The sequence below is a fragment of the Bos indicus x Bos taurus genome, chromosome 8 (assembly GCF_003369695.1).
Source record: "Bos indicus x Bos taurus breed Angus x Brahman F1 hybrid chromosome 8, Bos_hybrid_MaternalHap_v2.0, whole genome shotgun sequence".
Classification (NCBI taxonomy): domain Eukaryota; kingdom Metazoa; phylum Chordata; class Mammalia; order Artiodactyla; family Bovidae; genus Bos; species Bos indicus x Bos taurus.
The window spans coordinates 8452677-8523722 of record NC_040083.1 but is presented as its reverse complement, the minus strand read 5'-3'; the positions used below and the strand labels follow the sequence as shown (position 1 = coordinate 8523722).

Sequence of the window (71046 nt, the reverse complement as noted above, 5' to 3'; positions counted from 1 at the left end):
GTCCACTCTGGGTAGATGCTTTGAAAGAAGTGGCCCAGCTGGGGATGGGGAGAGGTGTATGGGGTTGGGACACTGACGGGTTATGGATGCCCAGAAAGGCTGCTAATCCTGACCCAACGAGGTCACAAAAAGGTGAGGTAAGCAAAAGCCTTCCTAGGAATCCAAGATCCCTGATGGGGAGCCAGCATCTCCCCCAAAACTCCCTTGCCCGGGTGTGCATGTGTGTGTATGCAATGCGTGTTTGTGCCTCTGTGTGTGTATGCTTGCGTGCATCCATGCGTGCATGTTTGTGTGTGTCTTCATGCACTGCAAGTGACCGAGTATCCCAGAGGAGGTGAGGGAAGATTTGGGCCCAGCCGGAGTGTGGAGGCTGCAATTCAGGCCACAGGGATCTTTGCACCTGAGCACCCCAGCAAGCACCTAATAAGCACCTGGTTTTCCCTTGGAGCAGACAGGGGCACCCACTTCTCTCCACAGCCCACCTCTTCTGCAGAGGCTTCTTTCTGGCTCCTTGTGGGTCTGTTTGCTCTTCTTTAGAGTGACAGGGACCAAAAGGATTTGAGAGAGGGGGCATCTTCTGCCCAGAGTCAATGTGAGGGGTTCTGAGAAGCCCTTACACCCGTCATGTTACTCTGGAGCCCAAAGACACACTCCCGTGAGTTCCTCCGTGTGGTTTTCTGTGACGGGGGGGCAGGGGGCGGTGAGGGAGACTGTGGAGTACAAGGACACACTCCCGTGAGTTCCTCCATGTGGTTCTCCTGGAGGGTGGGGGCGAAGACTGTGGAGTACAAGCCATCCGCCTTCTGCAGCCTGACCACGAGCACTGGCCGTGGGCATGGGAGCCAGAGGGACCAGCGCTGGGCTCCTGGCTCAGCCACTAGGCAATGTGGAACTGAGGGCAAAGTCTCTGATTCCCAGTCTCCTGGAATGTAGAATGGGGCTCTCTGCGCCTGCGGGGGATCCTTGTAGGCGCAGAATGAGATAAAGGAGCTAAACCTGAAGCTCAGTTAGAGTAGGTGGGGCAGCCCCCCACCCCCACTCCTCCAGGGGTCACAAAGAGCAGGGTCGGGGGGCTTAGACTCCGGAGTGCCTGTCTCCACCCACCCTCTGTCTGTCTCTAGAAAACTCTTTGTTCAGCTGTCCTACCCCAAGGCTGCCTCTTAGCCAAACCTCCAAAGTCTGGGATTAAGATGAAGTTGAAAAACCAATGCATCGTTTCCACTTCCAGCAGCCCACAAACTAGCAAAATTCCGGATCAGACCTAAAAAGGTTGCCTAGACCCTTCTCAGAACCCAGGACAGCCAGGGGTCCAGAGCTTCACCTCCTCAGGGGTCTGCAGATAGCGGCTCGGAGGCCAGGAATGCACCCTGCCCGACCCCACTTCTCACCTCTCTGTCCCCCCATGTCCATCCCCCACACATTCATTCCTTTGACCTCACACATTCATTCCCTACTTCATGAGCCCCAGCCCATGGTAGAGAAGAAGCCCGCACCCACCTGGGTCCTCCCAGAGTTGACAACTCCTGCCCACTCCGCTCCTCCAGCTACAAGCAACTGAGAAAATGCTGAAGAACAAGAAAGGCCAAATGCCCACAGGCTGCTCCATGTCAAGCCTGTCATTCCCAAAGCACATCTCCATCCTAGACTCAGAATCAGAAGGCTGCTGAGTCAGGGTCTAGACCCTGTTCCCAGCTGAGCAGAGCCCCTCCTACTAGGATCCACGAGAGAACTTGCCGGTAGGCAGGGAGACGGGTCACCAAGACCCAGGAAAGAAAGCTAGGATGTCCCTGGCAAACCCACTTCCCATGCCTGAGACAGGCCTGTGACAAAGACTCAGACCCCTCCACGCCGTCTGTTCTACCTGGCCTCAACCCTGGGCTTCTGTCTGTTCTTTCAGGGTCTAGTTTTAGCGAGAGTCTGGCTAAGTCCATTTGCATACTTGACATCTAATCACTCTTGACATTGACATCGGATTAAATTCCTCATTCCCGGAGATCTCGCAGTTGATAACCAGCCACCCAGGGCTGCCTTCAGGGACAATCACGCTCTCGGATCCTTTTAGCAAGAATCCCTCTACCCTTGATATTGTTTCTTAGAGATCTCCATCCACTGACCTCTCCCTGCCAACTGCTCCTTAGAAACCCCCACGTATTCTTGTGGTATTGAGGGTTTAGCCCCATCTGTCTCCCCTATCGCAACAGCCTGAACACTATTACAGTAGTCCTGAGGTCTGAATGTTCGTTTCCTTAACAGTTAATATTAAAAGCAATGGAGGAAGGCATGGCAACCCATTCCAGTATTCCTGCCTGGGAAATCCCGTGGACAGAGAAACCTGGTGGGCTACAGTCCATGGGGTCGCAAAGAGTCAGACATGACTGAGCGACTGAGCATGCAGGCACTAAACGCAGCCAAGCAAACAGGTATCTGTTCTGTTGGGGTGGCTGTGTTGAAGACAGGTGCTTGCTTCTGAGTTTTACAAGCCATACAGCCAGCCAACTTTTGAGGATCAATCGTGAGGATTATTAACAATCCACAGAGTCGTGGCCAGGCGGAAGGTTCCAGGCTCTATCTAGGATTTCCCTTTCAGGGACAAGAATTTAGAGACAAGGACAGACGTCTCAGTAGGTCCAGGCATTAGCCCTGGCACTGACCCCCTCTGGCAGGGTGGAACCCCCACTGCGTTAGAGGCTAGCAAAGCTGACACCTCTTTATTATGGATATGACTCAGAAATGAAGCCTGAGCTCGTGGTCACCCGTTCTCTGAGGGTCTCTGATTATCAGGGGGCGCTGCCCAAGGGCGTCTGTGGAACGCCGGGGGCTGTGGTCGCCTCTCGCCTGGGGATGAGCTGGGCTGGTTTTACCCCCCTTGAAATAGAGACTCCCCTCCAGGGCTACGTTTGAGAAAGATTTGACCATGTGCTGTTTGATTCAGAACTTGGGAACCAAAAGAGACCCTAAATTCAGGCAGACCTCAGAGACACTGTGGGTCCGGTTCCAGGCCACAGAAGTAAAGTGGATATCACAATAAAGCCAGTCACACACATTTTTTTTTTTTGGTTTCCTACTGCATATAAAAATTATGTTTATACTATACTATATTGTAGTCTATTAGGTATGCAATAACATTAAATTTAAAAAACCAGTATTGTACCTTAATTTAAAAATAATTTCTTACTAACAAAAAAAAATACTACTAACCATCATCTGAGCCTTTAGAGTCATCATCTTCGTGCAATAGTAACTTCAAAGATCCCTGGTCAGAGAGCACGAGCACGGATATCTTCATAATGAAAAGGTGTGAAGAATTGTGAGAATTACTAACATGTGACACAGAGGAACCAAGGGAGCAAATGCTGCTGGAAAAATGGTGCTGATAGACTTGCTCGACGCAGGGTTCCCACAAACCCTCACTTTATAAATAATAATAATAATAAAAGTGATATCTGTGAGGCACTACCTCTATGTGGCCCACGCCCTCCTTTGACAGCTGGGAGCTGAAGCGTTGGGTAGAGAGCCCCCCCGCCATCCAAAACCAACCCGTTGAGGTGTGGGCAGAGCCAGGTTAGCATCCACACCTGAGTCCTTCCAGTGAGCAGGTTCTCACACAGTCTTCTCCAGAAAGACTCAGAGATGGAGCTCATAGTTATTTTTCACCTTGGCAGTTGGGAGAAAACTACCCTAAGTTTTCTTTGTGGGAGGAGGAAAAAATAAGAACCTGCAATTCAGCAGGGAGTACAATTTTAAAAATAAGTCTCCGGGCCAGTGCATTTAATGCCGGCCCCTTGGGGATGCAGGGCCCATAACTCAGGAGCACAATGGCTTTTCTTGTTGTGAATGAGTGTGAAGTGCCAGCAGAGGAAATAGGAAGCCCCCAATGCAGCCTGAATGGACCTGTGAACAGGCATAATAAAAGTTGTCCTGGATTTCCTCTACCACCAGGTGCTTCCGCCGGGACTTGTATTCATTCAGGCCTGGGGGTGGCCACCGTGCCAAACCTTCCCCGAGACCCCAGCCCCTGCTCACTCTCCTGACCTCACACATCCAACAGGGGCCCCTCGGGCCTGGACTCCTGGGACTGGGTGGCAGATGAGCTTTCACCCCACCCGAGCGCCCCAAAGGTGGGGTTGGTTCTAGAGTAATGGGGAGGGCTGGGGTGGGAGACAGGAGGGGGGTCACCAGATTACAGCGCCTCCGTGCTGCGAGTCTGATAAGAGAAGCTTGCGGGAGGAAACCCGAGGGCACGTGGAGACAGGTGGTCACCAGCTACGAGTGACAGACACAGTGAGGGGTTTGGCCCATGCGGCAGGAGGTGCCAGCTGCAGGAAGGGTGCGGGTGAGAGGCTGAGAAGGACACCCATCAGTGAGGGGGGTGGAGATGCGTCTGCACCAGGCACAGACACTTGGGAACAGCCAGAGGCGAGCACCCGCAGGCCACCCACTTGCCGTGTGACTTCGAGCCTGTAGCTCTCTCCCGAACCTGCCCCTGGGCTCCCAAACGAGAAGGTTGGATGGAACACACTGCCCATCTGGTGCTGCCTCCTGTGATCTGAAGTCCGAATGTAAGCTGGGAATGCTTCTAATGAAAGGGAAAAGGAGACTGCGGTCTCAGAGGCCCACACCACCCAGCGGGGCATAGATGAGTGAGGCCAGCGTGGTGTGAGGTGGGGACTGTGGGGACAGGAAAATTCCAACAAGACATGGGCCACAGAACACGCGCCTGCCCGCCGCCCAAGGGGGACTCCATCTAGGGCAGGCCTCCAGGCACCGGACGCTGAGGAAGCTGCTGAGACGGCGTGCATGCATGCTAAGTTGCTTCAGTCGTGTCCGACTCTGTGTGACCCCAGGCTCCTCTGTCCATGGGATTTCCCAGGCAAGATTACTGGAGTGGGTTGCTGTGCCGTCCTTCAGGTATCTTCCTGACCCAGGGATGGAACCTGCATCTCTTGTGTCTCCTGCATCGGCAGGCGGGTTCTTTACCACTAGCGCCACCTGGGAAGCTGGCCGAGATGGCAAGCCTGCCCTTTATTAACCATCTTAATAGAGCGGATTCAGAGAGATGCTGCCACATCCCTATGACAAAGCAAGGAGGGGCTTTGTCATTCTGAAATGGGGTAAGGTGAGGGGGGCGGTGGATTTACTCTCGAGGTATGAAAGAGAATGCACCAGAAATGCCTTGGCTCTTAACACAGTAGATGGTTTATAACAGGGGTCCCCAGTCTCCGGGATCTAATGTCTGATGATCTGAGGTGGAACTGATGTAATAGAAATGCAATGTGCTTGAATCGTCCCAAAAGCATTTCCTCCTCCCCTCCCCATGTCCCAGTCCATGGAAAGATCGTCTAACACAAAACTGATCCCTGGTGCCAAAAAGGCTGGGGACCACTGGTTTGCAACACACACCATCCAGGTGGATAAGAAGTCATGGACCAGCCACGGCCCTGATCCCGAGTAGGGAATCAGTCACCCACCCCCCCATCACAAGTAGGAAGCCTCACCTCTTCCTGGAAGCCTGCCCAGCTCTGGGGGATCCTGCCTGGAATCTGTGGATAGCTGACCCCTTGGGCACTAGAACATATTAACTGGGTTTGACAAAGACCCTGAGTCCTTGTCTTTTGAAGTAAAATGCTGACTCAAGAGTTAATGATGGGGAGATGTGAAGATACAGGTAAATCAGATAAATCAGAGCTGTTGAGTTGAGAAACTGGTAACGATTTAGACTATAAATCTGCCACATAGCAGAATTACCAAACTCAGTTCCCTGAAAGATATGGATAAAGGTCTGATACACATTCCTGAGCTGTTTTTACAGGAAGCAGACCTCCCTTCAGATGAAAACTGCTGACCGCAGGAGCATGGACTTTAGACTGGTTGAAACCAGAGAGTTGATGATGCCTGAAACTTCACCTTAATGTCAACCAATCCAAGAATTGTCCATGAGCTGATCACGCCCTACTCCTTGAACACTATAAAACTCCCCACGGCCCCTTCCAGTCTTGAAGGCATTAGCCCGCTGCGGCCCCCTTTGCCTGGCAAAGCAATAAAAGCCACTCTTTTCTACTTTGCCCAGAACTCCATCTCTCCATTTCTATACACCGATGAACCAAGTTCCGGCAACAGGGTCATTCCTCTTTGGCACCAGCACTGTGGCAGGGAGGGGACCCTCCAGCTGGTAGCCCTTCATCCTCCCACGTCTAGCCTCCCGGTTCCATCTGTAAGACAGGAGGCGAGCCAAGCAGTCAACACGGACTAGGAACCGCCTGGGCGCTGAGCAGCCCTCTGGCTGCCAGTGTTTGGAGAGCAAGTTGGGACTATGGACAGCCCAGGTGTCTGATATCTTTATTAGTCACCTAAGGGCTGCTATTATCAGTGCTTAGGTTATGCATGCATCGCAGAATGAAGATAAGATTCATCTTCAGTTCCCCCAGGTGACGATGAAAACGACAATGATACGGCAATGGTGATGTTGTTGATAACACGGATAAGCAGCATCAGAGGGAATACAGAGTTACAGGCTTCTTGTACCATATGCCTTATGTGGAGTCTAGCAATAATATGATTCCAGAGACAGAGGACCCTGGCTGGCTATGGTCCGTGGGGTGGCAAAGAGTTGGACACGACTGAAGCGGCTAACACTTTTACTTTCAATGATGATGTAAGAAGGGTGTATATTATTTTTCAAACATTTTTTTAACTTTTTATTTTATACTGGAGTATAAAATAAACTGGAGTATAGCCAGTTAACAGTGTATGGTTTCAGGTGGACAACAAAATGATTCAACCATACATATTGTTGTCATTGTTGTTTAGTCACTGAGTGATGTCCAACTCCGTGAGCCCATGGACTGTAACCCGCCAGCCTCCTCTGTCCATGGGATTCTCCAGGCAGGAATACTGGAGTGGGCTGCCATTCCCTTCTACAGGAGCTCTTCCTGACCCAGGGATTGAACCCGTGTCTCCTGCATTGCAGGCGGATTCTTAACCGCTGAGCCACACTCCCCTCCCATCTGTACTCCCCTCGCATCCAGGCTGCCACATGACATTGAGCAGAGTTTCCTGTGCTATACAGCAGGTCCTTGTTGGTTATCCATTTTAAATACAGCAGTATGTACATGTCCATCTCAAACTCCCCAACTATCCCTTCCCCCTGTGTTTCCCCCACTCCCTGCAACCATAATTTCGTTCTCTAAGGCTGTGAGTCTCTTTCTGTTTTGTAGATAAGTTCTTTTGTACCATTTCTTTTCAGATTCTGCATATAAGGGATGCCATATGATATTTCTCAGAAGGGTGAATTTATTCTGCAGGTAAGAGCATTGAGGCTTAGAGAAGCACAAGGGTCATATCTGCATCAAAGTTCTCATAACTAGTAAGTATCAGAGATGATTTTTCTTTCCCCACCCAAGGAATGAGGGTCTGCCAAGTGCTGTCCACCATGATGGCTTCATTCAGAGATGGTAAATGGGCTGAATATTGTCCACACTGGGGACATCTGCTGGGCTCTGAAACATCCCCGGGACTGGATGACTTTAGATTTTCTTAAAACAAATGTCGGACTCTTGGTCTTCCTCCAACTCTTTGGGAAGCTGAGTGGGTCTGGGGCCTCTGGCAGATCTCAGAGGATGGCCATACTGCCCTCTTCTCAATTGCCCACAGGACCTGAGCCTATCTGGGAGGACATCCTTGGTCAAGACCAGTTTGGGCCTAAGACCGTGGGATCAGCTACGTCGTGTGCTAGAAAGAGCCCGAGGCTTGGGCTCCAGCAATCCAGAGCTTGGCTTCTCTTCCGATTCCTTGACAGACTAGCTGTGGAATCAGGGGCCAAAATGACACGGCATGAGCATTGACTGGTGCTCCACATGGTCACAGCACCGCCTCACTTCTAGGGCTGTTAGGAAAAGCACCTGAGCACAGCCTGGCACCTCTATGGGGTGCACTAGATTCACACACCTGACACAAGCATCACAGAAGAAAATGCAAGCCAGGGACTGCCCTGGTGGTCCAGTGGTGTAGGCCCTACGCTTCCAACGCAGGGGGCCCAGGTTCCATCGCTGGTTAGGGAACTAGATCCGACTTGCCACAAATAAGACCCAGTGCTCAGTCAGTCGCTCAGTCGTGTCCCACTCTGTGACCCCATGGACTGTAGCCCACCAGGCTCCTCTGTCCATAGGATTTTTCAGGCAAGAATACTAGAGTGGGTTGCCATGCCCTCCTCCATTCGACCCAGGGATCGAATCTGCGTCTCCTGCATTGCAGGCAGATCCTTTACCACTGAGCCACAAAAGTAAACAAACACAAGCCAGACAGAAAACCGGGATCCACAGTGTGTGGTCAGCAGAGTCAGGAGGACCGCTCAGGCCTGGGGTTCAGGCGCTGCCCCAGCTCCGAGCCCTGTAAGGAAAGAAAGTCTAGGATGGTGACCCTCTGTTCTAGGCTAGAACCTCTATGTCACAGGGCAGGCTGTGGTCAGCAAGGAGCCAGAAGCTGAGGTCCAGAAAATAACCTCTTTTGAGGGGCGGGGGCGGACAGAGAAGCTTTCTTTCCCTCGGGCCTCTTGCTCAGGCCAGGTCGTTATCATTCCATATGATTAAAGGTAGCGGACCCCTCCTCTATGAAAACGTGTGGACCAAACTCACCTCCTCTGAGACTGGAGGCAGCACAGATTTGCTTTTACTCCCAAGGACTCTGATAAATGGGAACACGCTTTCAGCCTGAGCCCACAGTGACTGGATGGTGGTATCTAAGTTCGAAATGACCGGTTGTGTTGAATACAGGCAAACCACACACACCCAGCCCTGATGTCATAGGATACGATGCAGGTGTTTAAGGGGAGGCTTTGTGGACTCAGCTACTGTGAGATTTGGTGGAGCCAGGCTAGGCTTGGAGTCGCAGAATCTGATGGCACCCTGACCACAGGACTCACTGGGTCTGTGGTCCTGGGTGAGGTACCTAGTCCCAAGAGCATTTGTTTTTCTCACCTGTAAAATGGGACAGTGGAATGACATGAGTGTAGGAACATTGTCTACAGTTGAATGGGATCTGGAGCTTCAAATACTGCCATGTGCTGTAGAAAAGCTGAGTGTTGTGTTCTTTGAGCCCTAAGGTTGGTTTTCTTGGCCTGAAGTCTCTCTTGGGACTTCCCTGGTGGGGCAGTGGATAAGAATCCGCCTGCCAGCACAGGAGATGTGGGTTTGATCCCACGTGCCTTGGGGCAGCTAACTGCTGAGCCTGTGTGAGCCCGTGCTCCACAGGAAGAGAAGCCACTGCAACGAGAAGCCCACACGCCGCAACCAAGAGAAGCCCCAGCTCCCTGCAACTGGAGAAAGCCCGCACAGCAATGAAGACCCAGGGCAGCCAAAAACAAGTAAATAAATAAAATTATAAAAATAAATTTCAAAAAGCTCTTGCTCAAAGCCATCACGGTCTACCTGGGTGTTGTCCCTCTGCTCTCCTTGGGTGTAGGGAGGTGGGGCTGCCCCTGGTGAAATACGGTAATGGGTCACGGGCTTCTCCTGTCCCTGTTCCTGGGGGGAGCATCCGGGGAGCCTGCCGCCTCTCTCCCCACTTGCAGGCAGAAGGCAGTCTCTCTGGGAGTTGGGGAGATGCTATGGGAAGCAGGACACACTCACAAAGCCGAGGTTCTCCCTCCAGCCCTGCCATTCACCTGTCCTGTGGCCTGGGGCAAATCATACCCTCTCTCTGAGCCTGTTTTTGGCCTGGAATGATCTCTAAGATCCTTGCCAGCTCTGATCATTGTCCTTCAAAAACTCCACATGTAACGCCTTTGCTCTTAGAGCTCAGAATTCAATGCTACAGCAAGAAAAGCAGTTGATTCATTTTGGTCTGCTCCTCTGCCCCACTAGATAATCCCAAGAGTCATTGTCACCCCAGGCTTGTCCCTCCTGACACTGGCATGTCGAACCTGGGCCCTGGCACTGCCCCTGACCTCCAGGCCTGTCTGACTGGCTCTCTCCTCCCAAACAATGAGATTTAGTGCTGGGGTGATCCCAGATCCCCCTCCCAGGCTATATCCACACCAACAAGGCCTCATCTAATACAGTGCTCCCACTCACAAAGCACCCCAACTTTTTGTTTAACAAAGAGTCAAGCAGTAGACACTTCACTTTGGAAAGGTTAGCAGATTGATGAGAGATCTGGGATCAAGCAGCCTTGGTGACGGGGAAGGGAAGTGTGGGACAAATTGAGAGAGTAGCACTCTGCCATGCGTAAAACAGCTAGCTTGTGGGAAGCTGCTGTAGAGCAGAGGGAGCTCAGCTCAGTGCCCTGTGATGATCTAGAGGGGTGGGATGAGGGGGAGGGAGGGAGGCTCAGCTGGGAGGGGATATATGTATATATTTAGCTGATTCACGCTGTTGTACAGCAGAAACGAACACACTATAAAGCAACTATTCTCCATTTAAATACATGAAGAAATAAGATCTGGGGTCAGTAAGGCCTTCCAGGGCCCCCCAGGTCAAACAGCTGGGCAACCTTCAGATCATTCTCTGTGGGTCATCTCTGTGTTAGTTTGATGATGCTCAGGGCAGGTTCATTAGCTGGACCCTTGATGAATAAAGGCTGATGGGAAGGGGCCTCTTGGCGATAGAGCAATTCGGCAGGGTAGGGACAGAGGATGGGTGTCACAGCACCCAGCTGGGCAATTGCCAAGGGGCTGAGTCCAGTGATCAGATACTTCATAAAATAGCCAGTTTTGCGGTCCCATCTTCCTTAATCCTAAGGCAATGTCTGTTCTCAGATGAAACAGAGCAGAGCAGTCTGAGCACATGGTTAGGGTGGCCCCTTCCAGAAGGGCAGGCTGAGACCCGGATTCCAGCCCCAGCTTGGACCAGCTCACTCTAATGAGGGATGGGACAGGAGGAGGACACTGGTTTCCATGCCAGCAAAGACAGGGGACACTTGTCCTGGCGCAGTGCCCAGGCCGGCCATCAGGGGTCATCCTGGGAGCCAGACACACAGCTCCCAGACAGCCTCCTATAAATAGCTATAAATAGTCTTGGTTTTGTGTGTGCACACGCCTGGCCGCCGTGTACAGGGCGGCGTGCACAAGCTCGGGGCGCGGTGAATGGGGATTGTTGAGCGGGAGATGGCTTGTATTCACCGGCGCTGCTTGGGTTGGCGCCAGCCTCTTTTCTCCGGGCAATCCCATTTGGGCTATTGTGCCCATTATGGCTGATCCTTATCTTGGTTGTTTATCCAGTTGCTGTATAGATTGACTTTCTGAATGTCAGGGTTGGGCTGTTTCCATAACAGGAAGCTGCTTGCTGTCTTACTGTTTAAGAAACTCCAGTCTACACAATAGAGTCCCAACAAAACCCTAAACACTGCATGCGCCAGGGGGACCTCATTGAATCCAGCTCTTATTGTTTCTGTTGCAGGCTGAATCCTGTATTTACAGTCAGACGGGGGTGTGTGTGTGTGTGTGTGTGTGTGTGTGCGTGCACACGCGTGCATGCAGGCACAGGATATTAAGCCTGGCTTTTCACTTTCCAAGTTCTCAGCATAGATTAGGGTGCCCAGATTCCCCAGATGTAAACCTCCTGAAGGTGGGGGAGAGGGGACGAGTAGGGCCCATCCCCAGAGAGTTTCCTCCCGTTCTCCTGGGGCCTTGTGTTCAGAAGGAAGTTGGCGTTTGTGTTTTCATACTGGGGCACAAACAGTAGAACAAATGCTCAAGTCAGCATTGACCCAGGCGCCAAGACCCCTATGGAGGAAGTAGAAGATCAAAGGGAGTACTCGGCCCTGTTTCTGTCTGTCAGTATTATTTATTATCTTCTGAGCTGGTTCCCAGGCCCAGTTTTCAAAAACCCCTCTAGGCTGGTTAAGGATCATGGATTCATCTTCAATTTTTTTCAAGCCTCCTCTCCAACCCTCAGCAGCCAAGGAGCTTAGAGAAGAAATCAAATGGAGTCTGAGACCTCTAGGGAGAGCTGCCTCCTGGCATATCAGAGAATCACCTGTTTAGAGCTTGGCTGGGAGCTCCTGGAAGGCTCAGGATCCCTCAGCCAAGTTCCTGGAGGGGAGGGAGGGGGTGCCACCTTGAAGTTGGAAGGACCCTATGAGCTTGCAGCCCCTTGGGATGTAATTCTCAATGGAGAACAACGCTGGGTTCCTTGGCAGTAGAGCCTCCTGGTTATCTTTAAACCTTGAAAATATAAACACAGATGAGTTTAGGCATCATACCTGATGTCACCAATGAAGCCAGGGAAATGGCTTATCAAGGCATCTCCAGCGGTTAAGGGAGCGTGTGCACAGTGGTCCTTCTTCCACAGAGCATAAGGGCTTTGCTTGACATTGTCCATCCTCATCTTGGGAAGGAGCAGGTGGACCCTAGATTCAGATGGTCAAGCACAGGTTGCAGAGAGACCAGTCAGTAGATTCATCAGGGTATTGTTAGTAGATCCCTTAGACCATGCAGTAGATCCCTTAGACCAACACGGCTGGGACCCTTTCTCCGCTTGAAGGAGCAAGTGATCTCAGCAGAAGTTTAAGGAGACGGAAGTGGGGTTGGTGGATCCCAGAAGGAGCTGCAGATACTGTAGACCACACTGAGTTAATCCATTTCTTCCTTTTACAGGAGAGGAAGAGTGAAGATGAGACAAGCAAAGAGCCTGGGCTCAGATCGCTGGTTAAATGCAGAGCTTCAGGAGAGGCTGGCCTGCTCCCCCAGCCCCCCAGCCTCCCAGTGAGGGGCAGTGGGAAGAGTGACCATTCCTCTCAAAGCCCCGGTGAGAAGGAAGTGGCAGCCTCACCACCCAGAAAGCCCAGGCACCAGAAAATGTAGACAAAGGGCTTCATCTCAAATGACTGGGTCATCCCAAATCACCACGCACACGTGTTTGTCACCTCCAAACATCTTCAGAAGAAAGTTTAGGTTTCCTGGGGGAGATGAGCCAATGGTCTGGACTTCTCTTAAATTAAGTAAAATTGGAGGTCCTGGGAGAAGAGAAGTGCTTAACGCTTGATTGTTAGAACAAGTTCTGAATTGACAAAGCCTTCCTTTCTGCTTGCAAAGAACTGATCTGGTGAGCTACAGACACCAGCCAAACCACCAAATCCAAAGAGGTAAGAAACATTGAGCTTGTGTACTTGAACAAATGTGAACAGTCTTCTATTTCGATACTGAGAGTTTTCTAAGGGCCACATAGTCCACGCTATCAGAGGCTTGAATCCGAATCTAAGACCAAAACTTCCATTTTGGTTGAAGACTCTGGTCTTATGGAGCAAATGATCATTGTCACCTTTTCCCACTCCCAGGGAAGGTTCCCTGGAAACGGCCTGGGAGGGAACCATTGCCCTGTGAGCTGTCGTGAAAGCCATTTAGCAGTAGAGGGCACTGTTTACCTAATATCCAAGCATGAGCCTGCGATGAGAGAAAGAATTCTGATGCTCTTAAGAGTGGTCATCTAGCTGCCTCTCCCATCTCCTCCAGACCATGTTCGACCAGCCTGATGGATGGGAAAGTTGTAAGTTCACAAAGAGCTCCCTGTCCTACTTGGCAACTCAGTCCTGTCATAGCCGTCTTCCTTGTTAAGAAGCTCTTAAACCAACCTGCACCCATTGTGTTACATTTCCTCTTGTTCTATGTCACTGACTTTGAACCTCGTGTCCACGGTGCTGCAGAGTGAATTGCTTCCCTGAGATGCCTTCCCTCTATTATTCTTGTTTGCCCAGCATTCACTACCATGGCAACCTCCCGCGGGTGGGGCACAGGGTAGGGTTGGGACAGCACAATTTGGACCTAATATGAACACTGCAGATTAAATTTAACATTGTCTGAAAATATGGGATAGAGCTAGATCTTATAAATGGTAAATAAAGAGCATTTAATTATCAATTGGGCTTACAGGTTAGGAGCCTGGTTCCTGTAAAACACAGGCAGACATCAGAATCACTGTTAGAAAATACTTTCAAGACACTCTGAACACAGGAAATAACCAGATGTCCTTAGTGTTATTCTCAAAATATTAGCCACATTTGTGGATAATGTTGACTTTGTTTTGAGATTTGGCCTTGGTCTACATGTGATGGCTCAGACAGTAAAGAATCTGCCTGCAATGCAGGAGATCTGGGTTCTATCCCTGGGTAGGAAAAATCCCCTGGAGAAGGGAATGGCTACCCACTCCAGTATTCTTGCCTGGAGAATTCCATGGACAGAGGAGCCTGGCGGGCTATAGTCCATGAGGTCACAAAGAATCAGACACGACTGAGTGACTGACACTTATATATGGTGGGTGGTTTACCCTGGAGCCAACAACGGTTAAGACTCAAGGTTCTTCTTGGCTAGCCAAGGGCCTAGCAATCTCTCGTTCAAACAGCATGTGTATTTGTGAAATTTGCAAGCATAAACTATTTTAATCCCAAATTGGTCAAAAGTGCTGTTTGTTTCTACTCTGATTTCTGTCCATCATACTTATCAACACACACACACACACTTTAGTTGCTTCTGTGTAGTTAAACATGGCCAACTGTTCTGGTGTAGAAATAGCTTCCAGGCATACCCCAGTGCCAGCCCATGCCATTGATGAAGGCACAAGACCAGGCGTGGTGATCAGTGGGGACCTGTCTTAGGGCTCCAAGCACTAGAAGCCTGTCCCAAGCAGAGGATAAACACATATACAGAGCCAGAAGCTTGTCTGGATTATTTTTCTGGTTTCCTAATATTCCTGTTTTCCATCTTTTAAAAATCTGCTATTTGGGCAGAACTATGGAGAAAATAAAAAGATCAGTGGTCACCAGAAGTTGGGGGAGGGAGGGTTGGGCAGGGGAAGCCAAGGACATTTAGGGCAAGGAAATCACTTTATGGTCTTCTCATGGTGGAGACAAGTCACTGGACATTTGTCCAAACCCACAGGACTTGCCACACTGACTGTGCCTGCATGGTGAGCAATGCTCAGTCGTGTCCGAATCTTTGCGACCCCGTGGACTGCAGCCTGTCAGGCTCCACTGTCCACGGGATTTTCTGTCAAGAACACTGGAGTGAGTTGCCATTTCCTCCTCCAGGGGAACTTCCCAACCCAGGGACTGAAACTGCATTTCCTGTGTCTCCTGCATTGCAGGCAGATTCTTTATAACTGAGCCACCGGGAAGCCCCACGCTAAGCCTGACCCTAATGTAAACCATGGTGATGATGAGGTGTTAAATCAGGGTCATCAGCTGTAACAAAGGCTCCGCTGTGGTGAGGGATGTTGATGGTGGGGGAGGCTATGCATATGCAGAGTGGCAAGGGTACATGGGAAATCTCTCTACCTTCTTCTCTATTTTGCTGTGAATCTAGAATGGCTCTGAAACATGGTCTTACAAAGTATGCAAATAGTTATCATTCATTTACTCATTCCAAATAAATATTCACTTATGAAACTTGTTATGCATTTGCAATCATGCAGGCTATTTTTAAGAAGCCCCTGGTTTGTTGAGATGCCCACAAAACCTGGGTCTGCCCTGCTCATAAGTCATAAGTCCTTGCCACTCTTATTAGCTCATACTTACAACTATGTCACTTTTCCATTTGGATTATAAATATCTTAAAGATGAAAAAGTACCTTTTGTTTCCTGTGCTCAGTGCGTTAAGTAAAACTTTTCATTGGCTGGAGTTGATAGATGCCTCTCCCGATCCTCTTTGGCTGTTACCTGCAGGAGCTGTGTTACTGGTTTGTGGAACAGAGTGTAGAGAGTTGTGTCCTGAGATCTTTAGTTACTTGAAGGTGTCTTGAGCTGAAACAGGGGCTCCAGGGAAGCATATAATTACCCATGTCAATAGAAGGGGACAGCAGAGAGTGAACCACCCAGAGAATTGCGTTCCTGGTACAGAGAACAAGATGATGGTCAATCCTTCCTGTTGCTCCCACCACTATTAGTGACTCTGAGGCACAGTATCTCACAGACTGAGAAACAGTCACCGCTTTCCGTTTCTTGAAATTCTGGAGTCCACTCCTTCCAGAGGGCAAAATTAGTGAATGTTTTGTCTCCTTTTCTCCAAGATCCTGCTTGGCTAGCGTTAAAAAATGGAGTTTTTTCAACAACCAAGATTCACGACGGTGAATCTTTCTTCACAGAAAAGCCACAATTCCAACTGTCCCAGAGCGGGTGAAGAAGAGTGGAAAATAAACTGAATATGTCTGGTAATTCTGTCAGGGACTGTCCCTGAAAGAGACACCAGTCATACCAGCACTTGCCAGCAGAGGGCAAGATGTCCCCGCTGGTGGGACTGAAGTTGGCTGAGCTACCTGTCTGGGTTCTTTTCTTTGGTCCACCTGGATTATCTGGACGAATCTGCAGAATTCTCTATTTGTACCCACTCTCTTTGAGGAGGTGGATCCACCAGAGGAGGCTGCAAAGAGCCCAGGGTCTAAATATCCCACCTGGGCTGCTCTGGGGGCCTCAGACTTGGGGCCTCCCTGTGCCCTGGAGAGCCACCTCCAGGCTGCGGTTCTCCCAGAGGATTCTGGGATGAGAAAGATCTGAAGGTCCCTCTGCCCTCCCCTGTCCCCTCCCACTATCCCATTCCCAGTCCTGTCTGAACATCCCAACGACCTCCCTGCAGCATTCTGAACCCCACAAAAGGTCTTCTGTAGGGGTGCCTGATACAATCCAGGATGCTCAATTCAATTTGAATTTCAAATAAACAAAGAGTAATCTATTATTAATAATCTATCCCAAATATTGCAGGGGACATACTTACATGTTACAAATCCTTCTTGATCTAAAATTCAAGTTGAATTGGGTGTCTTTTCTCTTTATTTGCTAAATCTATACCATCTGGGGCTTCCCAGGTGGCTCAGACAGTAAAGAATCTGCCCGCAATGCAGGAGACTTGGGTTGGGAAGATACAGTGGAGAAATGAATGGCAACCCACTCCAATATTCTTGCCTGGAGAATTCCATGGGCAGAGGAGCCTGGCGGACTACAGTCCATGAGGTCACCAAGAGCCAGATACGACTGAGGTGAGACTTAGCACACGTGCATACCACCCCAGCTCTCCTGAGAAGCCTAAAATACTCTAACACAGTGCAGACCAAAAGCAAGATTCCTTCTCCCTCCCTCTAACCCCTTCTTCCCCCAAAACACTCTGGCTGGGATCTGCCTTATTAGGCCTGCTCTAATCTGAACCGCTCACTTCACACACTTTCATTTCCTCAGCCTTATTTGGTCCTGTCAATAAACCAGGCAGGCCTGCACCTAAACAGAAGGAAACAGACCCGGGATTCTGACTGTGCAGGGCATCGGCCTTGATGCAGTGACTTGGCGAGGCTGCCTGAGACTCCAGACATGACAGCTGGAAGTGGGGGGTGGGGCAGGCTCAGAGTCTCCTGTCCTTCCCCCTAAGCACCGAGAACCAAGATCTCCCCCAAGGAGCCCAGTCGTCTGCCATGTACCCCCATTGCAGGCTCTGGGGCAAGCCTGGGGGACCCAACTGGGCAGGCAGACCTGCCACCGGGACACCTGGGTCCTGTCCATGGGCTTCAGCCACGGCCTCAGCAGCAGCCATGCCTTCCTGTGCAGCCGCTGCGGCGTGTAGGATGCTGATAACAGGAACAATGAGGCAGAGGAAAAGTGGCAGGAGCAGGACAATGAGTGGGCCTCAGGGACTCTCCCAGGCCAAGAGGGATGGAGGAAGGAGCTGCAGGTCCCAAGGGCCAGCCTGGGGACTACTGTGTGGTGGGATGGAGAGCGGGGTAACCCAGGGCCCCGGGAAGGAGCTGGGGGGCAGCCTCAGCCTTGCTCCCACCCCTGAGAGAACCCCTTTCTCTGTGGTTGGGGCCAGGGAAGACAGGGAATTACTCCAAGCCCATTACCCCAAGAAGGGACCTTCTAGTCTCCCCTGGGGCAGAAGAGTAAGCATCTCACAGCTGGAGTGAGGACAGAGTGGCTCCTGGGATGATCTCAGCTCCGCCACCCGGAGGCCCACGACCTCTAAGTCCCTCGTCTACTCTCCAGCCTGTCCCAGGCCCCGCAGGAGGGCTCTTCAACAACCCTACCTGTGCAGAGTGAAGGGTGCACATGCAGGACTCCAGTTGTGCAGGGAAACCAGCCAGCGGGGCAGTAGATGAAGACCTTGGGGTTTGTCCAGAATGAGGCCGAATTGTCTTGTTGGGGGCTGAGTGCCTGCAGCTGCTGACCAAGTCATCCTGAGAGGAGCTGCCTCTGGGCCAGAAGTGGCCGCTGGGACATCCCAGGTGTCACTGTCACTTCATTTATGTGGAGCAAAGTGTATAGACTGTGTGGTCAAATCTCCCCGGGCCAGAACTGGAGATGGTACAAAGGTGGTCCAGGGGCTAAATGAGGTGCCTTGAGGGTATTTATCTCTTTTCTAAATCCAGACCGTGGCTACTGAGTCTGTGTCTATTTATTCGTTGCTTAGTTCAGCCTAGTATGAAAAAGATGTACAGCAACCAGTAAGATGCAGACAAAAGAAGAGGCTAAATCAAAGTAAAGAACGAAGTGGAGGGAAACAAAGGAAGAGAGGTTCCGCGGAGCCAGGAGAAAGGATGAGGATGCAACGGAGCCTGCCATGAGGCCCCTGCGGGCGAGTGGCGCAGTCGCCAGGAAGGAGAAGCATCCCCGTCACAGGCTGTTTGGGAGGAGCCAAAATAACAACAAACAAAAATGTCAACATGTTATTCCTGATACTAACACCAGAGACCAAGCCTCATCCAAAGTCCTCAGGGAGAGAACGCAGAGCAAGGTGCTGGAAACGTCCAGGCTCCGGGATCCTGCATCTCAGAGCATGTCGAGGGTTGGGCAGGGGCCGCTCATGAAAGGCTCTGTGAGGAGGGCTCTGAGACAGGCCCAAGCCCCCTACTGTGGGTGGCTTAAGCTGAATATTTTAAAATTCGTTTTTATTGAAGTTTATGTAGTTGCTTTACGATGTTGTGTTAGTTTCAGCTGTACCACAAAGCAAATCAGCTATACGTATACATATACCCCCTCTTTTTTGGATTTCCTTTCCATTCAGGTCACCACGGAGCACTGAGTGGAGTTCCCTATGCTATACAGCAGGTTCTCGGTAGCTATCTATCTTACACATAGTCTCAGTCGTGTATATTAGTCAACCCCAAATTCCCAACTCATTCCACCCTCAGTTCTTGCCTTAGTATCCATATGTTTGTTCTCTATGGCTGGGTCTTTATTTCTGCTTTGCAAATAAGTTCATCTGTATCATTTTTCTAGATTTCACTTATAAGCGATATTATACAACATGCGTTTTTCTCTTTCTGGCTTACTTTTCTCTCTATGACAGTCTCTAGGTCTATCCATAGCTTTGAAAACAGCAAGCTTTTTTCCTTTTTATGGCTGAGTATATTCCATTGTATGTACGTACCACATCTTCTTTATCCATTTCTCCACTGAAGGACATTTAGGTTACTTCCATGTCCTGGCTATTGTAAACAGTGCTACAATGAGCATTAGGCTGCATGTATCTTTTTGAATTATGCTTTTCTCAGGGTATGTCCCCAGGAGTGGGATTGCTGAGGCATATGGTAGTTCTATTTTAAATTCTTAAGGAACCACTATACTATTCTCAATAGTGGCTGTGTCAATTTACATTCCCACCAACAGTGCAGGAGAATTCTCTTTTCTCACAGCCTCTCCAGCATTTACTGTTTGTAGATTTTTTTGATAATGGCTATTCTGACGGGGTGGGAAGTGATACCTTATCTACTCAAAACAAGCTACTTGTCAATGCAATCCCAATCAAATTACCAATGACATTTTTCACAGAACTAGAACACAATTTTTTTACGATTTGTATGGAAACACAAAAGACCCCCAATAACCAAAGCAATCTTGAAAAAGAAAAACTGGAGGAATCAGGCTCCCTAATTTCAGGCTATCCTACAAAACTACAGTAGTCAAGACAGTATCAACTGGCACAAAAATAGAAATATAAGCCAATAGAACAGGATAATGGCAACCCACTCCAGTGTTCTTGCCTGGAGAATCCCAGGGACGGGGGATCCTGGTAGGCTGCAGTCCATGGGGTGGAACAGAGTTGGACACGACTGAAGCGACTTAGCAGCAGCAGCAGCAGCAGCAGAACAGGATAGAAAGCCAGAAGATAAACCCATACACCTATGATCAAAAAGGCAAGAATACACAATGGAGAAAACAAGCTCCTCAATAAGTGATACTGGGAAACTGGACAGCTACATGTAAAAGAATGAAATTAGAACACTCCCTAACACCACACACAAAAATAAACTCAAAATGGATTAAAGGCCTAAATGTAAGGCCAGACACTATAAAACTCTTAGAGGAAAACATAGGCAGAACACTCTTTGACATGAATCATAGCAAGATCTTCTTTGACCCACCTCCTAGAGTAATGAAAATAAAAACAAAAATAAACAAATTGGACCTAATTAAACTTAAAAGCTTTCGCACAGTTATGGAAACCATAAACAAGACTAAAAGACAACCCTTAGAATGGGAGAAAATATTTGCAAATGAAACTGACAAGGGATTAATCTCCAAAATATACAAACAACCCCTGCAGCTCAATATCAAAAAAATAAACAGCCCAATCAAAAAATAGACAGAAGACCTAAATAGACATTTCTCCGAAGAAGAAATACAGATGGCCAACAAACATTAAAAGATGCTCAACATCACTAAATATTGAGTGCGTGCATGCTGAATTGCTTCAGTTGTGTCCAACTCTTTGCAGCCCTTTGGACTGTAGCCCGCCAGGCTCCTCTGTCCATGGGATTTTCCAGGCAAGACTACTGGAGTGGGTTGCCATGCCCTCCTCCTCCAGGAGATGTTCCCAACCCAGGGAGAGAACCCATGTCTCCTGCACTGGCAGGCGGGTTCTTTACCACTAGCGCCACTTGGGAAGCCCTGGTTAATTATTAAAGAAATGCAAGTCAGCTGAATTTTAAGGAAGAATTCTAAAGCACAGGTGCCTAAGGAAGGAGAGAGGTGGACGTTTGGCCCCGCCCCCAGGCAGCCCTCCATCAGCCGGTTTATCTGTCTGTCTGGCCAGGGACCGGGTAGCGGGTGTAGGTGTTCCTCCCAGGCCACACCCCCAGGGCCTCTCTGTGAGTTCCTGGTTCACGGCCTGCCACCTCTCTGCTAAGGCTAAGCTGTGTGCCCGGGTGGGGCCTCCATCCTCTTGTGAAAGATGAGACATTTGGGAGGCCCCTCCCCTCCCTGCTCTCTGCCCGGGAGGCTAGAAAGGCCCCAGCTCGGTCCAATTGGGCCTGGCCTGACGTAAGGTCTGCTGGGTCACGAGCAGGTGACCTGACCTTTATCCTCCTGAGCGCACCCTCCTCAAAACCTCCCCTGCCAACACCTGTATTCTTGATAAAACTCATCTAACCTTAGACACGTCGCGTGCACTGGGGAACACAGCACCTTTGCAGCAGGAGGCAGGACCGCTCCTGGAGAGCCCCTGCACCCGCTGCCCTGGCCCGGAGCAGCGTGGACTGCAATGATCAGAGAGGTGTGTGTCCAGCCCCCAGAGCAGCCTTGGGGGTGAACCAGCGGCTCTCGAACACTGTCCTGCCCCAGTTTAGCAGGATTCCGGCACATCCTCCAGGTCAGGGGACAGGATACCTTGGCACTGACCCCCACAGGTCTGGCCGGGCCAACTGCCTCTCCCTGGGTCAACTGGCTCAGTCCCCTGTGGTTTCCTCGTCCACACAATCAAGCCCAGCGCCCCGGAGCTCCCTGTTAGGGACTGTTTTGTCAGCACTTGGCACGCAATCCACAGAGGTGACACCAATTACTCGTGTCACAGCTTCTAGAGAAGACGGAGATGTATGAAATCCAGCATGGGGACCATCCATCAAGGTCTGAGAAGAGTGGGCTGGGGGTCTGTCACGGTGACAGGGATCGGGGTAGGGGGCAGGGTCTCTCGGGACAGCTGCTTGGGAAAGTGCATTCCATCAGCAGAGCTGCCACCTTGGCAGCGGCGCTGAGCCAAGGCGACGACCAGGACTTTTGGAGCCGGGCATCCAAACCAAAAGCCCTCCCTCCCCCACGTGCTGGCTCTGGCCATGCTGGATCTTGCCTGCCTCCTACACCTCTGGGTTTTAGACCATTCTGTTTCCTCCCCCTGGAATCGCCCCAGCCCAGCTCCCAGTGCCTCCATCAAAAGCCCCTCTCTTTCGTCAAAGTGCAGATCAAATGCACTTTCTCTCTTTTTTTTAATCAGTAACTCCATTTGTGTTTTATTCAGTTACAATAATAGATAATTTATGTAATAACTTTCGTGCATTTAAAAGTGTAGACGATAGAAGTTCTAGGGTAAGTGTGACTTCCACGAACTTATTATACAGATCTAAAAATAATTCATACTTATTAGTGGAATAAAGCCCTAAAATTCCTTTCTTTCTTTTCCTCCTTTTTTTATTTTTTAAATTATAAAAGTATGATAAGATATGTATAGGAGACTTGGAAAATACAGAAGTGAAGTTGTGTATAGTTCCACTATAAATTACAATTATTTTTTAAGGTAGATAAATTAAGATTTTTGTTGGAATTTCAATATTAAAAAATCAGTGGAATGAATATACAGAAAAGTAAAAGGATATGGCAAACCTGAAAAGCACCATGAACCAAGTCAACATAACTGAGATTTATAAAATTTTCACACAACAGTAGGGTACAAATCCTATTCAAGTTCCCATAGACTATAAACTAGGAGACACTGGAATGTATCCAGGGACATAAAATAAGGAAATGCACTCTCTTTTGTAAAACCCTCCCCAATTTACTCCCTTCCAGTGGGAATATGCTTTCTCTCCCATGGCTGAACTCCAGGAGCCTCTGCACCACCCACCCCAGACAACTCATTTCCAACCTGTCCCAAGAATAATTGATGTATTAAATACTCAGTATGGCACATCCACCGTTATCATACCGATTAATTCTCATAGCCACTTAAATATGTGGGCATCGGACCCATTTTGATAGATGGGTAAACTGAGGCTCAGAGACATTGGTAATTTGGCCAGAACACATGATTGGTGAGTAGGGGGTGGCAGATGGGCAAACTGTGGGTATAAAGGAAGGCATGACATAGGAATCAACCAGTGGACTCTTCAGGATCTACTGATTGCTCCTGGGGACTCTGCACTAGATGGAGCACTCACTTGGGACACGAGGAGGATGAGGTCCGTCCTGGAAGTCCCACCAGTCACAGGAGGATGCTGGTCTTGCAGGAGAACCTGCCAGGGCCTGAGGAGGCCAGCACAGGTCTGCTGGTCAGGGGTCCCCAGCTCCTTTTAGGCTTTCGGGGCCTGATTTTGAGTCCCCCTTGTAGAGTCAACTTGGAATGTCACTCCAGGCCTAGGGAATTTGAGTCTTTCCTGTAAAATGTGATGCCCACTTACAGTCACACACAGTGTGCATGGCTTACACCAAACTCCAAGACATTCCAGGGAAGGACACTTCATCCATGGGGAGGGGCCAGCTTCACCTTACAGCCATCTGTCCCCTTGGCTCTCAGAACCTGGCTCCTGTCCATTACTTTCTGAGCATCTCTCCATCAGAGGCCTTTTACTGGAGGATTTCTCAACCCTGTTCATCCATCTGTCTGTATCAGTTTTTCCATCCATCAAATGGGTATAGCAGACCTTATATTGCTTCTTCACTGGGTCATTCTGAAGGCCTAAGGAAACCAGGCTGTGCTTCGTAAAATCGGCCCCTTGTGTGTGAAGGGTGGTGTGGTGGAGCCCCACAGTCTATTTTGTGGGACTGAGGGGGATGGGAACGGAACCCCCAAGCCTGAGAGGTGTATGTCTCGATCAAAGTCAAAAATGGCCGAGGCTGGCAGCTCACAGAATGGACCCAGGACTCAGGACCCAGGACCACTCAAGACGTTTTGCAGAATGACTCTTAAGTACGCGGCCCTGGCTGTCTGATGGGAAGTTCAAGGAGGGTACTCAGCCCAGCCTCAGAGCTGGAAGGGGCTCTAGGGGTGTTGCAGATGAGGAAATGGGCCTGGAGGAGGGGAGGGGCTGATCTAAGCCACCCCACTCAGCTCACCGCCAGAGACCCGGGATGGGAGGCCCCTCCCCCCAAGGTGGTCCCACAGGGGGATCTTCCCAGGAGACAGCTAGCAGTCGGCACAGAGCTTCTCCTCTGCTTTCGGTGTCCGCGTCTAAGAAACCGGTTCTCTGAGGCAGCTGGGGAGTCACTCAACCCACTCGCCCTTCAGAGGACTCGTGCAGGGTGGCCCTCTGCCCCAGCAAAGGGCTGTCTTTTCTAACTCAGTTGAAGAAGTTGAAGCCAAATGGGGGTGACACTCCAATGCTGGACGCATTCCTGGATCCTTCACCATGTGGTCACACAGCTCCATACCACCCCCACACCACAGCCTGGCAGGCCTCTGGCTTAGCTTTTCTCCTCCTAATTTTCCTCATTCCAGCTCCTGACAACACAGGTTACCTCCAAAGTAAAAAACACATCCAACTCACCCAAATATTCAAGCTGGACCCGAGTTCTCTGCAGAGAACACCAAGGGCTGGAACGTGCACCCATCAGCCCTTTTCTTATTCAAAGTGACTCTGGGGTGACATGGATACACGGCTATGTATAAAATAGGGAACCTACTGGGTAGCACAGGCAACTCTACTCAGTGCTCCGTGGTGACCTAAATGGGAAGGAAATCCAAAAACGAGGCGATATATGTATATGTTTCGGAGCAGAACATGACAACACACTCCAGTGTTCTTGCCTGGAGAATCCCATGGACAGAGGAGCCTGGCGTACAGTCCATGGGGTCGCAAAGAGCCAAACGTGACTGGAGTGACTTAGCACGCACGCATGTATACACATGGCTGATTCACTTTGCTGTACAACAGAAACTAACACAACATTGTAAAGCAACTATACCCCAATCAAAAAAGGAAAGAAAGTAAATGCTTAGGGAACAGACACAGGAAAAAATAAAATGAAACAAAGTAACTCTGTTATAGTAATTATTGGGTTGGCCCAAAAGCTCACTCACGTTCTTCAGTAAGATGATACAGAAAAACCCGTGCGAACTTTTGGGCCAACCCAATAATTAAGCCTCCTTGGCCTTTCAGAGAAGAGGGCAGAGAGTTATTCCTACTTAAAGCTGGGCTGAGGGCACAGGGAGGTAGGCAAGCTCCACCTCATCTGTTAAAAGAACAAATGTAGGCAGAGACATGGGTTCTATGCCGCACACCTGAATAGATCCCAGATGTTAAATCTGAGAAGGTTCCACACCCCCCTCCCTCTGGGCCACAGGTTGTGGGGAAGGGGCTTCAGAACACACGGGAAAGGGAAGGGGTGGAAAAAAAAAATACAACAGCCCAGAAAATGCGAATTGGCTCAGGGAGCAGCATAATGGGAAGATTTCAGCGTGATATATGGTGGCGGGGACATTATTAATGGTTTGCTGATTTTTACCTTTAAAACCTTTGGGCAGATTATTTATTATGTCCTTGGCATGCCTATGATCTATGGAGGGGGCACTAATGTGAGAGCAGGGCCCCCCGTGTCCCTGCACCTCTACAGTTTCTAATTAGGCTGCGATGCTGCTCTACCTGCCTGCTCTCCACCCACCCAGGCAGAGGAGGCAGCGCCGCCTGGGCTCTGAGGCTCTTTTGTAGAATCAACTCATGCCTAAGAATCCAGGGAACTCAGCTTCCTGGCCTGACTCTGTACTGACCCACTGTGTGACCTTGGGCCAGCGTGGGCACCTCTGAACCTCTGCGCTTGTATCTCTTGAACAACACAGAGATAAAAATGGCAGAATGAAGATGGAGCTGGGTATACGGTCTTCCTGGTCCGAAAGCCTCTGGCTCATGGGACACAGAGAGATGGAGACCAGCAGTGTTCTTCCGACAGTTCACCATCATCCGCCCCAGAAACCAAGCATCTCTGGGTAAGGTGGGAAGTCAGCCTTTCTCCTCTGGCCTGTCTGCTGTGGATCCACGGGGAGGGGAGTCTGGACCCTCCAAAGACCTCCAAGAATGACCCTCCAATGCCCCAGGTTGGAGCACTGGACTAGAAGTTAGGGACAGAGCCAGAAACCAAGGCCTAGAAACCAAGTGCAGCCAGGAAGGCCACCCGGACTGTCTCCAGGCAGAAACACTGGACTAGAGAAGACCACGCCTCTCTGGGACCCCTCCCCCATGCAACCTCAAGGTCCTGCTGGTTCCCGCTTCTCTCATCCAGTCCCATTCAGCAACTCCCCAGTCTGACAGCAGCCCTCACCTCTCTTAGATCCTCTGTCGTCCCTTCCTGTGCTTTGGGGCCCTACTGGCTGAGTGCAGCTTTGAGCCGGGCCAACCGGAGCTCTGGTCCTGCTTGAGCAGACGGGGCAGGGAGGATGCCTTGCCCTTGTACTGGCCAAAGCTCCAGCCTATTTAATTGGAAGTTCCTGGGGAGGTCCTAAGATTTTCACTCCCACCCACCTCCATTCTAATAAAACTCTTCCTCCTTCCAGAACAGGTGTCTCTCGGGTCATTGGCCTGGGGGTCAACAGAGCCTCCTTCTCAACCAGGCAGCATTTCTCTGACTCTCTACTTCCCTCCTGCCCAAAGACACCCCCCAACACACCACATGACTCCTGAAGGCTTCTCCTAATTGCTGTTACCCCTACTCTACAGCCCCTGACCCCCAGTCTCAGCTCATGATGAATGTACCTCATCCTGGCTCCTGTCCTTTCTTCCTGGAGAACACCCAGACCACCACTGTCCCTAGTCAAAACAACTCAGGCAAACCGGTCTTTCTGCTGCTATGGTTGATACCGGATCCACTTCCATGCATCTCCCAGTTTCCTTAGCCACTGTCTGGGTTTTGGCTGTCACTGCCACCCCTGAGCACACGGAACAGGAATACAGCTCTGTTTTCACTTGTCCATCAGGAGGGCAGCCCCACTGACTGCTGAGCTCCAGGGAGGGGCCACAGTTGGTCCAAGGAGTGGGGCTCACAGGGGCCGTCTTTGATCTCTGCGTCCTCAGCAGCTGCCACGTGGCCTGGCCCAGCAGAGCTGCTCACCATAGGCTGGATAGAAGAACGAACAAATGCCAATGGTCCTGGTATGTAGTGTGCCCTGAAACGCAGGCCTGGGTAACATGGGGAAACCCTATCTCAAGGAGCTTCTGCTCTTGGGACATGTGACTGCAATGAATCCATAACACAAGTCATAATCTCTGTCTGTAAGAACAGCTTTGTAGAAGGGGGGAAGAGCTCCAGACACAAAAGGGAATAGTTTACTCTGTAGATGTTTTTTCTCCTCACCCTCACCCCTTAAATTCAGAACTTTTGTGGGTTTGATTCTGATAGGCATTTGAGATGGTCAGGTGGGCTTAGAAGGCTGAGACCAAATAAGGGAAGAGAGACCATGGCTCCTTGATGGTGGAACAGAGGATCTGCAAAGCATTCCATTTATCCCCGGGTCCCCAACATTTTCTGGAGCCGTCTGTCCTGTTGGGGCCTGTCTTTCCAGGGCAAGGAAGAGCTTGCCAAGCTAGGGCAGAACAAAATGGGATGTGGAATTCAGCCTTTTCCAAGAAAATGAGTCCCTTCCAAATTTCATCCTTCCCACCTTCCATTCATTGCACCAGAGGGCATCTGACCCTAGGATTGTCTTTTCCCAGAACTGCTATGATGATGAAGGTTTGAGAAGTCACCCAGTTCATCCCTTCGCCTTGAGGCAGGTGCTCCCAACTCAGCCGGGAGGGCTGGGAGCCATCTCATTCCTTCTCGGATATGATGGGAGAGTCAGGACTCAGGAGAGAAATGCTTGTGTGTGCCCTGGCCCTGTGCTCTGGGGAATCCACTGTACCGAACTTCAGCCTTGCCGGCCGTAAAGTGCAGCAGTCGTAATACCCGTGGCATCTGGGGTGGGACCACTCATCCTGGTAAGAGACTGGCCCAGAGCTGCCGGGCGTTTAGCCTGCTGGCCCCTGCATGCCGCAACACCAGTTGCTGGGATTGACAAAAATATTCAATGCTTTTCCCAGGCTGCCCACAGGTGGAAAACCATCAATTCGCCTTTGTTTATCAGGAATGGGCCAAGGAGGGTGGGCCCTGGAGTAGGGAGATGCTGGCTAGGACAAGGTGTGAACTCGGAAGGTCAGCCCCCAAGCCAAGGGCAGGCAAGGTCGCCAGAGGTGTGGCTCAGTGGAGCCCAACCTCCCCCAGGTGATCCCTGGAAATGGCGATCCAAAGGGAGGAGCCGGAGGTTGAAGCCCAGCCCAAGGGGTGCGTATAAGCAGTCTGTCAGGCCTTGACTCAGGCCCTGGCTGCATGGAAGAAGGGACCGGGCCTATGAGCGTCAGGTTTGGGTTCGGACATAGCTTCAGGATCTATCCAGTACATGTCCTTGAGTGACTCCCCTCTGAACTCATTTCTTCAGCTAGAAAGCGGCGGCAGGTGACCGTGTATTAACGCATAAAAGTATCTTCTGGATATGCTTCAGGGGTGCAGTAAGGGATCATGGGTTTTCACTGGGAGTCCTCGGACCAAAGAAGGAGCAGAAACAGCAAAAGTGCGTGAGGTCCTCTGGGGAGAGGAAGGAAAAAGACCAGCGGGCTGGGAATGAGGAGACGTCGGTGTTTGGATGCAACATGCAGGCAGAAAGGATGGGAAGCCAGAGCTGGACTGGCGAGGGGCTTGAGGGGGAGATACTCACTGAGTCAGGGGGCATCATTAGGACTGTGGGCCACCACCATCTCAGGAGAAAGGGTTACTAGTGTTTGGAAGATCCACAACCAGCAGCGATTTCAGGACCAAGGGTAGAGGGGTGTGATGAGCTGAGATAGGATGGGAGGTTAGATGAAAGTGGGGGTGTAGTGGTGAGGGCTAGGTGCTCTCTTGACCTGTAGGGGCTTCAACTGGTTTCCTCATTAACGACTGGGTGCCTTGAGCTATGAGTGCCCCCCTCCCCCGCCGCCGCCAACCAGGTCTAAACATTTAACCCAGGAGGACATGGAGGACAGGGCAGGGCTCTGTAAACCCTGCTAGGAATAAAGGAACAGGTGGGATCTGGTGGGGACTCAGAGTGAGGGTGTGGAAGCAAGGGGAGGGCACAGAACTGGCCCAGAGGAGGGACACCACCAGGTACCCATTCACTAATGCTGTCATTGCGACATGAGCTTGGTCATCTGTCTCTAAGTCCCACGACCTTTTCGTTTTCTTCTCTTGACCAGAGACGAGCATGCCATTTTAGTGACGTGCTGGGTCAGTAAGAGCTGGGGTGGTTGTCTCTGTCACTTGAGGAGATAGCAGATTATGAAGCAAAGAGGTTGAAACATCTCTTGGGAAATGACTGAGGACCTCAGGTCACAGAAGAGGTGCACAGTGGAAGCCCCATGTCAACTAGCAGTTACAAGGTCTGGACAATCCTAAATACCATTGTATCTAAGCCAAGCTTACAAGGCAATGTGTTTCACTAGGAGTTTCTGACCAAGATGAGTGAGTTCAAGTCGCTTAGTTGTGTCCGACTCTTTGCGACACCATGGATTATAGCCCACGAGGCTCCTCTGTCCATGGAATTCTCCAGGAAAGAATACTGGAGTGGGTTGCCATTCCCTTCTCCAGGGGATCTTCCCAACCCAGGGACAGAACCCAGGTTTCCTGCATTGCAGGCATCCGAGCCACCAGGGAAGCCTAACCAGTTCATATATACGTAAGTGTGTGTGTGCATATACACTTAGGTATATATATATATACTTCTAAATATTTATTTTTAAAAATTGAAGTATAGTTGATTTACAATGTTGTATTAGTTTCTGGTATACAGCAAAGTGATTCAGTGATACGTACATTTATACATATTCTTTTTCATATATACTTTCCATGTAAAAACTTTAAAAACTCACCTCCGAAAGAACTTTTATAAACCTGTCAAATTAAGAACATCTCCAGCACTCAGATATAGAGGAGAACAGATGACTGTGATGTGAGGACACAGCCTACACTCAACATTTGCTTTATTTTCTATTATTAACATATCTATTTTATTTTTTACATTTATATTTATATTTAAACAACCAGTAAACGGTACCTGTTCTTGTAGCACAGACCTTCATTTTAATAATTTTGAATACACAAAATGGTCCCGTGTGGACGGGAATGCTGGTGAGAACCTGTGAAGGAGATTCTGAACCAGCAAGGACAGCCCCAGTTCAAGGCTTGCTGGAGAAATGTGCTGAGAAAGGGCATTTTTTTTTTCAACCTCAAAAATGACAAATAGAGATTTTTGAAATTATAAAGGACACATGTAAATCTATTTATCTAAAAAAACTAGAATCCTAGCTGAAAATGGGCGAAAGACATACACATATAATCTATGTGTAAACAGATTTTTTATAAAGACTAGAAAACTCTTTAATCTCATTAGCAATAAAATATAGCTAAAATAATTCCAACTCAAAATGAGGTACTGTTTTTGCCCATAAAATTAGCAAAGGATTTCTCATTTTTAATGACTCTAACAAACACAGATGAGAATGTAGTGGGCCAGGTGATGTAATTTAGTACAACTTAGATGTTTAGAAAAACAATTTGGCGGAAGATATGAAGAACTTTTCAAAAGTTGGTATCTTTAGACCTAGTAATTCCGTGCCTGGGAAACTATCCTAAGGAAATCATCTGCCATTCGGGGCAAAAAAAAATTTGTGTATACACACACACACACACACACACACACATACATACAATTAATTATATATATGGAAAATCCCATATATATTGGAAAAAATAATGGAAATCATCTAAATAGTCAACAAATGGAAATGGTGAAAAAGCATTTTATAGTCTCATGTTATTTGGGCATTAAAGACATTATCCAGGTATTAAAAATAGGTTTATGAAGATTTTGAGATTAAAAGGGGAATTTCTTATGTTAAGTTTAAAAAAAAAGGAAGTAATAAGGATGAGCACAACTATCAATTAGAAAAATGATGGGAAAGAAATGCATCAAATTGCTAATATCAGTTATCCCTAAGGGATGGGATTATGCGTGACTACTTTCCCTTCTTTCTGCTTTTTTGCATTTTCCAATATTTTTCATTACAAAAGCATATATATATATAAATATATATATATATATATATGAATTAAGGAAAGATACAGCCTTTGGAGCCAAGAACAAATTTTGTCCAATGACACTGAATTTATCTTCTTCTCCCAAGCATCCATATCTCCAGAGTCACCAAATATAGTCAAGACTAGAAAAAAAGCACTTCAAAGTTGAGCGAGGTCATTGCTTAGGAGAGGCCAAGGAGAGAAATAACTGGAGATCAATAGGCAGAAGAAGGAGGGAAACTCTAGCTGGTAAAAAACACACAAACAAAATCTCTCCTGGACTACAGCCAGCCAGTTCCATCCTCTTGGGTTCAGCAGGCATATGGAGGGGAGCTGACTTCTGATAGCCAGGCAGATCTGAGACCCTCCCTCACTTGGTGGGTGGATGGGCCAATGGGGCCTCAGAATTTAGAACCCAGGGCAGTGAGGGGTGGTCATGTCCTTGGCAAGTCCTTGATTTTTGCCTGTGTCCTTTGCGCATCTTCAGTGGATTGAACTTCTGACTCAGGACTGTCTCCCAGGTAGTTCTCTAGAAATCTAAGTCATCTTGGTCAAAGCCATCTGTCCGGTCCATGGGGAGGTTTCTAAACTGTGTTTCTGTGGAAGCGAGACATTTCACTACTTTTTTGGCTTCTAAGTTAGAGCCTTCCTCTGTCTCCTGCTCTGGAGCTGAGCCTTCCTCTCCCTCATGCTCTGGAGCCAGACCCTCTTCTCCCTCCTGCTCTGAAGCCAGGCCCTCCTCTCCCTCCTGCTCTGGAGCCGGGCCCTCCTCTGTCTCCTGCTCTGGAGCCAGGCCCTCCTCTCCCTCCTGCTCTGGAACCGGGCCCTCCTCTCCCTCCTGCTCTGGAGCCGGGCCCTCCTCTCCCTCCTGCTCTGGAGCCGGACCCTCCTCTGTCTCCTGCTCTGGAGCCGGGCCCTCCTATCCCTCCTGCTCTGGAGCCGGGCCCTCCTCTGTCTCCTGCTCTGGAGCCGGACCCTCCTCTGTCTCCTGCTCTGGAGCCGGACCCTCCTCTGTCTCCTGCTCTGGAGCCGGGCCCTCCTCTCCCTCCTGCTCTGGAGCCGGACCCTCCTCTGTCTCCTGCTCTGGAGCCGGGCCCTCCTCTCCCTCCTGCTCTGGAGCCGGGCCCTCCTCTCCCTCCTGCTCTGGAGCCGGACCCTCCTCTGTCTCCTGCTCTGGAGCCGGGCCCTCCTCTCCCTCCTGCTCTGGAGCCGGGCCCTCCTCTCCCTCCTGCTCTGGAGCCGGGCCCTCCTCTCCCTCCTGCTCTGGAGCCGGGCCCTCCTCTGTCTCCTGCTCTGGAGCCGGGCCCTCCTCTGTCTCCTGCTCTGGAGCCGGGCCCTCCTCTGTCTCCTGCTCTGGAGCCGGGCCCTCCTCTCCCTCCTGCTCTGGAGCCGGGCCCTCCTCTCCCTCCTGCTCTGGAGCCGGGCCCTCCTCTCCCTCCTGCTCTGGAGCCGGGCCCTCCTCTGTCTCTTGCTCTGGAGCCGGGCCCTCCTCTGTCTCCTGCTCTGGAGCCGGGCCCTCCTCTGTCTCCTGCTCTGGAGCCGGGCCCTCCTCTGTCTCCTGCTCTGGAGCAGGACCCTCCTCTGTCTCCTGCTCTGGAGCCGGGCCCTCCTCTGTCTCCTGCTCTGGAGCCGGGCCCTCCTCTTTGCTCTGCTCTGGACTCAGACCTTTCTCTGTCCCTTGCTCTGGAGTTCTGGTGCCTGATGGGGCTCCTTCTTGCTCAGAAGCGGAGCTTTCTGGGTACATGCCTGTGACTTTTCTCTCTGGATCAGGGATGTCCATGGCCTGGTCTTCAGTGCTCCTCATGCATCTGTCCCATGGCTCATCTTCGGAGCCTTTCTGAGAGAGCAGAGAGCAGCTCCCCAGAGAGGACGTGCTGAAGGAAGAGAGGCCTGACCTGGGGCCTGACCGCTGTTGAAGGGGATCTGCCCCTGGGGTCGGGCTCCTGTCTCCAGAAGCCTCACGGGACTGGCCACATCCCAGGCCAACCTGAAGGCCCCCTTCTTCGTCACCTCCATGTCCTCCTCCTGTCTCTGACCGCTCCTCCCTTGCAGCCTCCAGGGCCTCTGTTGTTTCAGCACCAGCATCTTGTCCGCATGGACCCGGACCACCTCCTCCCAGGCCATGAGCCTCCCCAGTGTCCTCAGCCCCACAGTCCGCCTCCAGGTCTCCTTCCTCACCACCCATGCCCTGCTCCCCCCTCCCCAGCCCCTCCCAGGGGTCGCTGCCTACACAGGGCTCTGTTTTCCTCTCTTCCTCCTGAGCACCCGCCTCCTCCTCTGTCCCCCAGGGGTCTTCATCCCTGCCAAGGGTCTGGTCCCCCTCCTCCGCTCTGGGGCCCTGGCCTGATCCGAGCTCAGGGTCTCCATCAGCTCCCTGGACAGTGCTTGTCCTCGAGGGGTCCCTGTGAAGGGGCTCCACCTCCCTCTCCACAGCGGGGGCCACCTCCACTGTCTCTCCATCAGCACACCCTCCTTTCTTCTTCTGCAGAATGTGTTGCAGGTCGAAGGCCTTTCTGATGGGTGCGCTGGCTGACCCCGCAGCATCCACTGGGGATGCGGGAGCCATTTTCTTCCTCACGCAGGCCTCGCAGGGACAGAACTCCTCCCCCTTGGCCTCTACCGCAAGTTGGGTCCCCAGGGCTCCTCTGAAGATCGGCAGGTCCTCCAGGGAGAAGGAGGGGGGCCCCCGGCCTCGCATCTGCTCGGAGAAGGGTGAGAGGTTGCGCAGGGCCTGGAGGCGCCGCCTGCGCTGCTCGGTCTGCAGGGACGCCTCCCAGTGGAGGGCTTCCCTGGGCAGCCCCGTGCCCGCGCCCCCTGCCCAGCTCTGGACCTTGAGAAGCTCCTTCTCCACACTGTCCTGGAGCCGCTGGCCCACATCCCGCTGCAGCTCGGCCACCATCTGGTCCAGCAGGTGGTCGCCCTGCAGGCCCCAGCGGGTGCAGAGCTCGGCCGTGGCAGTGGCGAGGTGGTCCATGAAGGCCTTCTCCATCTTCTTCAACAACTTGGACACCCACACGGGGTCCAAGATCAGAGACCCCCTGCGGCCCTTGCAAGTGCCCCTCTCACCAGCCCCCTGGGTGATCTTGTCCAGGGTTTGCCCACAGCCAGTCTCAGCTGCTCCGAGCAACTTCTCCAAAGGGGGCTCAGCTTTGGGGCCACTTTGACTCCCACTGGCATCCAGGTACCTCTCGCTGAGGCTCCTGGGGGGCTCTGGCGGGCTCCCTCTCCTCTCTGAAGAGCTCTGCGTGGCAACGGCAGTGGGGTCTCCTGGCTCCTCTTCATTCAGGCTCTTATTTTCCCAGACACCAGCCCCATCCTGAGAGCCTGCCCCTGACAATCCTAGTTCCATGACTCCTTCCTCTTCCGGAAACCCTCTGACACCCTCTACTTGCAGTTCTGCTCTTTCTTTTTCTTCTTTTATTTCCTCCAATTGTACCCCCTCTTCCTGCATTGTGTTTTTATCTCCTTGGTCTGGGTCACCCCCAAGCGTCTGCTCCCTGCCGTTTTTTTCTGCCCCGTTGTCACTGGCAGCACCCTCAGCCTCATAACTACTCAGCTGTTGGTTTCCCGGAACTTCTGGGTTCCCCAAGGTTCTGGAATCAGGCCCCTGGCAGGAGATGCTTAAGGGCAGCTCCATCTTCTCAGACACCAAGCTGCAGTCCACGGTGCAGGGTCCACTGCCCTCCCCCGAGCCACCAGAACCACTGCCGACATCCACCCCAGAGGAGGACGTGGGCCTGAAGTCCTCGGTTGCAATGTGGGGCCCGAGGGCCGGCAGGGCCTGGCGCCAGCCGAGCTCCCGGAGGTCCAATTCCAGCTCAGTGTTCCTGAGGCCACTCCCTGGCCACAGGGCCTGGAAGGTACTTAGGAGCTCCTGGTACCGAGGGGAGTCTGTGAACCTCACTTTGCTAGCGGGAGACCCAAGATCATCATCATCAAAGAAGTGGAGCCTGGCGAGACAGGTGATGAGGGCCTGGGCCGAGCGGCTGAGCCTCCTGCCCGCTGAGTGGGACACTTCAGGCAGACTGCTGGGCCGGCCCGGCCGGGACCCCATCAGTGCCTTCATGATCTGTAAGGAGGTGGAGACCCTGCTGGGCAGCACGCGCCCCTCCCACCGTCCACAGCCTGTTCCAGCCTCCGTAGGGGTTTCTGACACTCCACGGCAAGGCATACCCTCTCCTGACTTGGGACTGGCACTGCTAGCCACTGGAAAGGCTTTATCTGGTTCTGCTTCCTCACTGGCCGCCTGTTCCAGGGGCAGTTGTCTGGCCCAAACTGATCTTTCCAGACTGTCTGGGGAATGTTTGTCCACAGGGTCCTCTTGGGGGCCTTCCAGGCCATGCCCGGCCACATCCTCGCCCTTGTCCTCCAGCTCGTGTTTGATGGGCTCTTCCGGGATGTTGCTCAGCCACGCACGGACCACAGCTTCTGGGGAGGCTCGGGGCAGAGCTCCCAGCAGCTCACTGCCACCTTCCTCTGGCTCCTCCAGGCCTCCTCCTCTGCCTGAGAGCTTCCCTTGGACCATTCTCCTGAGCTGGGGACCGCTGCGAGGCCTGCCCCTTCTCACAGCTCTGACTGCTCTCCCCAAGGCTGCTCCCTGAGAGCCAGGGGGCCGCGGATGCCACGCAACCAACTTTTCTTCCCCCACCTGCTCCCCACTAGGCTTCCCATCAGCGCTGCGGTCACCCTCGCTGCGGCTGCCTGAAGGATGCCTCTTGCCCAAGGGCCGTGTCCTGGGGGGCGTGGGACAGTACCTGCTGCACACCCAGCAGGCCTTGGAGGAGGGCCCCTGGCTGCCCTGCAGCTGTGGGGCTGGTATCGTCTGTATCGTCCCACAGGAGGCTCCGCGAGCCAGGGATGTTCCCAGGTGTGAACAGCAGCTGCCCCATTGTGCTCCCAGCCTCCCTCCCTCAGGCCACCCAGCTGGCAGGACCAAGGGCCAGGAAGGCTGGAATCTGTCACCCCCAGTCTTTTCACCCAGGCCATCAGCTGGGGCACTGAAAGGGCCGGATGTGTTTGAAGGTGTGAGAGCCGGTGAGCACGGCCTGAACTCAGGGCCCCCTTCAGTCTCAGGAGAGGGAGAATCGGGGAGATAGAAATTGGAAACACAGTCAGAATTGCTCCCAGGGGTAATGGGGATGCTGCTTAGCCTGCGTGTGTCCTGGGAATAAAGAGAGCCTGAGAAGGGTGGCCTTGGGTCCCAAGAAGCCTGGTTCCAGGTGCCCTGTGGGCTTTCAGAAAGGCTGGGTGGGGGGCCGTGTGGGTGGGCCCTGTCTCTGCTGGACAGCCCCGGCATTGGCCGGGACACAGACGAGTGGACTGGGCAGTGAATGTCCTTAGGGCTGTGGTGCTGCCTGGGGCAGGCCCTCTGGGCCCCTTGGCTGGGAACAGAACTGCTGGCTGAATACAGGGTGCTGGCTCTGCTCTCCTGCTTTCTGCTCCTGCCCAGGGCTGAGGCACAGGCAGAAGGTGGGGTGTAGCCTCCCGCATCATCCCCAGAAGCAGCCGGGCCCCGAGTCGAGGGTGGCCTCACCCCAGACCTATTTCTGGCCTGGGGGTGCCCTGCTCCCTGTCCAAACTCCTCTGCCTGTGGGTCCTTGTTCGCTATAGACAAGGGGCTCACAGTGGGGGAACCCGGAACTCCCTGCTGGGTGGCCCCCTGGGGAGTCTCGCTGGGGCGGCCCTGGGACAGCTTGTCCCTTTTGCTGCACTCCTCATGAGACCTGGCGCTTGCGGAGGAGTCAGGAAGAGCATCTGTCAGGCCGCGGGTCCTGGGTTTCAGGCAGCCATCATGGTCCCTGCAGCCCAGCGCTGCTCCCTCGCCTTTGCCTTCACCAGCCCCCGAGGCCAGATGTGGGCCACAGCTGGCCACAGCATCCTCCAGGGACCCAGAGCAGCAGGAGGAGTTTAGCTCAGAGCCTCCAGGGGGTGTGTCGCTGGAGGCAGGGCTGGCCCTGTCCTTGCTCCCTCTTTTCCTGCTGGCGACCCTTTGGCTCCGGGGGGCCCTGGAGTGGCAGTTCTGGGTCAGCGCAGACCTCCACCGAGAGGCTGACCACTCTCCCTGGGAAATGTACAGGGGGTTCATCCAGATCTCGTATCTAGACCCCTGCTGCCGCTGGCCTTGGTCAAAGGCTCCCACCCCTCCCACCTCGCAGGGCCCCAGTCCCCTTGCCCCAGGCTCTGAGGGGTCCCCAGAGTGGCCCTTCCACACACAGCCAAGCAGATCCACCTCCCCAGCATCGGGGCCCTCCCCACTGGTCGCGGTGAGGGTGCTGGCCCTCCCGAGCCTCCTGGACCACAGAAGCGGGTCCTCCCCCAGCAGGTGGAAGCGGACTTTCATCTCTACAGATAGGCTGCCATCCTCATTCACGCTCACATTCTTCTCGATGTCTTCACCTGTCACCAAGGGGCCGAGCTGGGCAGGAGTGTTCAGACGGTGCCTGTCCGGGGCAGGGCACATGCAGGCACGATGCGGGAACACCGAGGGGTCGCTGTGCCCCGACCTCTCCGACATCAAGGAGAACTGCCGTGGCCTGTTCTCCAACCTGGACCGTGCGTGGATCACGCTCTGTTTGGCCTTGGGCCCCCAGCTCCCTGGCGCACAATGACGAGCAAGAGAAAAGAGGGAAAGATAATAAGCTGCTGGTGGGGGCTTCAGGGCAGAAGAGTCAAGGTCATGAGCTTTCCACAGCCTGTACACCCCTCTCTGTACGCTACCATCTCAGTCGTGTCTGACTCTTTATGACCACATGAACTGTAGCCCACCAGGCTCCTGTGTCCATGGGATTTTCCAGGCAATAATACTGTATACTCCTGCCACCTCCCAAACCAGCAGTTAGGACAGAAACCATTCTAGAATGAATCTTTGCAGAGTTCCCGGGTGGTGAACCAGTACAGCCCAGAGAGATGAACTTGAAGTCCGAGTTCAATCTCAACCCTGCCACTTCCTAGCTGTGTAAGCTTTGGCAGAGCCTCTTTCCTGAACTGTAAAAGTAATAGATCTATCTGGCAGGTTTATTTTGAGGATGCAAGGCAGTGCATATAAGACTTCCTCAGAGTTGCTGGCACAGAGTAGGTTCTTCATAAACAGTAGGGTGGGCTGTACAGCATCAGTGCCCTGAGTTAACTTCTAGCCCTCTTCACACCCACCCCCAGTGCAGGAAATAAAATCAGTAAGTTGCTGCATACACCCCTGATTGTATAACTGTAAGATGGTTTGCAATTACTTCTGCTGCTAAGTTGCTTCAGTCGTGTCCAACTCTGTGCGACCCCATAGACAGCAGCCCACCAGGCTCCCCCGTCCCTGGGATTCTCCAGGCAAGAACACTGGAGTGGGTTGCCATTTCCTTCTCCAAGGCATGAAAGTGAAAAGTGAAAGTGAAGTTGCTCAGTCGTGTCCGTCTCAGTGACCCCATGGACTGCAGCCTACCAGGCTCCTCCATCCATGGGATTTTCCAGGCAAGAGTACTGGAGTGGGGTGCCTTTGCCTTCTCCAACTGGTGATTTATCATTTATCATCTTAACACTCATCAAGTTTTGGGGTTGATAAATGATGGCAAGGAAGGGCCTACACAGATGACAGCTAAACTTGTCCCTCAGCATGAAAAAGGGAAAAAGAGGGGGTCACTGGGGACAGAAAGATGTGACCCTGAGAAAAAAGGAAACCCCTAGTACTTTCTCATTTTATCTCCTGAGCTAACACTTGGCAAAGAGGGAGTGGCTGGTGGAGGCTGAGCCTACGGCCAGCAAAAGAGCAGATTTGCTTGAGTCCAGCTGGGTAGGAGAAGGTTTGCCAAGCTCTGCTTCTCCATAAGCATCAAGTGAGACTGAGGGTTCCCCCAGGGGAGTGGCTGGGATTGACATGTCTCTGTCCAGAACTTGGCATGGACAATCACGGAAACCATTGTTGTCATTCTCTTAATAGCTTTTCACAAAGGGTGTTATTTTGATTATTCACCAAAATTTGCCCATAGTAATTCCAATAATTTTGCTGAAATGTTTCTCTGTACTTGTTGATTGTGCTTTAATTTTTTTTTTTAATAACCAAGGCTACCTCTGGCACATAGACTTTTTGGATGGGTATATGGATGGCTGCATAGATTGATGGATGGATGGGTGACCCGTGGTTGTGATTTGTTTCTTTGGTCTGTTTGATCCCCACTGTTGCCTAAGAGAGTCATGACTCTTGAAAGATGCAAATGCCACATACCCATGATTCACTGTGCCCATAATGGTACACCCACTGTGGTCCTTAACAAAAGCTTATTTTAGAGCCTAGAATCTTAGAGCTCAAGGTCTCTTAATTCTGCTCTCTTTAAATACCAGACTCCCCTCTCTCCTATCCCAGTCAACTGTCCAGCTCAGTTAATGTGATGAGAAGGAGGAAGGGGCAAGAGAGACCTCTAGAGAACTGAGATGCCAGGTGTGGGGCCAAAGGCAGGTTTCCTAAATGATTTACAAAGGATATCTGCCCGACCCTCCTGAACCACCATCCAGTGCAAATAAACTGGGCATCCTCCAGACCCAACTCACCACTTTTGTTCCTTGAAGTCTGCCCAGATGAAGGTTCACTTCCTTTTCTTCTGATATCTTCCGTCACCAGCGGTCTGAAGGGCTCGAGACCGGCACACACCAGCACAGAGGGGCTTCGCAGCAGAGCCTTCAGAGAGTCCACCTGGGGAAGGAGAGTGTGGAGTCAAGGGGCCCGGTCTGCAGGACCCGCTTCTGCCCAGCAAAGCGCAGGTAGAGGGCGGGATCGAACCCATGTTTCCTGCTTTGCAGGCGGATGCTTTACCGCTGAGCCACCTGGGAATCCCATATATATACATCCATCCTCTCTTTCCTGATTTCCTTCCCATTCGGGTCACCACAGAGCACTGCGTAGAGTTCTCTGTACTGTACAGTGAGTGAGTGAGTGAAGTCGCTCAGTCGTGTCTGACCCTTTGCGACCCCATGGACTATAGCCTACCAGGCTTCTCCATCCATGGGATTTTCCAGGCAAGGGTGCTGGAGTGGGTTGCCAGTAGGTCCTCATTAGTTATCTATTTAATACACAGTAGCAGTTGTGTCTGATGGCTTCTCTGGTGGCTCAGATGGTAAAGAATCTGCCTGCAATACAGGAGACCTGAGTTTGATACCTGGATTGGGCAGATACCCTGGAGGAGGAAATAGCAACCCACTCCATTATTCTTGCCCCTTGGACAGAGGAGCCTGGTGGGCTACAGTCCATGAGGTCGCAAAGAGTCAGACACGACTGAGCAACTAATACACACACACACACACACACACACACACATCAATTGTGTCAGTGCCTCTTTTAAAGGAATAACTGTCCAGTTCCATCTAAGTGTTTCGAGCTGAGATCCGGACATCTTTTTAAGGAAACGGTATCCTGGACAGCCTACCCTTTTCCCACCGGTCGTGTACACATGCTTCACGGGAAAGCGCAGTAGGTCCGACGCTTTGCTGAGAAAGGCCGTCAGGTTCCTGGTGTTTCTGTGGCTGAGCACCACTGTCTGCTGGAGCCGAGGGTCCCCGTTCTTAACCAGTGTGATCCTCCTCGAGGCTTTGAGACCTTTGCAGGTAGAGGCTGTTCCCGGTGCCTCAAATTCCCTCAACTGCTGAGCGGAAGGGCTTCTCCCCTGGGGCTGGCCCAGCCCACCGGGAGTCCTGGGGGGCTTCTTATCGGAGCAGAGATAGCAGCCACCATCCTGCAGCTGCTCCAGGGTGCTGAGGCCGTGCAGGCCCCGGGGTGTGGTGACCGAGCGCACCCCAAAGGAGAGCGGTACCCGCTGAGAGAGCTCGTCCATCAGGGCCCCAAAGCTCCTGAAGGCGCGCTGGTGAACAGCCACGCGGACCCCAGCAAACTGGGGATCCCCTCGCTTGAGGAAGGTTATCTTCTTGGCCGGCGTGACCTGGGTGACAGAGGGGGTCCGGGCCGCAGAAGGCAGGAGGCACTCGCGGTGGCCGGGGGCCGGGGCGTCCCTCGGAGTGCTGTTCATGGTGGGGAGGACCAGGCAGCTGGAAGGGATTGGAGAAAGGAAAGTCAGAGAGCAACCTGAGGGTCTGCGCGTTTCCTCCTGACGTTGGCCCAGAGGTGCTCCCTTTCCACCCAAAATCTCCCCCACCCCGTCTTGGAGAGGCACGTTCGTTCATTCTGATGAGCGGCTACTACTGCTCGGTCACGTCCAACTCTTTACGACCCCATGGACTGTAGCCCGCCAAGTGCCTCTGTCCATGGTATTTCCCGGGCAAGAATACTGGAGTGGGTTACCTTCTCCAGGGGATTTTCCTGATCCAAGGATCGAACCCATGTCTCTTGCATCTCCTGCACTGCAAGTGGATTCTTTACCACTGAGCCACCCTGAAAGCCCTTTGATGAGTAGAAGGAAGAGCAAAGGTTTGGCATCAGAAGATATGAATTAAAATCCCAACCCCCCACCTCCCTCTCACTGCCTGTGCAACCCAAGAGGTTGATGACTAGTCTGGTTTTGGTAAAATGCAGCCATATTCATCTGTACAACACAATTCAATGGATTTATGAATACAAAGCAAGCATCAATAGCTAAAAGGCATGGGGCACAGAATCTGTAACCCTCAGGGCACCCAGCCCCCTGCTAGAGACAGCAGGGACCCAAAAAATACTAGTGATTGATGACACCTAGGCTTCACAAGCTGCCCCACAGAGCCCAGGCCTGCCAATCACCGCCATGCACACAGTCAGGATCCAGTGAGGGGTCTCCCCTGATTACATGGGTTCAGACCTAGCAGGACCTGTGTTGCCATGCACGTGGCAGGTGACCACAGTCTCCCCTGCCGCAGCCATCTCTCCTCACTCACGGTCCAGCCAGAGGCCACATCTCCTTTTTACCTTGACTCACCATGTACCCCCAATTCATTTTTGGGGAAAGAGCTCTGCTCTCATTTTCAAAATCTTGGTGCACAAGAGCACTTGTAATCGTCTCTCATCTCTGCACAAACTTTATAATTAGCTTCTTCAGCCTCCTCCCTCCCAGCTAAGCCCTCTAAGCTGCTTTCTCAGCACCCCCCACCCCCGACCCAGCACATCCCTGTAGCTGCCAGGCACTGGCCCTCAGGCACGCCTTCCAGAGGGCTACTTTGCTTCCTGCTTGACTGGCGGTTCCACTTGTGACCGTGAACATCCTTCTCGGCCCCACTGAAGGGCTGAGAGGGGGAAGAAGGTCACCGTGTCTCCTGCAGTCACCACCATGTCCCCCGGCATCATTGTGTTCCCAGTGTCATCGTGTCCCCCTGTGCCACCATGTCCCTAGTGTGGCCATGCGCCCCAGCATCACCATGTCCCCCATAATCACCATATCCCCAGCATTGCTATGCCCCCAGGATCACTGCAGTCTGTCACTCTGTCCTTCAGTGTCCCCATGTCTTCCAGTGTCCCCACCACCTCCAAGGACTGCTCCTCCCAGTCTACTTCTGAATACAGAGCCCTCCTCAACACCGCTCAACAGCAGCTCTGCAGGGATGGGAGAGACCGTGAAGGCAGAGGTCATGCCGGCTCCCAGGAGACTCGGGCTCAAGAGTCTCACGGCAACATTGCGGTAAGCACCCCCCAGTGCCGACGGCCCCTTCCCTCTGACATCCCTCTAGAAAATTCTAGGGGTAACTTCTTACTCTCCAGCCTCTTCGGCAGAAACAAACAGGCTCTGCTTCCCCTGCACGGTGAGTCACTGAGAACTGCCACCTCCTCCTCAGCCACAGGGAAGGGAGAAGCCAATCAATTTTCTTTTTCAAAGAGACAATGAACTTTTGATTCTTTCACCTTCAAAGTATCCTGGCCAGGATATTCATTCATTCAGTCACTCCTTCATTCACTCATCTGTGTACCCAACAAAGATTTTTTGAGCTTTGTTATGTGCCAGCGTCTATGCTGGGCCCTGGAAATACAAAGATCACTGAGACACGGCACTCATCTTCAAAGACGTCCCATTCTGCTGTGGCGCTGCTGCTGCTGCTGCTAAGTCGCTTCAGTCGTGTCCGACTCTGTGCGACCCCGGAGATGGCAGCCCACCAGGCTCCTCTGTCCCTGGGATTCTCCAGGCAAGAACACTGGAGTGGGTTGCCATTTCCTCCTCCGATGCATGCATGTGACACTATAGATGGCAGCCCACCAGGCTCCTCTGTCCCTGGGATTCTCCAGGCAAGAACACTGGAGTAGGTTGCCATGTCCTTCTCCAATTCTACTGTGGCAAGTAGGCGATAATTAAGATGCAGCATAAGACATGATCTGAGACGGAGATACAGATACAGATGTATTATAAACAGGGTGTGACTGAAAGCAGATCAAGGGGAATGCAAGTCAAGGAAGACTTCCTGAAGGAGGTGACGTGCCGAGTTCCTGAGCAGAGACCTGCAGGACAACTCGAGGATTAGCCAGAGAAGGAGGAAGTTAGCACCGGTGTGGCAAATAGATACGGCCTTGGTGCCAACTCTGACCTGCTGGATAGGCTGGCAGGATGGGCAGAGGAGGTGCCAGGCTTCCTGCATGCTGTGATCAGATGGCAGTGTGGACACAGCGTCAGGGCGGACGGGCCGCACAGTGCCTGGCCTTCCCATCCATGCTCTGCTCCCAGCAGTCGGGGCGGCGGCCTATGTGCAAACACGCGGTCGAAAGAGAAAGATCAGATGTTCTGGAAGGGCCTTCAGTGGATGGACGCAGAGCATCTGACAGGCTCTATTAAGGGAGCTGACAGAGGCTCCGGGGGGATGGAACCGCACTGAGAGTAAGGTCAGCTCTGGCCCCTAGAACTACAATAGCAGAACACAGAGCCCTTCCCCACTGAAATCTGAGATGCTGGCAAAAGCCAACTCAGGGGTTCCTACCTCTAATCCCAAAACAGGTGAGTAAGGAAGAAGGGGATGGTAACTGAGTCTCGCAAAAGCTAGTGGAAAGTTGCTATATGACAAAGGGAGATCAGTCTGATGCTCGTGATGTCCTGGAGGGGTTGGGGCGGGATGGAAGGGAGATTCAAGACGGAGGGGACATAGGTATATGTGTGGCTGATGCATGTTGTTGAGGGCAGAAACCAACAAAGCATTGTAAAGCAATTACCCTCCAATTAAAAATAAATGAATAAATTTTTTTAAAAAGCAGAGGAGAAATAAGCAAGCGTCACTGCAGGCTGAGTTTACCTGGACTGCTCCTGCTTTAGCACTGAAGGGCCCTGGTGCTGGGACTCCCCACTCCCCTGCCACCCCGGGTCCCCTGATAGATTCCCAGGATCAGGTGGCCCTCTTCCTGGCACTGGCCCGGTTGGCAGTGAGGCCAAGAAGAGCTGATTGCCTCGTGCAGCTGAAAAAAGATGCTGCCACCAAGGATGGGAAACCAAGTCTTAACGACCTGGCTGCCCCCCTGGATGCACTGTTTGGGCCCAGAAAGTGAAGTGAGTGTTAGTCTCTCAGTCGAGTCCGACTCCTCAAGCGCCTCTGTCCATGAAGCGAGGATACTGGAGTGGGTTGCCATTTCCTTCTTCAGGGGATCTTCCTGACCCAGGGATTGAATCCGTGTCTCTTGCATTGTAGGTTGTTTCTTTACCATCTGAACCACCAGAGAAGCCCCTGAACACAGCACCCAAACTGGAAAACTGGTCTCTTCGGATATACCAGCCGGCTATTCTCCCCTTAGCTTAAGGAATTTGAGCTGGAGCTTCTGTCGTTTGAAACAGAAAGGGATACAGAGCCTCCAGGGAGCAGCACCAGTGAACACTCAGTATTTCCCAAATTCCAAAACTGGATTTCTGAGCTAGGGGACCCCTGAGGGTGGGAGGCAGGGCTCTGAGGCCCCTGCCAGATCCTCCCACTAGATCCCCAGGGATAGATGTCAGTTCAGTTCAGTTCAGTTGCTCACTCGTGTCCGAATCTTTGTGACTCTATGGACTGCAGCACACCAGGCCTCCCTGTCCATCACCAACCCCCGGAGTTTACTCAAACCCATGTCCATTGAGTCGGTGATGCCATCCAACCATCTCAGCCTCTGTCGTCCCCTTCTCCTCCTGCCCTCAAACTTTCCCACCATCTGGGTCTTTTCCAATGAGTCAGTTCTCCGCATCAGGTGGCCAACATGTTGGAGTTTCAGCTTCAACATCAGTCCTTCCAAAGAATATTCAGGACTGATTTCCTTTAGAATGGACTGCTTGGATCTCCTTGCTGTCCAAGGGACTCTCAAGAGTCTTCTCCAACACCATAGTTCAAAAGCATCAATTGGCGTTCAGCTTTCTTTATAGTCCAACTCTCACATCCATACATGATTACTGGAGAAACCATAGCATTGACTAGATGGACCTTTGTTGGCAAAGTAATATCTCTGCTTTTTAATATTCTGTCTAGGTTGGTCATAACTTTTCTTCTAAGGAGCAAGCATCTTTTGATTTCATGGCTGCAGTCACCATCTGCAGTGATTTTGGAGCCCAAAAAAATAACGTCTGACACTGTTTCCACTGTTTCCCCATCTATTTCCCATGAAGTGATGGGACCAGATGCCATGATCTTCATCTTCTGAATGTTGAGCTTTAAGCCAACTTTTTCACTCTCTTCTTTCACTTTCATCAAGAGGCTCTTCAGTTCTTTTTCACTTTCTGCCATAGGGGTGGTGTCATCTGCATATCTGAGTTTATTGGTATTTCTCCTGGCAATCTTGATTCCAGCGTGTGTTTCATCCAGCCCAACATTTCTCATGACTTACTCTGCATATAAGTTAAATAAGTAGGGTGACAATATACAGCCTTGACGTACTCCTTTCTCATTTGGGAACCAGTCTGTTGTTTCATGTCCAGTTCTAACTGTTGCTTCTGGACCTGCATATATAGATTTCTCAGGAGGCAGGTCAGGTGGTCTTGTATTCCCATCTCTTGAAGAACTTTCCACAGTTTGTTGTGATCCACATAGTCAAAGGCTTTGGCATAGTCAACAAAGCAGAAGTAGCTGTTTCTCTGGAATTCTCTTGCTTTTTCAGTGATCCAACGGATGTTGGCAATTTGATCTCTGGTTCCTCTGCCTTTTCTAACTCCAGCTTGAACATCTGGAAGTTCACAGTACATGTACTGTTGAAGCCTGTCTCGGAGAATTTTGAGCATTACTTTGTTAGCATGTGAGATGAGTGTAATTGTGCAGTAGTTTGAGCATTCTTTGGCATTGCCTTTCTTTGGGATTGGAATGAAAACTGACCATTTCCAGTCCTGTGGCCACTGCTGAGTTTTCCAAATTTGCTGGCATATTGAGTGCAGCACTTTCACAGCATCATCTTTTAGGATTTGAAATAGATCAACTGGAATTCCATCACCTCCTCTAGCTTTGTTCATAGTGATGCTTCCTAAGGCCCACTGGACTTCACATTCCAGGATGTCTGGCTCTAGGTGAGTGATCACACCATCGTGGTTATCTGGGTCGTGAAGATCTTTTTTGTATAGTTCTTCTGTGTATTCTTGCCACCTCTTCTTAATATCTTCTGCTTCTGTTAGGTCCATACCTTTTCTGTCCTTTATTGTGCCCATCTTTGCATGAAATGTTCCCTTGGTATCTCTCATTTTCTTGAAGAGATCTCTGATCTTCCCCATTCTGTTGTTTTCCTCTATTTCTTTGCACTGATCACTGAAGAAGGCTTTCTTATCTCTCCTTGCTATTCTTTGGAACTCTGCATTCAGATGGGTGCATCTTTCCTTTTCTCCTTTGCCTTTTGCTTCTCTTCTTTTCACAGCTATTTGTAAGGCCTCCCAGGCAGCCGTTCTGCCTTTGGCATTGCTTCTTCTTGGGGATGGTCTTGGTCCCTGTCTCCTGTACAGTGTCACAAACCTCTGTCCATAGTTCTTCAGGGACTCTTGTCTATCAGATTAAATCTTTTGAATCTATTTCTCACTTCCACTGTATAATCGTAAGGTATTTGATGTAGGTCATCCCTGAATGGTCTAGTGGTTTTCCCTACTTTCTTCAATTTAAGTCTGAATTAGGCAATAAGGGGTTTATGATCTGAGCCACAGTCAGCTCCCGGTCTTGTTTTTGCTGACTGTCTAGAGCTTCTCCATCTTTGGCTGCAAAGAATATAATCAATATGAGTTTAGTGTTGGCTATCTGGTGATGTCCATGTATAGAGTCTTCTCTTGTGTTGTTGGAAGAGGGTGTTTGCTATGACTAGTGCATTCTTTTGGCAAAACTCTACTATTCTTTGCCCTCCTTCATTCTGTACTCCAAGACAAAATTTTCCTGTTACTCCAGGTGTTTCTTGACTTCCTACTTTTGCATTCCAGTCCCCTATAATGAAAAGGACATGTTGTTTTTGGTTTTAGTTCTAGAAGGTCTTGTAGGTCTTTATAGAACAGTTCAATTTCAGCTTCTTCAGCATTAGTGGTCAGGGCATAGATTTGGATTACTGTGATATTGAATGGTTTGCCTTGGAAATGAAGAGATCATTCTGTCTTTTTTAAGATTGCATCCAAGTACTGCATTTTGGAGTCTTTTGTTGACTATAATGGCTACTCCATTTTCTTTTAAGGGTTGGAGATAACTGTCCCATATTCCTACATTCCTTGATGGGGGAAGGGGAAGTGTCACACAGGCCCTCAAAGGAGGGGAAAAGGGTTACTGCTCAGCTGATATGCGAAGTCACTTGTATGGGGTTATCTCTCATCGTCACTATCTTCCTTTCAAAATCAAAAGGTTTCTCTCTCTGTCTTAATTCTTTCGCTCTTCCCTTGTGGCTCAGCTGGTAAAGAATCTGCCTGCAATGCGGGAGACCTGGGTTTGATCCCTGGGTTGGGAAGATGCCCTGGAGAAGGGAAAGGCTACCCACTCTAGTATTCTGGCCTGGAGAATTCCATGGACTGTATATAGTCCATGGGGTCGCAAAGAGTCAGACACGACTGGGTGACTTTCACTTTCTCTTCTCTCAGCAGGAGTGGAAGGACTTGATCTCTTTAACAAGACGAGACAGGTAGGGTACCAGGTCTGGCCCATGCGGAGGGTCCATGTATGTCTTCGTTACCACATATGACCCAGGAGGGCCACATGGTCAGGAGACCCCCCTCACAGTCCTTCCCCCATTAACTCACAGTGAGGGTGGGAGGCGGGGGAGGGAGACAGCAAGAGAAGGCTGTGGAGGAAGTGGGGAGCCCGACTCTTCCGAGTACAAGGAAGTACTGGGGAGAAGGGCAAAGAGATGATGGGAGCAGAGCTGTGGGACAGCAAAAGATGTCCCCCAGTTGGGGTCACTTGGGGGAGACCAGTGGTGGACTCCACTGGATAAGATGAGAGACGCTCTGATAGCAAATGGTTTCTGCCCAGCTATGCCTGTGACTGGGCAGTAAAGGGCACCTCCTTTTGAACCCCCCAACCCCCTCCCACTCGGGACAGAGCCTCAGGGTATGTTGGGTTGAGCAGATTGGAGGAGGCTCTGATGGTGAGCTTTCCTGAACCCCTGGGAGGACCAGGGTCTGGCTGTTAGGCTGTGGTGAGTGGGCTCGGTCAACCCACAAACTGGAGGGCAAATCACTAGAGCTCAGTGTTGTTGCTGCTGTTCAGTCACTCAGTCGTGTCGGACTCTCTGTGACCCCACGGACCGCAGCACACCAGGCTTCCCTGTCCCTCACTGTCTTCTGGAGTTTGCTCAAACTCATGTCCATTGAGTTGATGATGCCATCCAACCATCTCATCCTCTGTTGCCCCTTTCTCCTGCTGCCTTCAATCTTTCCTAGCATCAAGGTCTTTTCCAATGTGTCAGCTCTTTGCATCAGGTGGTCAAAGTATTGGAGCATCAGTCCTTCAACATCAGTCCTTCCAGTGAATATTCAGGGTTGATCTCTTGCAGTTCAAGGGACTCTCAAGAGTCTTCTCCAGCACCACAGTTAGAAAGCATCGATTCCTCGGCGCTCAGCCTTCATGGGTCCCAGCAAAACCACGTCTCCTAGCAATGTCAGGACTGGTTTGGGGCAGCAAAGGATGGGGGTGGGTGTAGGGGATTTCAGGAGGAAGACAGCCAGCCAAGGAGGACTTCCAGCTGTGTGTGGGCAGGGGAGGGAAGTGGAGAAAAACAGATTAAGGGGCAAAAGGGGGAAAAAAATAGAAGTCTCAGGAAATGTTCAGAAAGGTTACAGCCCTGGTGGAGGAATTAGGCAGAGTGGGCTTGAACGGGAGGAAATGGTCTTGTCGGCAGTCCTTCCAGGGGGCTAGGGTGAAGGGCTGGGAGCAGGGCAGTCAGCAAGAGTGATGGATTCAGGAAAAGAATAAATAGGGTGAGAGAAGTCTCCAGGCAGGATGGAGGGCTGGCTTGGCAGGCAGAAAACTTCAGTGTGCAGACACTAAATCTGACCTAAGAGGGAGGGAGCAGGAACGGGTGGGAGTTGGCGGCGGGGCGTGGTTGCTGTGGAAAAACCTTGAAGGTGGATTGAGTGAGGTTACAAATAAGCAGCTGCAAGGAGTGAGGATGATGTGAACAGTAAATGTGAACAGAAAAACACTTGCAGCACGCATGTAGCCTCCAAGGAGAACCGCCAATGATCAGCCCCTACTGGGGTCTTCCAGTACTGCGTGGTCTACACAGGCTGTTTGGAGTCTGGAGACACTTTCAACACCGCATTTAAGTGACTCGAATTTGCTGTTATTTTATGAGTCAAGAAGAAAGAAAGAAAAATTGGTGACAGACGAAGACATGCTGTTCATTGCAAGGTGCATCCTGATTTCAGGGATATTTAAACATGGGAGCAGGAGGGGGACAGGAAATCTGCATTTTAAAGTCAGTGAGTCATAGCAGGACAAGGAGCTGAACGTAGACTGCACACAGATCCATGAGAAAGACCCAGTCTGCAGTTGCTTCTGTCTTGGCTCTTGTGAAGAGCACCTACACGGCTTCACAGCTTACGAAAGAACGTGTGTCCTTTGACAACCTAAATGTCCATCGACAGATGAATGGAGAAAAAAAGATGTGGTGCATAAATAAAACAGAATATTACTCAAGCACTAAAAGGAAAGAAATAGGGTCATTTGTAGAGATGTCGATGGATCTAGAGTCTGTCATACAGAGTGAAGTAAGTCAGAAAGAGAAAAGCAAATATTGGACCAAGGGATTCATGCTAATACAGCCTTGCAAAAATATTCCTTGAAACAAATATGTCATAGTAACATCTCCTTCCTGGATAGTCACATATAAATTTAACATGTGAAAATGGTTACATTGAAGTGTTTTACTTTGCGATTATTTTGTAGCTTGTGAAGCGGTATATGTACAACCCTGTGTTAGTCATTGCTCCCTTAAACAAAAATTGTGAAAATCCTTAGTATGGTGCTTGCATTCATGTCTTTGATAGCATTATTCAAAAAGAATTGGAGGCTTTTTTCCCACAAAATGCTTGCCATTTATTTTGTGTATATATAGATATATTTGTGAGAATATTTGACACTACATGATTTTTGTGTGAAGTGAAAGTCACTCAGTCATGTCTGACTCTTTGCAACCCCATGGAATGTAGCCTGCCAGGCTCCTCTGTCCATGGAATTCTCCAGGCCAGAATACTGGCGTGGTGAGAGAAGTCTCCAGGCAGGATGGAGGGCTGGCTTGGCAGGCAGAAAACTTCAGTGTGCAAAAACACTAAAGCTGATTAGGGGATCTTCCCAACCCAGGAATCGAACCCAGTCTCCCGCATTGCAGGCAGATTCTTTTTACCATCTGAGCCACCAGGGAAGCCCAAGAACACCTGAGTGGGTAGCCTACCCCTTCTCCAGCAGATCTTCCCGACCCAGGAATCAAACCGGGGTCTCCTGCATTGCAGGTGGATTCTTTATCAGCTGAGCCACCAGGGGAGCCAGTAGCTCAGCTGGCAAAATTTTATGTGGTCAAATCTAAAATAAATAAATTACATGACTTCCTATATTCAAGGTTCTGAGTGGAGGATTCAGGAAGGAAATAAACAGAGTTCTAGTGGACAAAGTTCTAACAAGAGTAGAACTTACTTAACAGGTGTAAAGTAATCTTACAGCCCATATTGAGAGCTATAATGTGCTAGAAACGTGTTAGACGCAGAGAATTAGGCTCAATGTTTTGAGATGGGCTCGTGCCTCACGAAATTTAAAATCCAGGAAAGAAAACAGAAGCTCTGCACCCGAGTCCTCCTTCTTTGGTCCCACCACCGCTTCCAGGCGATCACAGGATCAAGAGCCTACCTTACTCTGCCAGTAACTAGCTAATCACTGTGGGCAAACTACTTGACTTCTGGGAGTTTCCGTTACTTTAATCCTAAAATGAAGATGCTAAACCAAAGGGCCACTGAGGTTACACTAGGAGTTTATGGGAAAAGACAGCAGATGACACTATGGTAAAAATGATTACCCTTGACGGAAGACCTGTTGAGAAAAACATCAAAGGCGTTCGTTTTAAAATTTTTCCAGGTGAGGGACTTCCCTGATGGTCCAGTGGCTAAGACCCCGAGTTCCCAATGCAGGAATCCTGGGCTTGATTCCTGGTCAGGGAACATAATCCCATAGGCTATAGCTAATAATCTTTAGTTGAATGCTGCAACTAAAGATTCTGCATGCCGCAACTAAGACCTGGCACAGCCAAATAAAATAAATATTAAAAACAAAATAGTAAAAATAAAAAATTTCCAGGTAATGTTATCCTTTCAAAATTCCAGTAAAACCTTGAACAGTGACCTTCTTCTAAATAATGAGCACATTCCCATATGTGCAAAATGCTGCATACAATTTCAGGGGACATTGGCATCTAAAACCCACCCACAGAAAGCCGCCAGAAATCACAAAGCCCAAGTTACAAACCTTTGATCTAAGTCTAAGGATTTAACGTATAACATGGTGACTATAGTTGACACTGCATTGTATAATAGAAATTTGCTAAGAGAATAGAACTTAAATGTTTGCAACAACAACAGTGAAAAAGAACCTTTGATGTAGTCCTTGAAGACGAGGAAACCAGAGAGGAGGAACAATAGAGAGAAAAAAAACGCGGCGCTCCGGTTTCCCAGTATACCCGGACGGTGTGGCTTAAAAAGAGGGTGTGTCTGTGAATATAAATCTACTTGTTTAACCATAGCTCCTGAGAAAAGTTTTCACAAAGATGGTTCTCTTTCTGGTGATAATGGAAAGACATACACAGGCCAACACATTCATGGCAACTCAGGAAGAGAGACTCAGGGCTGGAAGAACCCAGATACCTGATATTGAAACAGGAAGGAGAATCCTAGGAAAGTCTTAAAAAAAAAAACCCACCAGCATTAGAGTATCTTCCTGACCCGCTCCCCACACACTTGCTAATATTCTCTAGACAGTTTATCAACAAGGAATTAGGCTAATGAGAAGGCTTGGATTTACAGAGCTTAAACTGCAGTGTGGGACAGCTGAGCTCCTTGCAGGCAGGAAGTGTTGTGACTGTGGCCCTCTTGCCCCAGGCAGTTCTTGGCACATCATAAGTGCTTGACCCATGTTTGCAGAATAAATGATGCTTGGAAGGCCATGCAGTGATGAGAGTGGGGTGAGTTCTTTGATCTTAGCTGCGGAACGTGGAATCTAGGAGGCTTCCTAGGTGGCTCGGTGGTAAAGAATCTGCCTGCCAGTGCAGGAGACTCTAGAGACACTAGTTCAATCCCAGGGTCAGAAAGATCCCCTGGAGAAAGAAATGGCTACCCACTCCAGTATTCTTGCCTGGAAAATTCCATGGACAGAGGAGCCTAGAGGGCTCCAATCCATCGCGTTGCAAAGAGTCGGACATGACTGAGTGCACACACACACACAGACACATTCTCACAGTTCTTGAGGCTGGAAGCCCAAGACCAAGGAGTGAACAGGGTTGGTTTCTCCCGAGGCCTCTCTCCTGGCTGTGTAGACAGCCATCCTCCCCTCACATCTTCACATAGTCTTCTTTCTGTGTGTCTGTGTCCTAATCTCCTCTTCTTATCCAGACAGAGTCCTATTGGATTAGTGCCCACCTTAATTAATCAGCTCGTTTAACTCAATTACCTCTTGAAAAGCCCTGTGTCCAAATACAGTCGCATTCCTCAGAGTGCCCTGGGGTTAGCGTTTCAGAATATGACTGTAGTGGGGAGCCAGGGGGGGCGTATGCAATTAAGCCCATACCTCCGGGAAAGGTTTTGAAAGTACCGACATCCGACATCCGTACTCCACCTTCAGAGATCCAGAGACTGGGTTTGATCAGAGGCCCAAATTAGCTTTTAGTACTTAAAAGTGTTTTCAGTTTCTTTTTTAAAGTTCCCCAGCTGACTGGAACACCCCTAAGCAAACGGAACAGCCGGACGCGATACGATGCCAACAGGGTACCAGCCCACACGATGAGGTGAAGTTCAAGTACAATACAACAGAGGTTCATAGAAGGAGCGTCTGGCCGACATAACCAGAGACTTTGACAAAGGCTTTCCAGTGGGTTGGGGGGATGGGAAGATGTCCATTGACAGAGCAGGGTGGGGCCTCCAGCAACTTTGCAAGCAGGGCCTTGCTTGATAGAGCGAATGCGTGCCTCTCAGGAGGGTGGCATTGCCTGGCTTGGGGAAGAAGGGAAAGAGAAAGCAGACACTGCAGCTGGGAGCCATGGTAGGCTTCTGAGCAGGGGCGAGATGTCGTAAATATGGTGATCGCCCAAGATCAATGAGCAGGATCGTGTGGAGGGCCAACGCAGTGTAATGGCCAGGTGGGGATGTTTTCATGGCAACAGTAGCCGTGCGCGCGCACTTACACACACACACACACACACACACACACACAAGGGGGAGGGGCACTTCTTCAGAGCACTCGGTGAATCTGAACCACAGCTCAGAAAGAGTTCATAAAACCTAAAGAATTCTTAACTGGACATAAGAAATCATACAGTATATAATCCTTTATGTAGTTCAAAATAGGAATGATGCATCCATGTTGTTAAAAGAGAGGGACTTCCCTGGAGGTCCAGTAGCTGGGACTCTGTGCTCCCAATGCAGGGGGCTTAGGTTTGATCCCTGGTCAGGGAACTAGATCCCACATGCTGCAACTAAGACCTAGCACAGCCAAATAAATAAATATTAAAAAAAATAGTAAATAAAAGAGAGGTTGTTGTTGTTCAGTCACTCAGTTGTCTGACTCTTTGCTACCCCATCGACTGCAGCACACGAGGCTTCCCTGTCCTTCACCATCTCCCGGAATTTGTTCAAACTCATGTCCATTGAGTCGGCGATGCCATCCACTCATCTCATCCTCTGTCGCCTCCTTCTCATCCTGCCCTCAGTCTTTTCCAGCACCAGGGTCTTTTCCAATGAGCTCGCTCTTGGCATCAGGTGGCCAAAGTATTGGAGTTTCAGCTTCAGCATCGGTCGTCCCAATGAATATTCAGGGTTGATTTCCTTTAGGATTGACTGGTTTGATCTTGCAATCCAAGGGACTCTCAAGAGTCTTCTCCAGCACCACAGTCCAAAGGCATCAATTCTTTGGCATTCAGCCTTTTTTATTGTCCCGCTCTCACACCTATGCGTGACTACTGGAAAAACCATTGTTTTGACTATCCGGACCTTTGTAGGCAGAGTTAGAGGAGAGGACAGTAGCCCTATGCAAGGCAGAGGGAAAGGCTGAAGGTTGCAAACATACCGAGGACCGCTCTGGAATACTGGTGATGTTCTTGTTCTTTTTTTATTTTATTTTAATTTTAGTTTTTTTTAAAGTATCATTGAATTACAGTATTGTGTTGGTGATGCTCTGACTATTGATCTGTGTGGTGGTTGTACTGGCCTGCTAAGTGATAATACATCCAGCTCTCTACTCCCGACTTATATGCTTTTCTGCATGTATGTTGTATTTCAACAAGAACAAAATTTTATTTTATTTTTTTGGCCACACTGAGAGGCATGAGGGATCTCAGCTACACGACCAGGGACTGAACCAGCGCCACCTGCATTGGAAGGTGCCGTCTTAACCGCTGGACAACCAGCGAAGTCCCTGAAGTTTAATTTTTCAAAAAGCTTCATGAGTGGCAGCCTGGACGGGAGGGGAGTTTGGGAGAGAGTGGGTGCATGCCTGTGAATGGCTGAGCCCCTTCACAGGTCACCTGAAACATCACAGCATTGTTTGTTACTCGGTTACACCCCAGCACAAAATAAAAGTTTTTTAAAAAAACTTCATGATGTCCCATTGAAGAGATTTATTACAAATATGCAACCAATACTCTAAGGGTGGGCATTTCCCTCTGAGGTCATTATAGACGACACTGAAATAAATGGCCTTGTAGACACAAAAAAATTTTCAAAGAACTCTTAAAAACCAACATGCATAAAGCTCTTATCAGCTTACAAAGTGATTGTATCCATAAATCTATAAATATATACAGGTAAGTTAATATTTACTTATAGAATTGTCTTGAAATCATGTATAAATATAATAGCATTTATATAAGATAAATACATACACGCAAGTGTTATCTCATTGCTCCTGCAATGACCTACGCAGAGAGCAGGGGCCGGGAAAGCCCCCTGAACAAAGGAGAAACTGGACGGGCAGAGTGCCAGGCTCTGCTCCTTCTTGGCCCCAGCTTGCAGGCGCCCTGGGAAGCTTCCCTCAGCCTGCCTTCTCATCCCCAGCAAGGCCCCCACCCGTCCATGAGGGTTGGTGGAAAGCAAAAGAGAAGCAGCCTATTCTTGACAAAATGGAAACCAAGGACCCCTGGCCCTTAAACGATTCTGCACCCACCGAGGGAAAGCTACTGTGACCGCAAGTGTCCGGATTCAAAAACAGGAAGAGGGAAACCAGCGCAGGGCCGATTTGGAACCGTTCCATGGAAGTGGAATGAATAACTCCGAATCCTGCTTTCTCTGACACTCACGGTGGCCTCCGTGAGCGGGGCAGCTCGTTTCCTTGGAAATGTTTTTGTCATTTTGTCATCAGGCTTCTCGCAGTAGGGGGGCAAAGTGGGAGGTTCTGGGGGAGAGGTAAAGGGAGGGAGAAGGGGCAGGGGAGGGGTCACCTTGAGCCAGATGCTGCTGAGGAAGGAAAGGCAGAGAAGATGGGGGTACCCAGCCCCGGGGGAGGTCGAGGAGTGCAGGCTTGGCGGGGGGCAGGGTGGGGGTGCCTCTGAGTTCACAGTCCTATCTCTGTGTTAGTCCGGGTTCTTTAGAGGAACAGAACCCATGGGATATATACAGATTCACAGAAAGAGATTCATCATGAGGGTTTGGGGCAGGCACTTACGGAGGCTGAGGAGTCCCACAGTCTGCTGTCTGCAAGCTGGAGGGTCAGGAGGGCCAGGGGATGCCATCCCATCAGACAACCGAGGCCTGAGCAGCAGGTACAAGTCCTGGTAGCGGCAGAAGGCCCAGAACCGGGAGCTGGGTGTCCAAAGGCAGACAAGGGCTGTCCCAGCGCAAGCAGTGAGAGAATTCTCCTTCCTCAGCCTTTTTGTCCTCTCCAGGCTCTCGATGGTGCCCACCCCGTTGGAAGACCATCTTCTTTATTCAGCTGATGATTCAAATACTAATCTCTTCCAGAAACACCCTCACAAACACACACTCAGAAACAATGTCTTAATCGCTAACTGGGCACACACTGACCTTACCAAGTTGACACACAAAATAGACCATCACACACCGGTTCTAACAAATGACCTAAAATAACCTGGGGAAGCCACGGGGTGCGAGAGTAGTGGAGAGGGACCTCTCTAGCGGCCTAGTGGTTAAGACTTTGCCTTCCAAGGCAGGGAGTGCAGGTTTGATTTTGGTCGGGAAGCTGAGACCCCCACATGCCTCGTGGCCAAAAGTCCAATATGTAAAACAGAAGCAATATTGTAACAAATTGAATAAAGACTTTAATTATGGCCCATATCAAAAAAAAAAAAAAAAAGCCAGTGGGAAATCCCCGTCCCCTGCTCAGGTGGAGGTACACCTGGCCAGCACTCCACTCATGACCCTTCAGTGGGATGGAGGCAGAACATGCTACTTGAGTCTTTTCTCTTCTGGACAATGGATGGGAGCAGTTTGTGTGTGAAGTCTGGAGGTGGAAGGGGCTGCAGGGAGACAGGCCTTGAATCTGGAGCTTGCTGGGCAACCATCCAACCGTCAAAGCTGTTTCCTCCCCTGTGTGGTGGGGACAACAGTGTTTACCAGGAAGTTGGTGATGATGTTACGAAGCACCTGGCACACAGTAGGACATCAATAAAGATTAGGTCTCCCTTTCAGTTTAGCTCATTAAATTCTTGGCTATGCCATTCAACTTACCCAATCGATATACGTGACTATCTCCACCCAAAATTCAGGAGAGGAGATGCTCTACCTTATCCTGATTTCCTGTTTCTGCCCTAAACTCCTTTAGCACTTCCTGTCTCATTCTCATGCTGACTGTGTAGCTGTCATGTGTGTGTGTGTGTGCATGCGTGTGCACAGCTTATTTCTCCCGCTGTATTAAAAGAGGGTTGGGGTGAGAATCAGGCATTTGTTCTGGGGTCCCCAGTGCATGGCACCTGGCAGCATGTTTGCTCAGGAAATATGTGTTGAGTATCTGCATAAGTAATGGCCTATGAATCTCTACCTGAGGTTGATCCGATACAGGGTCAGTGAGGTCAGCACTGGGATTTCAAAGCATGCGAGGGCCCTTTGATGGTTCTGGCACTATTTGGAACCAAGAATGACCTACCCTTTGAGACTGCTTGGTTCATCCATCAGAGATATCAGTTTCTACTGTCTGCTCTTTGGGCTGAGGTTGTGCTGTTTGAGTGGTACCCAAGCCACTGTCCTGGTTTATCTGTTATGCTTGGCTGCCCTCACCACCCCCCTCATCTCAGGGCCTGGGGCTGCTGAATCCCAAGTGCCGTTCCAAGAGAGAGGCTCATCCTCTGAAGTACCCTAACCTTGACCTCACTGATTCTATACCAGATCAATCTCAGATGGAGAATCACAGGCCACTCTGTCCAATGAGCGCTCATCATTTACTCATTCAGTTGCTCAACACACATTCCTGAGTACCTCCAAGGTGCCATGCACTGACCCCAAAATAAATGTCCTAGTTCTCACCCCCAGCCATCTCCTAGTACAGTAGGAGAAATAAGTTGTGCATACCTGTGTCATTCAGGGTCCCCATGGGAAACACAGGGCACAGTCCAAAGGTTAATTGAAGGGTGTTTAGGGAAGAAACAGGACTTCCCTGAGTCTTTACTCAGTGGTAACGAATCTGCCTGCAATTCAGAGACAAGGGTTGAGGTCAATTCCTGGGTTGGGAAGATCCCCTGGAGTAGGAGATGGCAAGCCACTCCAGTAGTCTCACTGAAAAATATCATGGACAGAGGAGCCTGGCAGGCTATAATCTGGGGGTCACAAAGAGTCGACACAACTGAGTGACTACGCAGGGAATAAACAAGGGGGAGCATGTCTAACACTCTGTGTCCAACAAGGGACAGAGATGTGCCTAGGAGACAGTGTCAGTGGGAAGCTATGCCTCAAGGGGCATCAGGGAGAAGATAGCACTGCTGAACAGTGAGAGCTGAAGCTATGGAGCAGCCACCACATGGCTCTGAGTAAAAGAACACAGACATTGCCTAAGCTATTACCTGGCAAGGAAGGGGAATGAAATATTCCAACCTCTCTCTCCTCTTTGCCTCTCATCTCCTGCTGGCGCTTCCCATTGGTCAAACCCAACCGGAAGCCAGAGGGCAAGGGAGCCCATGAGGTGAACCATGTAGGTCAACTCCTAGGTCAAAGGACTAAGAATAAATCAGGAAGGGCAGATGGAGATTTAACAAGCCAAACGCCCCAAATGAGATCAGCTTCCAGCCAGAGGAAGCCTTGGGCAGGGTCATCTAAGACTCTGAGTGCATTTCGGCTCCATAAACATGCTCTGTAACCCCACTACCTGCCAGACACTGGGGAGTCAGAAGCCTGCCCAGAGGAGTCCACAGACTTGGCAGAGAAGCCAAATGACATCTTTTTTTTTTTTTTAATCCTTCTTGAATCTGTTATCAACCTAGAACAACAGGTGGGAGGGACTCCAAACCTTGTCATCCCCACCCACCCTAGAAACCCAAAGCTTCATATGCTTTCTATCCTCTCTCGAGCGTCCTAAAAGAATGTGACTAGTAGAACTGACGTCATCCTATGAGACCAATCCATGCCTTCACTGGGCAGTGACTTACTGAAGACCTGCTACATTCTGGGCTTTGTCAGGAAGGACCAGGCGACTTCTCAGGACAGAAGAGTTCTTTAAGGTTCTACTCTCCAGGGAACTGGGAAACTCTTTGATTGAAAACAACACAAAGAGCCTCCCATCTCCTCTGGTCTCTTCCCTTCCCCTCCTGGCACAAAGTATTGGTCAGGGAAGCGGCTAATGGGGGTGATGGGGCATGTGTGGAGAAGGCAGAGGATGAGGGAGCTCCTTGTACTGTTCTCAAAACTTTTCTGTAGCTTTGGAAGTTCTTCAAATTAAGTGTTGGTCACTTAAAGAGCACAAGTAGTATGGACTTGGGATCAGGTGGAGACCACTGGGTGGAGGCAGCAGACATGAGAAGATGCCCCCCTCCCCGGTCAGGCCATTGCACTGACCCGTGGACAGAACTATTCCCGTGGAAGCACAGGCTGGGGGAGGGGCTTGGGCTCCTGTTCAGCTTTGCCGCTAACTCCATCCTTTATTCAGCAGCTTTCCGTGGATGACCTGCCTGCTACCAGGTATGGTGTTAAGTGCTGTGTGGGTGTGGATAAATTGCTTTCCCTCTCTAGGCCTTGCTTTCCTCATCTCTAAAATGAGTTATTTGGACTCAGTAATGTTTGTGGGTCTTTCTAATGCTCACCCTTTCTGAACCCATAAGAAAGGCTCCAGGCCATCTCATGTCTGGTCCTTGAAGACGGATGCTGGGGACTTTCGCAGTAAGGTTAAGACTAGCTTTGTCCAGCATAAAGAAGGCAAAAAGGAGAGAAGCAGGAAGGTCAGCCACAACCCCTCCAAGGTCCAGGGCTTCCCTTTGGTAGCTGTAAAACCGTGAACTTGGGCTAATGAATGAACCTGTCTGCACCTGGTCACCTCTCCTGTATGAAGTGGTGATGTCAGCACCTGCCCTCAGGGCTCTGTTGGGGATTCCCTGAGCCCTCCCTGCCCACGCAGTGCCTTCCCTCTTCCCCTTCCCTCCTCGAATAGCATCTCAGCACCCCCACCCCCACCCCGCCAGCCCCGAGGAGCCTGCTTCGTACTGACCTCCTTGGATGAAAGGCGCTGGGGCAACAGGAAGGACTGTTGTTTTAACTGCTCTGCGTTTCCTCCCATTGTCTCCAGCATTATAAACAAGCCTATTCCCCAAAGCCACATCTGATAATCCAGCTGCAGGAGGTCAGTGGTCAAGCAATCAGAAGTGCTTTTAGCTGGGATTAGGTAATTCAGAGCTGGGCTTGATGCCCGCAGCAGGTCGGAACCAACCCATCCTTGATGACACGGGGACTGAGCTGGGCAAAGATGTCTCTCAGCAGGGAAGATGTCAGATGCCCAAACAGTGACCAGGGCAAGGGTCAGCCCATGCACACGGCTCCCTGAGACAGCTCCCCAGGCAGCCCAGCCTCAGAACCTGAGGTCATGACAAAAACCCTGCTCAAGGGAGGCCCTTTGCAATATACAAAGCACTTTCACCCACTCTCAGCTGTTCCTTGCAACTACTTCGTAAGGGAGATAGGCAGAGTGTTTAGAGGGAGAGAACCTGGGGCCCAGAGATTAGACACGTCTACTGAAGGTCCACAGAGCAGGTAAGGAGAGAGCAGAGCCTTCTGGATCAGATTTCTGGGCTCAGATGGTCAGAAGCTTCGGCCCCTCCAGGCTTATCACAGAGTCTGCCCCTGAGTGGAGCTCACAGTCTCCTTCAGTGTTTCTCTAATGACTGAAATCAAGCCAATTAGGGGACACATTAAAGCCACACTTACTGTGTGTGATGTTGTGTGGGGACCAGAAGAGTCCTCCAGGTCTTTGTGGCATTAATTGGAGGAATTATGCTGTTGTTTAGTCGCTAAGTCGTATCCAACTCTTTGCGACCCCATGGACAATAGTCTACCAGGCTCCTCTGCCCATGGGATTTCCCAGGCAAAAATGCTGGAGTCCAGCAAAAAAAAAAAAAAAAATACTGGAGCGCGCTGCCATTTCCTTCTCCAGGGGATCGTCTCGACCCAGGGATTGAACCCACGTCTCCCGCATTGGCAGGTGGATTCTTTACCACTGAGCCACCACAGAAGCCTTTAAACAGAGAAATAAGTGTATAAATAAAAAAGTTACATGTATATGTACTTGAAAGAACTCCCCATTTAGTCAGGCAACCCACTAGATGTGTACTACATGCTCTAGTTAATTACAGCTCGGCTGAGCTTTCCTGCAAGGAAGGGGTTAATAGAGCTGTTATTTGTGGTCACTTATTTCCCTAAATTGGTTGAGACAGCAGAGGAAAGGGGGGGGGGAATAGGAAGAGAGAGAGGAAAAATGGATTAGTTTCAAGATCAAAAGATGCTCAGAGATCCAAAAGGAAATACAAGGTCCAGGGGTGGGGGGATTTTCAGGACTCTGTATCCTCTTGATAAGGAACTAGTTCTTGGGATGGCCCCACCCTCCTGTCTGAAGCCCCAGGGCCAGGTCCCCTCGGCAGCGAGAGCAAGCCATGCACCCCCTCCCAGAGCCCATGAGCCGCTTAGGTGGTACAAACCCAGACCTGGAAGAAGCCCTAAATCCACAACAAGAAACATCTAAAAAGCACCTGCTTTGTAATGTTTTGTTACTTTCAGGTATGGCTTATGTCAATGCTATACGTGAACACCAAACTATCGGCTCAGCTTGCCTGTGCAAAGTAAACACATTCGGACACATTTCCATTCATCCACAGGCATTTGTGATGCTCTACCGAGTTCTAACCAGTACTAAAGCAATGTGGTTAACCTTGAAGGTAAATGTATAAATGGAAGGATGAAGTAGGAACTTTCCATGGATGCTTGGGACTTCCACAAGAATCTGAGACTGATTCACATAGGAAAAGGGTTGAAGAAAGAATTGCAGTAATACATTGCCTTGATTTTTTGTTTTCTCACAAAATTAGATCAAACTTTCTGCTCAAATTTTTCGAGGGTTGGACTACTGGGACCAGAGCTGAGGACAAATAAGAAGGTTCACCAGATCGAGGAATGCAGATAAAACCTGTTAACTGTTCCACAGATTGATGGAGGAAATACACATGGGCACTTGGGGCCAGTCATTCTCAGCTCCTCTGCTCTCTGATAGAACAGGCACGTGTCGTTTCTGCTGAGGCCCTTGGATTATCTCCAGTTCTGGTCCCTGTTACTCCATTATCACCAGGAAAGTTGATGCAGCAGAGAGAGAAGGAGAGAGTGAAGGGGAGAGAGAGAGAGATTGACAGCACTTGGAGATAGTTTATAATCCAGGATTCGGCTAAAGCAGTTCTATCCTAGGTGTGTCCCATCTCTTTCCTTTGGCTTCTTGTTGATGTTTTCAATTTATTTAATAAACTGTGCTATTTGAGCATCTTACTGCAAAATGTAAGCCTTTCTATTTCATGCCTCCCGGGAAAGCTTGGCTAAACACTACTTACGCTACCAAACCATCAAAATATCCCCAGACAACAAATGCAAAAGATGAAGGGCATTTAACTTGGCAAAGATGAAACGAAAAGCATTTTGAGTACAAGGAATGGCATGGGCAAAGGCCGTGGGGCATTTCCCTCCTTTTAGGGCAGGGGTCCCCAACCTCTAGAATCTCACACCTGATAACTTGAGGGACACATTCTCAGCTTCTCAGAAAGGAGGAGAAAGTATTTATAGTAATGTCTTGAGGGAGGCGGGAGAAGCCCTGTCTTTCCATCTGTTTCTCCGGCCAGGTAACAGAGTCTGGAAAAAGCTGGAATGTGGTCTTTCCTGCCTGGGAGAGAAAAGCCAATCCTTGCACCAAGAAAGAGAAGACCCAGGTTCAGCCAACGACCTAGACCTAACATGGGTGGTGGAAAGATAGTCCTTGCTTGCCCTGGGGCTTGCTGGCTACCTTTCACCTGGGTAGGTGATGGTACGTGGCAAAGCCTCCTGTTCCAGGAGCATGTTGATAGATCCATGGAAATTCAGAGGATGGAAGCAAGTGGAAGTTTACAAGAGACTGATTTACAAGACCAGAGCAATAAAACTGGGTACTGTGTGTGTCATTCTGGCAGACATGGCAGGGGCGTGTGGAAGGAGAGTGGGAGGGAGCCCGGGAGGGTAGCAGCATGTTCCAGCATCTGTCAGCAAGGGCGAGTGTTGCCAGGAACTGGTTTGGGATTTGGGGAGGCCCTATTGGGTTCCAAGAGCACCCAGCCTCGTTCTGCCTTATGGGAAAACTTGGCTGCTCCTGCCTTTCTTCTCCCGGAGGACCAAAGCTGCATTCAAGGGCTGGCAACTGGCACCATAGAGAGAATGCTCAGGTCTGGGGGTCAGCGACCCCGATGCTGTCTCCCTGGGGTGGTGAGGGCTCAGGGACTTCACACCACATCTCTGGACTTCTTATTTCTTCTCCAAAAAGTGATGAGGCTGGACAACATGGTCCCTAAAAATCTTGGCCATCTCCAGTCTGTGTTTCTGCAGGAAACCAGCAGATCTCCTGAACTGTAGGGGAATGTTCAGGGATGGCCATCCATCCCTGCCACACCCTGTCCTTAGAAGGCGTCCATGAAGCTACATGGGCCCAATTCACCCCTGTTCTCCACTACACAGAGAGCTATGGTGACTGAGAACTGACCAGCTCAAGGCGAGGTTACCATATCCTCCAAGAGAGACACAGTACCTGCCCGTTCCCTGTTTAGCTTTTAGCTGGCCCATTCACTATCTGGACCTTAGTTTTTTCATCAGTAAAATAAAAACAAAATCTCTGCCTATTTCACAGGCTTGCCCTGAGGATGTTATGAAGCTGGTGATAGTGGGAGCTCTGTTAATGCAGAGCAGTTCTCACACTTGGCTGTGTGTTAGAATTCATCCAGAGCCTCCTCAGAGACCCCTACCAAACTGGCACTTTCCCAATGTACAATCCTAATGTACAGCCAGGGAAATACTTCTCTTCAACTCTGTGTAAATGTAGGGGCTATTAACACCCATAAAGATGAAATTTCAGTCAAGCAATTATTTAGTTTATATAAAACTAAGCTGGAGAAGGCTCTTGAGAGTCCCTTGGACAGCAAGGAGCTCAAACCAGTCAATCCTAAAGGAAATCAATCCTGAATATTCATTGGAAGGAGTGATAGTGACGCTGAAGCTCCAGTACTTTGGCCGCCTCATGTGAAGAGCCACCTCCTTGGGAAAAGACCACGATGGGCTGGGAAAGACTGAGGGCAGAGGAGAAGGGGGCTACCGATGATGAAATGGTTGGATGGCATCAACAATTCAATGGACATGAGTTTGAGCAAACTCCGGGAGACAGCAAAGGACAGGGAAGCCTGGCGTGCTGCAGTTCATGGGGTCGCAAAGAGTTGGACACAACTGGGCGACTGAACAACAGCAGCAACAACCAGTGTGACTCCATTTCTCTCCTAATGATTATGTTAACATTGTTTCACATAACACTGAGTGACTACAGTGCTTCAGATTCTCCTGGAAATGAGGAAATAAACAAATAGAAAAAACAAAATCTTAATCTCTGTAAAGATCTCAAACCAGTGGTTCCCAATCATCAGTCTTCAAGACCAAGTGTGTATCTAAACCACCAGAGGTTCTGGTTGAAGTTACAGGTTTTCTAAACTCCACTCCACAGAATGAATGCAAACCTCTGAGTGGGAAAGGGGTATGAGCCATTGGACTAGGTGGTTCTGAAGTACAGCCAGGCTGGAGAACCTCTGCCAACACCTTCTGGGATGGGTACATCCTGCCGGGAAAGAGGGCCTCCTGGAAGGGAAGAAGTTGTGTGGCTGTGAGCCTTCGGGTTCTGCTACCTGGGTCTTCGTGTTTCCAACTGTGCAATGAGATCCTGTGAAAGATGGGTTCTGGTGGTGCTCGGGGTCTTAGCCAGCAGGTGGTTTACTGTCGTGCAGCTCCCATCTTGCAGGCTTCCCAGGCGGCGCCGGTGGTAAAGAACCCGCCTGCCAGTGCAGGAGATGTAAGAGACATGGGTTCCATCCCTGGGTTGGGAAGATCCCGTGGAGGAGGGCATGGCAACCCACTCCAGTATTCTTGCCTGGGAAGTCCTATGGACAGGGGAGCCTAGCGGGCTACAGCCCATGGGGTCACAAAGAGTAGGACACGACTGAAGCAACTTAGCACACGCAAGCACGCAGACACGTCTTAAAGCCCTGTCGCAACTGGCCTGAGTGGAGGCTGCTAGTGGACTCAGATTCCATGCTGTTGCTGGCTTTGGCTGGCTCCCCGCTCTCCCCCACCCGCACCCACACTGGCTCAGCCCCTCATCTCACTCAGAAAGTCCGATTCCCTCAGCTCCCTGAGGACTCTCCTGCCCCATCTTCATCCCTCCACTCAACAGACACAGACTGAGCCCCAGACTCAGCACTGGGCCACCGCAGAAAACACGACAGAAACCTCCCCTGCACCTGGAGCTTGGGGTCTAGGCTGGGAGAGAGACGAGGGCCGGGCTGCGACGGGAACAGCAAAAGGCGCCACGGGAACAGTATAGACGGACCCTGAAATGTTGCTGAGAGTCTGCTGTGATACTGATCTCACAACTTCAGCATCCGTTTGTAACCTCGGGACCCGCATTATCACCTTCTTGATGACAGAGGAAATGGAGGCTGGGAGATTGAAATTACCTGGAGGCAGGCGACAACTGAGGAATGAAGTTGGGGTTGGAACCGGAAAGTGAGGAGAGCAATGCTGGTTTTCTGAATAAGTGCCCTCTGTGCTCTGTTTAGACCGTGTCTTTTATTCAAGCCATTGAAGGATTTTACTTTACGTACCTTACCAGGGCCCTGGGGGGGATGGACCCAGAGAAGAGGTGATCCAAGCCCTAGAAACTTCCCAGAAATTCCGTGTCCCCAGTTCCTGGTCAGAAGGGAGGGAAAGATGTGAAGTCCAGGTGGGGCGCATCCCCTTGTCCCTCTGGACTCCCCATCCCCAGGAAGGGGTGTAGATAGAGGAAGGTCAGAGATAGCCCCTCAAATGTCCAGCGCCCAAGGCAGAGCCTCTGTTGCTGGTGCCTAAGGGTGGAAGGCAGAGCCCTGGGCTCAGATGGTGAGGTGGGAGTTCTAAAGCAGTTCAGCTACTCCCTAGCTCTGAGGCCATGCAAGAGACTTCACTGCAGGGTGCCTTGCATACAAAGCCAGGAGACACTGCTTGCCTCTGAGACTGCTACATGAAGACAAAAGATGGGTAGGAAAAGCCTATGGTGCACCTCTGCTCTTAGGCACTTTGCATCTTTTTTTTTTTTTCAAATAACAGCTCTCAGCTGTCGCCCTCCTTAGAGCTTGCTTCCGTGGAAGGCAGCCTGGTCCAAGGCCACGCCCTTGCGAAAGAGCACAACCAATGACAGGCCCACTCCCCGGCTCTAAAGGCCTGTCCTCCTGCTCCCAGTGGGGCTGCACTGAAGAGCTGTCCTGCCTTCAGACTCCCCATGAAATCGGCTGCGTTGCCATCGAGACTCCATGGCAACCTAGCTCCTCCTGCCCATCCTGCTTCTTTCTCTCCCCTTCATGGGGATGGTCTCATGTGCCACAACTGCTGAAGCCCGAGCACCTTGAGCCCGTGCTCTGCAACAGGAGAAGCCACTGGCAGTGAGAAGCCCACACACCGCAACCAGAGAGTAGCCCCCACTCGGCCTGAAACTAAAGAACAGCCCACTCAACAGTGAAGATCCAGTACAGCTACATAAATAAATAAAATTAAGCTTAAAAAAAAAAAGAATTCCAAAGTCTTGGTCAAGCCGTTGAAAGAAGCAACCTTGAAACCACCCGCCTCTGGACTTCTGGTTAGATGATATGGGGTTAGACAGCAAACTCCGTATCTGAAAGCTACTTTTAGCTGAAGTTCTATTTCTTGCTGGCAGAAGCGTCCTAACTTGCAACAGTGGCCCAACATGCAGTTTTGACCAAAGGGACCCAAGGACCCAGGGTGGCATCAGCCAGGATATCAAACACGAACTTGCATTAATCTACACCTAGAGCAGTGAACTGCCGCGCGACCAGCACTGGCACACACCGTGAACGTGGAGGCCATCCTCTCATACGACAAATGAGGAAATTATAAGAACAAGAATCCATAGTTCTTTATATTTCACAAATTGCTTTTATATAGATCATCACACTTAATCTTTACAAAAATTACTATTATTATCCCCATGTTATAGGTGAGTAAGCTAAAGCTGATGGCGGGTATTAAACCATTAACAAATATGTTGTGTTCTATAGTTTATAAAGTGCTTTGCACATCATCATTTGTCTAATTATTACCTTTAAATCCCATCTCTAAGGTGGAATTTTATAGATGAAGAGGCTGGCTCGGAGGGTCGGCTCACTTGGCCGAGCTCCACTAAGCTCCAGGCTGTTCTTCCTACCTCAGTGGTTCTCACGGTGCAGGCCCAGGACAGACAGCCTCAGCATCACCAGAGAACATCTTAGAAATGCAAATTATTGGGTTCCACCCAGACTGACTGAATCAGAATCTCCAGGGTGGAGCCCAGCCATCTCCTTTGCTAAGACCTCCAGGTGACTCTGATGCACACTCACAGGTGAGAAACGTTTGCTCCGCAGCTGCAAGTGTCTCTTGGCTGACTGGTCCGAAGTTCCCCTGCTCAGTGAGACGGGGGTCTCAGTTAAGGCCAAGTGCTCTTTCTAGCACAGAAAGTGAAAGTGAGAGTCATTCACTTGTGTCCGACTCTTTGCGATCCCATGGATTATACAGTCCATGGAATTCTCCAGGCCAGAATACTGAAGTGGGTAGCCTTTCCCTTCTCCAGGGGATCTTCCCAACCCAGGGATTAAACCCAGGTCTCCTATATTTCAGGCAGATTTTTTACCAGCTGAGCTACCAGGAAAGCCCAGCACAAAAAACTGAGGTTAAACTCAAAAAGGAATTTGGATCCCGAACCAGAAGATAAAAGCTAAGTTCACAGCTACTGACCTGAGACTGTAAAATTATGAAGCATACATTCTACTGTTGAAAGAGGATTGTCTTTCAACCTTGAAGAAAATGGTCTCAGATCAAAAAGCAGAGGCAATGCCATCGTATACATCATACGATGTATGAGAATCCAGCTAGTGGGATGGCCAACAATATAACAGTATATCCACCCAGAAGAATTGAACACTCTTTGGAAATGGATCCATAATTTGGTGTGGGGAAGAGATAATAAATGCAGATCACCAGCCATTTACAAATGTGATGTCATCTAAGCCTAAATAATCCTTCCTGGTAGGTATAATCCTGCCACGTTATGCTTAAAGTACCTGGGGCTCAGAAAGCTTAAATAACTTACCCAAGACTCACTCAGTTAATGAATGGTGAAATCACTATTCAAATAAAGGTCTGGTTTTCTCCAGATTCTGAATTTTTTTTTTTTTTTTGCTGTTTCACTTTACTATTGATCATACTGCATTTGGGAGAAAACCTTCCAAAGCAGCCTAGCGCCAACGTCTCATCTGCAACCTTGAGGTTGGCTTGGTACCCAGTGAGGACCGTCTTAAGCCCTCTTTGCTTCCACGCCCTCCACTCTGTAACCCTTGCAGTGATTCATTCAATGATTTCTTAAAGTATTTTCAGACACTGCAGCTGAGGGAAGGTCTTGCTCTTTGGGGCTTCTTCATTAAAAGGAACAATGTCCACCCAGCATGACCCCGGTGCCTCTGGCCGCAAGCAGACAAATGCACCCAAAATCCGAGCCGGAGTGAACATTCTTTGTGTTCCTGTGTGGTTGGTTTGTATCAGCCCGGCACCTCCTGCAAGCCACAGGGTGGTTGCTCAAGAAATATTGTTGACAGATTGATTTACTGACTAATTTATACGACATACTTATCCAATGACATCGGTGTCTTGGAGGGAGTTCAGAGGAAAATAACCAAGTTGATTAAAGGATTGGAAAATGTGCTTTACAGGGAAAGGTTATAGGGACAAGGGTTATTTAACTTGGAGCTGAGAAGCTGATGAACACTGCATGTACAGGCCATCTTGCTGGAAAGAAATGATGGCTGGTTACATCTAACCAAGCCTCTTCCCACCTGGGAGCCAGGCCCCAGAGAGCACGGGCACCACACAAGCAGCCAGAGCAGGGCTGGGCATTGTGGCTGCTGGTAGCAACCATATCTCCCCAGTGCCAGGTCTCCCCTGCCCGCACATGCACATATGCACAAACACAAGGAAACCCCTGCACATACATATACACACACGTGCAGGCTTGCACACCCCGCCCCCCCACCCCACACACACATACGTAGACGTGCATTTGAGAATGGTAACCAGCTCTTCTGTTTCCCCAAGGTTAGCCAAGGCTCTTCCCAGGTCACCACAACTGATAAGAATCTGTGATGACGCATCTTAGAGGGGGCACAGGGAACAACTTAGGTTATACTTCTCTGGAGGCTGCCCCACAAGGGGATGTTAGCACTATCTACGTGGCTCTTTTGGCTGAAGGAAGGACCAAATGCCCGCCCAGGGCCTCCTCCACAGTCACACCGCCAGGAGGCAATGGCTTCTGCCCTTTCCCGTGACTGCGGAGCAGATTCCTCCTCCACGGAAGGAGCCATGAGCGGGGGCACGAAGAGGATGAAGGCCAGGGTGCAGGCACACCTAGGGGCAGTCGTGCTGGGCTTGGTCCTCACTGCTTGAACGCCTTCTGCCAACCACCCTGGTCCCCTGGCCTGGGTCTCTCTGTAGGCAAACCTGGGACAGGAGGATGGCACTTGCCCCACCCAGGGATGAACATGAATGTGAGAAGAACAAGGAGGAAAGAGCTCACAGGCAGATATGGGCTGGGCTTGGTGGCCTTTCCGTAACTTAATCCTTCGGTGCCACCCTTTCCTCTTCTGTAGAAACAGGCTCAGCGATGCTAGCCTTAAAGTCAGAAAATGCAGAGGCAATGCCTAGGGGCCCCAACCCTAGGGACCCCAACCCACTCTTTGCCATTCTTCTGTCGCCCTGGCTCTGGGTCCTCCGAAAAGCAAACGTGCTCAACCCCCAACACGGGAGTTCTGCTCCCCTGCAGGTATAGAAGAGGGGCAGTCTCCCTCCTCCAGGAGCCCGAGGAGGGTCCTCAGGAGAGATTTCTCCCTCTCTGGCTCTAGCGACTGTCTTGTTCCCTCCCCAGGTCCAGGCTCTGATAGTAACAACCTGTACGTCAACGAGCAGGAACCTGCATCTCAGCAATGCCATGTTGCAACATGACCTCCTAGCACACAGCCCGGCCAGCGGGGGAAAAGACCCGGCCTTCTGTCATGCGAGCATCTCACTCAGGACGTCTGTCCCGCAGTCTTGGGCCCAAGCACCTCCCTGTTGGCTGTTGCCCAGACCCCAGATACTCTGCCCGTGGGCTGACCGACCCCATGACAGGGACTCACCATCCTCTGAGAGAGCACAAGGGCAGGCCAGCTCCCCTGAGTCCTCTGAGCCCCCTGGGGCGGGGGTAACATCCAGCGGAGGGAAGTCACGCCTCTCTACCTGCCGTGGTTCAGCCTCCTGGAGCCGAAGGGCTGGCGTACTCACAGCCGCTCTCCTTGTCTCCAGAGCCCAGAGTCCCAGCCCCAGAGAGCAGGTACCTGGTCTCCTCTGCCCATTTGCACTGAGGCCAGACACCCAGCATCTCTCCCCAGAACAGAGCTGGATTACGACAAACCCAGGAGGATTAGGGGGATGCCATCTGCAGAGAGAGTAATTAGCTTAGCAGGCTACACAGACTGTTCCTGGCCCTCTGCCCAAGGGTACACTCTTCAAGGCAGTTAAACACAGGCTTGTAGGGGAGCCCGCCAAGCACCAGGGCTAAAAGGGGCTCTCCTCGGCCCCGATTCCAGTTGCCTGCATGGCCCACAAGCGGCCTGTGCTGGCAAAGGGCACAGGACACCCACCCCACGGAAACGCCAGTCCTGAGTGGGGGACACTGGGGGACGAGGTAGCT

At 50.6% G+C, this 71046-nt stretch overlaps 1 protein-coding gene across 1 annotated transcript; it reads right to left on the bottom strand.

Annotated features, from left to right (window-relative positions):
• Nucleotides 1-11519: 11519 nt before the first annotated feature.
• RP1L1 (RP1 like 1) lies at nt 11520-41038 on the bottom strand. Its single transcript, XM_027550838.1, has 5 exons — nt 40431-41038; nt 39559-39700; nt 32692-37620; nt 17440-17534; nt 11520-11657 (listed from the first exon to the last, which is right to left on the bottom strand). Exons 1-5 carry the CDS (start codon nt 41025-41027, stop codon nt 11520-11522), a joined length of 5901 nt encoding a protein of 1966 aa, XP_027406639.1. The 5' UTR covers nt 41028-41038.
• Between the last annotated feature and the right edge of the window lie 30008 nt (nt 41039-71046).

Coding starts and splice junctions, on each gene's coding strand:
- RP1L1 (XM_027550838.1), bottom strand. CDS start 41,027: ATGAACAGCACTCCGAGGGACGCCCCGGCCCCCGGCCACCGCGAGTGC. Junction 17,535..32,691: donor AGAGCAAGGGACAGAGAAAG/GTCTGAGTCCAG, acceptor TCCTGTTATCAG/CATCCTACACGCCGCAGCGG. Junction 11,658..17,439: donor CCCAGGTGTCCCGGTGGCAG/GTCTGCCTGCCC, acceptor TTTGTGCCCCAG/TATGAAAACACAAACGCCAA.